Here is a 72,089-nt window from a genome sequence, read left to right on the forward strand (position 1 = left end):
GCGTGCCTCGTCATCCGAGTTGTAGTCCATGTGCTCGCAATCGGGCGTGCCTCGTCATCCGAGTTGTAGTCCATGTGCTCGCAGTCGGGTGTGCCTCGTCATCCGAGTTGTAGTCCATGTGCTCGCAGGTGGGCGTGCCTCGTCATCCGATTTGTAGTCCATGTGCTCGCAGGTGGGCGTGCCTCGTCATCTGAGTTGTAGTCCATGTGCTCGCAGGTGGGCTGCCTCGTCATCCGAGATGTAGTCCATGTGCTCGCAGGTGGGCGTGCCTCGTCATCCGAGATGTAGTCCATGTGCTCGCAGTCGGGCGTGCCTCGTCATCCGAGATGTAGTCCATGTGCTCGCAGTCGGGCGTGCCTCGTCATCCGAGATGTAGTCCATGTGCTCGCAGGTGGGCGTGCCTCGTCATCCGAGATGTAGTCCATGTGCTCGCAGTCGGGCGTGCCTCGTCATCCGAGTTGTAGTCCATGTGCTCGCAGTCGGGCGTGCCTCGTCATCTGAGTTGTAGTCCATGTGCTCGCAGTCGGGCGTGCCTCGTCATCCGAGATGTAGTCCATGTGCTCGCAGTCGGGCGTGCCTCGTCATCCGAGATGTAGTCCATATGCTCACAGTCGGGTGTGCCTCGTCATCCGAGATGTAGTTCATATGCTCACAGTCGGGTGTGCCTCGTCATCTGAGTTGTAGTCCATGTGCTCGCAGTCGGGCGTGCTCGTCATCCGAGTTGTAGTCCATGTGCTCGCAGTCGGGTGTGCCTCATCATCCAAGTTGTAGTCCGTGTGCTCGCAGGTGGGCGTGCCTCATCATCCAAGTTGTAGTCCATGTGCTCGCAGTTGGGCGTGTCTCGTCATCTGAGTTGTAGTCCATGTGCTCGCAGTCGGGCGTCCCTCGTCATCTGAGTTGTAGTCCATGTGCTCGCAGTCGGGCGTCCCTCGTCATCTGAGTTGTAGTCCATGCGCTCGCAGTCGGGCGTGCCTCGTCATCTGAGTTGTAGTCCATGTGCTCGCAGTCGGGCTGCCTCGTCATCTGAGTTGTAGTCCATATGCTCACAGTCGGGTGTGCCTCGTCATCTGAGTTGTAGTCCATGCGCTCGCAGTCGGGTGTGCCTCGCCATCCGAGTTCATTGGGTTGATGCAGGATATACATTTCTGTATGTAGGTGTAGTATGAAATGGACGAATAAGTGATGGTGGTGTGTTGAGAGATAGTGCATTACGTCATACAATAATGGACAAAAATTTTGCCAGCGTCCCTTCGTCAAAACAATTACTAGGGAGCACTGTCATAGTTCCCTGTGTGGCAGTTGCAGATGATGTTTTCCCTTTACAAGAACACATCATGAAACCTTATAAAGCAAATTTCACTCAGTAACAGAAATTATTTATTTATCACTTGAGCGGGGCTAGGCGTACATCAGAAAATGCATTTGGCGTATTGTGGAAGAGATTTAGAATTTTACTGAAAAAATGGAGCTTCCTGTGTAGACAGTTGAAATAATAACGTATCTGCCTGTGCACTGCACAATTTTTTATTAGCTGCAGGTTATGAATGATATGTAGGGCAACTAGAAGAGAGGGAAGACGAAGAACAGTGTCCAGTTGTTGCTGCGGATGGAGGAATGACAATCTTGTAGGATTACAGAGGGTAGGGAGGCAACAGTCTGCACAGGACGCCAGGAAAGTAAGAGCTACTGACCAGGAATATTTTAATATAACTGCCTTTTTGTCATAGCAGTGGTAGTCGATAAAGAATTGTAAATATTAACATAATTCAGAAGTATATATTGAAATATGAATAAAAGAAATTAAGTTTAAGCTATGTGGAATGTGATGTTCCTAGAAATTTGTCTACATACTCACAATGCTCAATTTTTTGCATTAACAAGCCTGGAAGTGTAAAGTGTATATTAATTCATGGATGAATGCAAGTTATTATATTTCTGACATTCCATAAGTATGTGCTGGTATTTTATTTGTTAAATTAGCTTTTACTGGGTTATGCTGTAACTGAAATACCAGTGTCAATTACAATAAATATATATATATATATATACAGTAAGAATTTTATCTGTACATTCCTCAGAATTTTAAGAGAATGGTATTTTCCTATCGGACGTGCCCACAGTCACAACGAAATGCACTTTTTAAATGTCCGTCATTTCTGTCTGTCTGTCTGTATGTACACGCATTACGAGGAAATGGCTGAATAGAATTTAATGAGAATCAGTATGTAAAGTCGAAAAATGTGTCGCTAAACTCTAAGCTATAAATCATACTATTCACGTGAAGTGAAATGGTAGTTTAGGGTAAGGCCTAAAATGTAATCCTCAAATATTTATTAGTGGTGTCCTATCGATAAATACTACAAAACTAAAGTTATACAGAAATGAATGTTTCGATCATTTATGTCTCATACATTTTTACCGTACCGGCTATGATAACAGAGATATCCCTAAGTCCATATTATCGCCGAGCCACGAAAAAATGGGTACACAGAATTTAAAGAAAGTCGGTGTGTAGAGTGGGGGAATAAGAAACTACAGTATAGGCCACAAATAAATTTATTCATCTATATTAAATGGTAGTTTAGGGGAAGCCGTTTAAAATTAATTTCTTAACCCTGCGTCGGTCAGGCTTTAATTTCGACACTATAAGTCGCGCGGCATTTAGGGGGCGACGTGGTTTATTACTGAAATGAACGGACCCCTCTGGCTGTTTCCCTGGGTAAATTTCCAAATTATGCCAATAGAAAGGTTTTGCATCAACTAGGGCATATATTTTTATCCCGTATTTGGCTGGTTTTGATGGGCAACCATTCTCCATATAACACTAATCAGAGGAAAAAGAAATGGAAGGGGTCCGACACTTCAAAAGATGAAGATATCGGCCATAGGAAGACCAGGGCCACGGAGGCTTTCGAAGGGCGTGAAAAGGAAAGACTCCCTAGCCCTCCCTAGCGTCAGGGTCGGAAGAGAACAAGAGTTGACCAAGGGAGGTCAGATAGGATAGATGAAAGTGAGGAGCCTGGCACAAGTAAGTGGAAGCAATGCCAGGACTCAGCTAAGGGCCCCATGATCACCAACCCACCCTCCAAAGTGCAGAGCCCCTGGGACCGCTTTTAGTCGTCTCTTACGACAGGCAGGGGATACCGTGGGTGTTATTCTATCGTCCCCACCCACAGGAGGAGGCTGGTTTTGATGCGATATACTGTTTAAACCGGCATCTTCCACGAAAGGCTTGAAGCTTTTCATCTATTGTTACGAACGCCCCAAGGGAATAGTTCTTAGGCCTACAGTTGTCACCAATTGATTGAAATACTTCCCGGATAGCTGCTCAGTTGTCCACATTCTTACGCTTCTCCCTTGTAACCCTGTTGTCAAAACGAAGGCAACGAAGCAAAAATTTAAAACGCCTCAAATTCATAAAAAGACGGAATTTTTCCACTCAATTGCCGTCCGTGCCCCACATGTTCTCCAGCATTACTTTGTTCGCATGTAAAGTACAAGCAAATGTAGAAGTCCTAAGAATGCCTATATTACAGTATCAGTCACTTTCGCATCTCCTTCCCTTTGAAAATGTCCTTTTACGTGTTCTATATATATTGATGTGTAACATTTCGTCAGTTGCAAACAATTTCCCCACTCACGTGACGTGGGGGTGTTTTCTTCCTACGATATGATTCAGGGTGCTTACCCCATTTTGTGTTTTCATCCTTCCCTGCATAAAACAGGATGTCCCCGCTCCACTTTCGTTCGTATCGGAGTTGTCTTCTCTGCGCTCAGCCGAAATATCTTCAGCGTCAGTATCACTGTCCTATTCATTATGTTGCTCTTCGTCAAGATTATCATCAGTAACTAAATTGTGCATTAATTTCAAATCACTAGGATTTATTACATTGAAGAACTGACGGTTACCGGCCATACTAAAAACACGGAAGGCTTAGGTCGCGTGTGCCAACGTTCAGTGTCTCAACACTGATGTTATCAACAATAACAATTTCTCAACTGTATTGTAAGACACTGGAAGCTATGAAGATACCGAGACTGCAGATTCACCAGACGCGTGTTATGCCAGGCTCCTCACTTTCATCTATCCTATCCGACCTCCCTTGGTCAACTCTTGTTCTTTTCCGACCCCGACGCTATTATTTTTGCGAGGGCTAGGGAGTCTTTCATTTTCACGCCGTTGTCTTTCTTTGACCGACATCTTCATTTTTCGAAGTGTCGGATCCCTTCTATTTTTCCCTCTGATTAGTGTTACATAGAGGATGGTTACCAAAAACAATAATCACCACCACTGGGAAGTAGGGCACAGAAACCTAGCGCTGGCGCCTTCTGAATACGGCGCGACCGACGGAGGGTTAAATGCCTATGTTATTGGCCCTATCGAGCAGTACTACATAACAAAGTTTTTAAAGAATACAATTTGTGATAATTTATGTTTCATTCAGTTTAACCGTACCCACTATGATAAGAGTGGTATTTTACAGTCGGAGGAAAACTAATTGTGAAAGCCTACGATACTGAAAGCTCATAAAACAGATCAACAATAACATTACTTTGACCACTGTTTGTTGTAATGTACTTTGTCTCTTCTCCTGCCGATAAATGGTATTACTGCTGTGTACAGAGTACCAGAGTATAACAGCCTGCCTGAATACTGGCGGAAAGTAGCTGGGGGGTTCCATTAATTTCTTCTTTAGCATGCCATTCCTCTGGTTCGTATATTTTCTGATACTGCTGGTAAGTAACACACTGGCCCAGCTATTCGATCCCTATTCTGAGGCGCTCATTAGAATGTGCAGTGTGCTGTCTGTGACCCGGTCATTCCAGCTCTTCGTTAAAAGTGAGAAAATGTGCTTTATTTTATTTCATCGAGTATTTCGTATGATAGCATTGATTTTAATAGCGACATTCCTATGAGCTGTGTTGACATCAGTTGGAAAAACCTCTGAGGATGTAGAAAAAGCAGGTGGAGCGTGATAGTGATTGAGAACTCCTATCATTACAATGAAAATTTCCTAACCCAGTCTTCAGAAGAGAAAAGATATATGGTGACTTCCCCGTCGCTTTTCTGGGGTAACGTTAAGAGCTATGAAATTTAATATAATCTTACTCTCAGCGTGTAGACTATCTAACCTAGAATTCCGTAGCAAAACACGCGTACATCAGCTAGTTAACATAATAAATAGGAAAGAGAATAAGGCTGAAAAATGTACTATAATTCAGTTAATGTTTCTGTCGTGCCACATGTATGTGTTAATATCTTAATTTTAGCGTGTTGTATCGGAGAAATGAATACAATTTGAAATTACAAGAAAGTGACATAATAAAGAAAAAACGTGTAGTATTAAAAATCAATTAAACACTCATAAAACCGTCTTCCTTTAATACTCACTCAGACTGACGTCTTCTCCTCAGTATAATATCGAATATTTATCTTCCCTATAATGACAAGGGCTTTGCTCTTTAATTGTTTTAATGCACTGGAAACAAACAAACCAACTGCATCGAGATCAGACTGCTACTGGTAAGAAGAGTCATTTATTTCCCAACAACACTGTGTCATCATTTCCGAAGGATATGTTTTAACAATGAATTATAAGATAAAATTCGACAGTGTCAGCCAAATTCGAAACATAAAGATTTTCGGAATAATATTAATGTGCGTTTTACATTCTTATTTGCCTTAAAATAAAATAATAAAAACTCCCAGAAATTTCTTGAGTAGAAAACCTAGCTGTATAAAACAACAAACAATTGAAGAAGTCTATAGGCGCTGCATTGTAGCACCACTGATATGTGCAAACACTCATCACTGCATCTTCCTGGATCCGACATAGAATAGATGTGGAGGAATCTGAAAAACAGAACAACTTCGTAACGACGTATGTGCAATGTTTGAGGAACGGAAGTACCGCCGCCCACTTCAAAAGATTTTACCACAGTGCGAATACACTTTAGGACAAATTGTTTTCGCAATTTGGGCGTAAGGTTGCCGTGACCCGGCAGTGATGTTCTCTGCCACACTGAATTTGTTCCACACGTGGATCGACAAACTCTCGTTCAGTTTGGACATCGTCCTGTCTGCGTCCTTCTCATCGCAGTACAGTCTCCACTTCTGCGAAGGGATCGGGTAGAACGCCGATGGTGGGTGAACGGTAAATCCCCGGCATCGCTCGGGGGTCATAGACGAAACTGGCGCACACCGCATACCTGTCGGAGTACCCGCATGATGACGCCTGGAGCATTATGACTCCAGCTGTCACCTCGAAATTGAGTTCGGAGATCCTCTAGACATGCTGTCACCGTCTCATGACCTACTCCATCATGAGCGAAGTTCAACACCCCTGCAGCAACACCCTCCAGCGATTCAGCGCCCGCGAAGTTGCTCATGCCACTCGGCGACCTGGTGACTAGGTACCGCTCAACTTCCAGAGGGTGAGATCTTCAAGCGGAGACCCTGCGATGTAGCGATCCGGGCCCACATGTCTGAGACGCACCAATCCACTGAGATACGCTCGAGTTCTTGATAGGGGATGCAAACAGTAAGTACACGTGCAAATCGGGATTCATCTTCGAGGCAGAATCCACCGCGCTTGCCTGGCGCGGCGTCAATATCAGTTTCCCTTTAATACTGGAAGCGCAAGAGGTTTCATGAAAAAATATGCTCTTCTCCTTATCCCCCTGTGGGTGGTGGCAGTAGAATACATCCACGGTATCCCCTGCCTGTCGTTCGAGGCGACAAAAATATGCCCCAGGGGCTCTGATCTTTGGAACGTGGGTTGGCGACCACGGGGCCCTCAGCTGAGTCCTAACATTGCTTCCAATTACGTGTGCCAGGCTCCCCACTTTCATCTATCCTATCCGACCTCTCTTGGTCAATTCTTATTCTTTTCCGACCCCGACGCTATTAGGTTCGCTCGGGCTAGGGTGACTTTCATTTTCACGACCTTCGTGGCCCTAGCCTTCATCGTGCCGATAACTTCATTTTTCGAAGTGTCGGATCCCTTCCATTTTTTCTCTCTGATTGGTGTTATATAGAGGATGGTTGCCTAGTTAAAACAATAATCACCACCACCACAGTTTTCCCCTTAGCTGGCATATCACTAGACGAACTAACATCCTCCAAATTATTAATCTCGTCCCGGTAACATGATATGCCACTATTACTGTCACTGACAGTATCATTGACACCCACTAATAGCAAGATGTTACCAGCCTCGCGATAAAATGCATTATTGTCAATACTTGCCACCCCAAAAGTTATTTAAAGAGCCGTACCACTCACGCACAATGTACTTGCCACTGTCGTTCTACGCATTTTTCTAGTTGGACAGCGCACTCTCGGTATCCAGACGAGTCACAGAGTCCACAATTAGTTTCCTTTTCTGACCTCTTGATGTGCTCCTTTCGCGTAGTGATGTTTGATTTGGTGAAGGTGAAGCAATTAACAGTGGTGGTAGATCACTGTCGCCTCTTACCAGGAGGCCCCGGGTTCGATTACTGGCCAGGTCAGAGACTTTTACCTGGAAATGAGGGTTGATTCAAGCTCCAGTCAGCCTACGTGATTAGAATTGAGGAGCTATCTGGCTGTGAGGTAGAGGCCCCGGTCTAGAAAGACAAGAATAACAGCCGAGAGGATTCCATTCGACGTGCTAACCACACAGCACCTCGTAATCTGGAAGGCTGTCGCTTTGTAGGCCGAAACCAACCATCAGCTATTCTTGCACATAGTTGACATGAACATTAATTGAAGCGTATATTTTTCCAATACCTTCTTACTGTGATGTAAGGCACTAAACCCCATGACGCAACCGCCCCGAAGGGCCAGCGCGTACCAAATGACCGCTGCCCCTGCCCGAAGGCCAGCAGTTTACGAGGTGTCGGAATTTCGTCCCGCAGGATATATTTTACGGTAAAATTATGCCCACAGTATTCGCTGCCTGTCATAAGAGGCGACTAAAGAAAGGACCCCAGGGCCTCTTAATTTGAGAGGGGGGTTGACGACTATGAGGCCGTTAGTTGAGCCCTGGGATTGTTTCCATTTACTTGGGCCAAGCTCCTTACTTTCTTCTACGATATACGACCTCCCTTGGGCAACTCTTTTTTTTCCAACGCCCATGGCATTTAGTTTATGAAGGGAGTTTTACAGTTACACTCACCGGGCGAGTTGGCAGTGCGGTTAGGGACGCGCAGCTTTGAGCTTGCATCCGGGAGATAGTAAGTTACGAACCCCACTGTCGGCAGCCCTGAAGATGGTTTTCTGTAGTTTCCCATTTTCACACCAGGCAAATGCTGGGGCTGTACTGTACCGTACCCAGGGGTAAATACCCTCTAGGACGATGCCTCCATTCCTGTATGAACATCCGACTAACTCAGGGTTGGGCAGAGTGTGGGTTGGTTGTCGATTGGGTCAGGATAAAAGTCGAAGTTCTACACTAAAATATCAATCAATGACAGGAAATGGAGGTATAACACGAATGAGAAACAATCATAGGGGGTAAGATGGATTTATTAACAAATATCCCCGATCAAATCACACGAAAATAATTGAATAAAAAAATAATAACTTGTAAAAAATGAACTCAAAGTAATAAAATAAATCGAAATCAGAAACGTTAAATGAGTGATAATACAAATTTGACATTAAAAGAAAAACAAGTTCAATAAAGAACATATATAAAAATCAAGACTAAGTATCTTCTCATAGTCCAATGTTTATGTTGTATGGCAACAAGTGTATGCAAACACTGCCATTGGTATTTCGGTATGGAGTTTCACATTATCGCATCCCAACGATACGGTTTCAAAATTAAGTTACTCCCGAGAGTCAACTATTTCCGTAAAATCAAAGTTACATTGTATGAAAAATTACGACGGAAAGAAAAATAATTAAGACGCACCGGACGCTATGTAAGGTATGCAAAATACTAGGGGCAAATCCTACACTATATTTACAATAATTCAAATAATCAAACTAAACATATATATACATCGGATATCGAGTAAAGTCTTAAATGCTACACTGCTTCTAATGTGAATCCCGGTTCACTACAAAAGATCTAGACAGAACTAGATAAACCAACAATACATCAGCACCCGGGCTGTTGCCTTTAAAAACAACGAGACAAGGTATACAATCACAAAATAATAAGGTAAAACCATCCTGTAAGAGAAAAACATATAAATAATCCTTGATGTCAGGAAGAAAGCAATGGGCAACATTGCCTCCTTCTGCTGCGTTTGAGCGCTCAACAGCGCGGTCATCCGTCATGTACTTCCGGGTAGATTACGAGCTGTAAAGAAATATAGAACTCCACTACGCTAAAGATTGGATTTTGTCTCCCGTGGCCGCCGCAAGGAAATACTGTCTCTTTCACACATGCCGATAACACAGGCCAGGACTCAACTTGCCATGAGATAACGCCCATCATCAACTACACGGAAACTCCCGTATATTAATTGCTTCTTAGCATGCTTGGGCCATTTAACAACATCAGACTCAATAGTCTGGAATTAACACTGTCCATTCTGATCACAATATACTCAGAAGACGCTAGGCAGGCACACACACATCTGCACAATCTCTCTCTATCTTGTCAGGCATACAATCGGCCTGTACCAATACATTATAATTAAGCATGCAATTATTATCTCATCATTCCTCATGAATCCTACTGGCCTTTCCACATAACGAGACGCTGTTCAAGTCCTTGGCAGACCATCAGGCAAACAGAATCCAACTTAACTTCAAAGATCTTAATTTAACAACGACGTTCTGCAGCTCCTTCTGGCAGCTTCTGTAAAACCATGCATCATGCAAAATAGCTATACCTGTCTCTCTGAATGACCGAAATAAAATGAATTGATACGTGTTTGACGTAATACAAAAATGAACCTGTCGATCTAGCCCTTCTAGCATATATTTCAGGAAAACTCGGAATATCCTACGCTAAGTACTATATTTACAACAATAACTGATCCTATCAATCCCTCATTTTCCCAAACATCTAATCATAAATCAAAATGAAAATAAAATAAACATGCATTAATCTCGTATCCGAATCTACCATAGTGACAAAATTAAACAAATACATGCCGTCAGGCTTACTTTAAATGAAACTGAAAATTCTATCTACACTGCCCTAGTACCTTAACATAACTTACATATCGTGCCATATATAATACGTGCATCTTACTTTATGATGACTCTCGGGGAACCAGGATAGCAGCTTACATCCCCACTAATTTTGGGATCTACACCATGTTAATCACATCCTTAACATGTGGGAATGCACTTCCTTCCTCTGCAGGTGTATCCATCATCTTGCTGGAAAACAATTCACTGGAACACAGAAGACTATAGTTGATAACCTCTTCGCTGCTTAATGCTGCGAGCCGAAATACCCTTTCTTTTACCAGATCAGCTAACACACTGATTCACATATATATAACACACTTCACTAAAAGGGTAAAATTACAGTTTTAAAAGCAGCCCACGGTTCGGTACGGAAGTTCCACGCGAATACGCGCCCGTCGCGAAATAGTGAAACACTAGCACGTTTCCACAACACTTGTTACTCAGCGGTCACTACACCGTCTTTATCGATTAAAAGTAAACTCTGTCAAAGCACAGTAAATATTACGACTGCACAATTTGAAGTATCAACGAGAACCAGTTACTATTTCTGGAATAACGCCACGTTAATTACAACCACCAGTCACAGAGTTGGTACATCCGCACTGTTCAAACTTTTCCTACAGAGTGCCGAGTTAATACATCCGTACTGCTCAAATTTTTGCTACAGAATGACGCTCTCCAGAGCTTGGATTACTGAGGAGGCTTCGGTGACGCTAATATTGTTGGGGTTCCCGGGTATCTGAACCAACCACCAATCAGAGAGTTCGTCATGTATGATGATACAATACTTATTGTGATATATTTATAAAACACAGCTCAAACATTAGCAAATCTCTTCCACCAATTTCTATAATACATTACCAAATATATCTAACTTCAGAAACTGTGGAAAACCGATTGTCTACAGAAACTGACTTTATCCACAGAGCATGTTGGTCATCCTGGAATTAATATATGACGCGGTGTAGCCTCCATGTTTGCCAAATCCATAAATTCCCATTGGCTGAAATATCTTGCTTGGTCAGCATGTAATACACGTGTCGGTCCTTGCCAGCGCTTGGGTACGCTTACTTTCTCACGGTCATGCGGAAATATGAAGCAACATCCAGCGACTTACAGTCTTGCTCAACATCCGGTATTAACTATCTTGGGATACGATGCTTTAACATATTAGACTGTATCTTTTATTAATAAATTCACATATATGGTCAAATAATATTCCAATTATTATTATGGGCCGGTCGGATACGGCTCATCCTCCTCTTACCCAGGGAAAAAAAATTAATATGGAATATTTATTTTTTTTCTTAATGTATTATTGGACTATTTATTATCATCTGGATATATGTAATCTCTTTCCTTTAGTACTATTTGCCGTCTCGCAAATTTGTATTCTCTTCCCACAGTCTATCATTATCTTGGCGGATGTTGTAGTAGATGTCAAGTAACGCATGAAAACGTCTCTGCACACCACCACACTCTACACAATCTTCTTCTTCTGAATAATTGTCTCTTTCCATCTGCGCGAAGTTGACATTCTCCGTGTCCTCTTCCGGGTCATCTGCATCCACCATCACAGGTTCATCATTCGGGTTTTCTTCTTCTTCTCCATCATCTTCACTCTCATCTTCTGCCATCTCTCCTTCTTCTTCTTCTCCTTCTGGGATGTCGTCTATTCTAATTTGACCTCTGGGATAATAAAGCTTGAGGTTTGAGGCATTGAAAACCTTCTCCGTAGATCCGTCTAAGCTACAAACCTTGTAGGAATTATTTCCATATACCTGAGTTACTTTATATGGACCTATATACAATTCAGCAAACTTCTGACAGAAGCGCGCTGACACATCTGAGCTCTGAGGACGTTTTACCAGTACAAGCTCATCAACCCGCAGTTGTCTATGAAATCGTTTGTTCCTGCTTCTGCGTAGCCTCTTGTCTGCCTGAGCCTTTAATTTTTCTGCAGTCTCTCGTATGCATAATTCTGCAGACGGCCTTGGGTCATTTGGACATTGAATTTTCTCGTGCCATGGACGCTGTGGGTATTCGTTGAGATGAATAATACTGGGAATCTGTCCGGTACTTTCATGCTTGGTAGAATTAATGCTTTCCATGATAATTGGAACTACATCTGGCCATTTCCAGTGCTCTCTTGGTATGAAGATCCGACAGTACTTTGCTATCTCTCTCATAACACGTTCGCTCGGGTTAGATTCCGGATGTCTCACTGAACTCAACACATGTCTTATCTCCATCCTATCGAGCTCCCTCTTGAAAGCAGGCGAGGTGAACTGTGGACCGTGATCACTTAGTATGCTTTCTGGCTTACCCATTCTAGGAATGATCTTATTTTTAATCTGATGTAGTGCGGATTTCGTGTTGGCCTTTTGTACGGGACACAAAGTTACATACTTAGAAAATACATCCATGCATACTAGAATATATTTCACACCACGACGTCCTGCAGGTAACGCTCCAAAATAGTCAATTGCGAACAGTTTCCTGGGCATTGTGGGCAATACAGCTCTTGGTTGCTGTTTTAATAGGAAAGTGTTAGGTTTGATACGCTGACATGTGTCACAGGTTCGCAAGACTTGTTGAATCATGCGCCTCATCCTTGGCCAAATAAATGTTTCCTGTAACGTAGCTGTAACTTTCTCAATACCCGCGTGTCCAGTGGTATGATGCCCTAACCATATCAAGTCCATCTGGAACACTGGTGGAACAACAATACGAAATTTAGTGTGTTCTTCGTCAATAAATTTATGCAAAAGGTTATTGAAGTAGTGATATTGGGATGCCTTCTTTTGTGCCTCGATGAAACCTGGGGTGCCGGGTTCAAGTTCCTTATTAAAATAATCAATCAGTAATTTGGTTGGTCCATAATTTTTCTGCTCTTGGCCTAAACTTGGTAACTTGTCCAAAATGTTTTGGTCCTCTTCGCCCAACATTGCCAAATTTACAGTAGCCTCAACTTCATCCGGGTTTCGACTGAGTGCGTCTGCCACGGTATTCAACTTGCCTGGGCAGTGTTCTAGTGTCAGATCGAACTGTTGTACAAATAACGACCATCTGTACACCCTGTCGCTACCTACATTGGATTTTAGGATGAAAGTTAATGCCTTATGGTCCGTTCTAATGATGATCGGAAATCCATAAATATACTTCTTCCACTGACCTAGGGCAACTACTATAGACAGCATTTCTAGTTCCGTTGTAGTCCACTTTAACTCATGGTTACGTAACTTCCTGCTCGTGAATGCCAAATAAGTGATCCTGGGTTCGTTCTCTGGATTTTCCTGATACAGAACCGCTCCTATGCCCACATTTGAAGCGTCTGTTTGAATTATGAAAGGACGGTTATATGCAGGATAGCCTAGCTTCACTGCCTTCGCCAGCATTTCTTTGGTCTTTCTAAAAGCCACATCTTGATCCTCTCCCCATTTCCATCTGTTGTTCACCTTCAAAAGCTCCTGTAATGGTGCTACAGTGTCTGTATATGATTTACAGTGGTCCGAAAAGAATTGACAAAGTCCTAAAAACTGTCTAATATGCTTAATTTTGGTAGGTTTCGGAAAATTTTGTATTGCTGATATCTTCGCCGGATTAGGCTTGATTCCTTTTCCATCGATGACATGGCCCAAAAATAAGGTACTCCTGCTACAAAAATGAGATTTCTCCAGATTTACCTTGAAATTGCAGCGATTAAGATCTGCCAAAAGTCGGTCAATTTTGTCCAAATGTTCCTCGATTGTTTTCGAACAGAAAATTATGTCATCGATGTAGATGATAGTAAATGATTTTATGTCTGGACTTAAATTGCCTTCCAATGCACGGATAAGAACGGAACTTGAGTTCTTTAACCCAAAGGGCAAACGTAAGAAGTGATAAGTCTGGTTGTTAAACATGAAACCAGTTAGCATACTAGATTCTGGATGTAATTCAATGTGATGAAATGATGAAGTTAAATCAACGGTGCCGAAGTACTCCATGCCTCCGAACCTCTTTAAAATATCCTTAATTGCTGGTGCCTGCTTATACTCGGGGACTAGGCGCTTGTTAACCTCTCGTGCGTCCAAACATACCCTCACAGAACCATTTGCTTTTGGAACAGCCAAGATCGGACTCAAAAATGGTGTGGGCGATTTGGTAATGACTCCATTCTTCTCCATATCATCTACCAATTCCTTCACCTGAGGGAATATCTTCTCGGGAATGGGATATGGTCTCTGTTTAAATGGCTCCCAGTTGTTCACTATAATTTTGTACTTGTAGTTAGGTATTTTTCCTGGTTTTGATCCGAATACATTCTTATGTTGTTCTAAAATTTCTTTCATTTTTCCACGGGCTTCTTCGTTCACTGGTGCTTCCGCTAACTTCTCTGGTAACAATTTTGAAAATTTTTCATCCTCCTCGGCTTCTAAATTTAACGTCATGGCCTCAAAATATTCTGCGAGCTCATTACAATTTTCTACAAAATTTACTGGAAACTCAAAAGGTTCTTCTTTTCCCTCGGTTACAGTTGCTGTCCAAATTCTTTCATCTCCAACATTCTCTTCAACCTGGTCTAATCTCAACTCTTCACTAGAATTTTGTGTTCGGAAAATAATGTTATTGTTTCCCATGTCTATCAAGGCATTGTATTCTCCAAGAAAATCTGCACCAAGAATTAAATTAAATTCCATCTTTGGTAGAATTACGCAGGGATGTGACATAGTTAAATTTCCAATTTGAATATCCAAAAGAGCCTGCTCCTTACACACAGCTGTCTTGTCCGGTACAATTCCCCTGACTTTCAATTTTGATATAGGAATAGTGAGTACCTTCATGCGTGATTTCAATTCGTTAATTAATGCCTGAGATACCACACTAATCGACGCTCCAGTGTCCACCAAAGTTTTTACTCGTAAATGACCAGCTCTAGTATATATTACGGGTAAGCGCTTTACAGAATTATAATTTTGTGATACTTCCTCTTCCAATAAATCCTCGGGTCTTACAATCCAACTGTCTACAGAGACTACGGTCCAACCATTATTGTTCCCATTGGTCAAATCCAGGCTATCTTCTTCATCATCTATTGTGCTTTTTTTTTGTTGTCCGTCCCTCGGCCCTCATAATTAGGAGCATTAGGATTCAACCTATTTTCCTGTTGCCTTACACGGTATTCCCTGTACGCAACACTTTCAGCTCCATGACATTCTTCGTTACCATTAGCTTGTATGGCTCCTCTCCACCGGTCTTCCTCCTGCCTTTTTCCTCTCAATTCTTCAACGTATTGTCTTGATTCTTCTCTTCTTTGGTCACGATTCTCCTGGTAATTGCCTCTTCCTCCTCTGGGGTTTCGCTCCTTCTCGTCCCAACGATAATATGGTCTTCTGGGTCCACCATAGTTTCTATACTTGTATCTATAGGTCCTCCCATTATTTCCATTTGGATAGCTATATCCTCGCTGATTTAGGCTGTTACCTTGATAATTATTTTTTCGAAACTGGTCTCTTCTGTCTCTCCGCTGCCAGTTACCATCCTGATGTACAGCACTCCTGTTGGCTTGCTCATGTGTCGCTGTTTGAGTCCCTAAGCTTTGATAATCATTTCTCTTCCTTACTTTCGGTGGATTACTTCCTTCTTCCACCCCTACCGTATGAATAGCCTCAACATGCCTCAACCTTGGTTGGTTTTGACTAGATGTTAAGTCTAACTGTCTTAAAGTCAATTCTGCCTCTGCTGCAGTTTTAGCATTAGCTGCAATTAATGTTCTCTGCACTTCAAGAGGTAGTTGCCGAGAGATTGCCGCTATAATTTCGCTCTCGCTTGGGGGCATGTCTAAATCACGAAATTTTAGCATCTGAGAAATGAAAAAAGGAGAATACTTCGTTGGCGTAGTAGCCGGATATCTACGTGAATACAATTCCATCCTCAGTGATTGCTGCGTAGATACGTCCCAAAACTTTTTAAGAAATGCCTCCTTAAACTCCTCATATGTAGTAAATGTATAACGGAAAGCATTCGCCCATTCAGCCACGGTATCGCCTAGAAATCTTTCTACTGTCCTCAATTTACGCTCTGGTGGTACCTTGTAATCTGCCAAGAAGTCATCCATTTCACGCAAGAAAGCTTTAGGTGTTCTCTCATCATTCCCTGTAAACTTCCGTGGTTTTTCTTCATTGCTCCTCATAATATTGTAAATAGGAACATTATGTGTTTCATTCGGAGTTGAACAGTGGACCTCCTGACGCGGTAACTGTAAAAGATCGCTCAACGCTACGTTATCGCTAACTTGACTGGGTGCCTTCTCTATAATGGTTTGTTGCACTGTACATTTTAATTTACTAAGTTCTTTGTCCGTTCGTAAATCCAACAGTTCTAACTTATCCTTCATGTAGGCGATTTCCTTCTCAACAACCCCTATCTTCACTTGATTTTTCTGTGAAACCTCTGTCCACGTCTCCAGACTCGAACCAAGTACCTGTAGATCTTCCTTGTTCCTTTCCCGATCAGCCATTATCATGTCTTTGACTTCCTTGCCTGTCTCCGCAATGTCCTCCTTCATTTCCAATCGAATCTGAGTTTCTATTTCCTTCATTCTTTCCTCAGTCTCCTTTTGCTTCATCTTAAGTTTCAAATTAATTTTGTCTTCAGTATTCTGCTGAGCTTCAGTAATTTGTTTACTGATGTCCACGGTGAACTCTTCCAACCTCGTCTCCGTGTCAATCCGTAACTTATCAATCGCGCCTCGCTGGAGTGTAATCTCTGCTGTAGCTTCTTCTACTGTATGCGATAAGTCTCCCAGCCGCTTATCTGTGCTAGTCATGTGTTCTGTAACCCGATCGGCGATTTCCTCAACAGAATCTCTAATCTTTTCAATTTGCGTCTGTGTTTTAAATTCTACTGTATCTAGCTGTTTCTCTAATTTTCCCATGCCTTCTAAACAGCATGTACGAACGAAGTCAATTTTCCCCTGTAACTCATTAGTCGCCACCTTAAGTTGCTCCTCAGTTTTCTCCGCCGCCTGTGTCAATTGTTCCTCAGTCCTATCTGCAGCTTGTTTAAATTGTTCGTCAGTCCTATCTGCAGCTTGTTTAAATTGTTCGTCAGTCCTATCTGCAGCTTGTTTAAATTGTTCCTCCAACTTACTCGAAAGTTCATTCATACGCTCCTGTTCCCTCATCTCGGCCTGCTCTGCCCTCTTGTCCATCTCCTCTAACAACTCCTTCATCGTCAACGCCATACCAAATACGTATTCGAGAAAACGCAGGGATGCTCGCCACGACCTAGTATCCTATACCGTATCTTGTGTACTCCATACGAAAACCATTTACTTTACTGAGAAGCTTCTATGATTTACGTTAATCATATATCAAGAAAACATGGCCTCAAAATTTCGCCATATAGAAGCTTCCTTTGATTTGGGATATTTATCTTCTGCCGCGCATAACAAACAAACGCGTTATCATAACTTTAAAAAGAAATTACAAGTATCGTAGCCCCAAATTCTTTAAATCCAAACATTAATTTCCCTGTCTTTTGGGCTCTAATCTAAGTACTAGACAACAGTACTGGACCATATTTACAATAAATACCTCCAACTCCAGACTAATATTCCAGCATAGGTTTACCAGTCTTGAATCATCAGCATTCATTGCAAATATCATCACCATTTTCTTAAGACTGAGGCGATCTTAAGTTCCTAGTCTTACTCTAAATCAAATCAAATTATCGTTACTGGCAATTGAAATTTGATATGCACACAAATTCCAGGCTATGTCAAGATCAACACATGTCTGAAGGACACGTCATCGACCACTTTACCTCATTAGAGAAATCTTTTTATAGTTCTCTAACTCAAATAGAGTTCCTTTATTACTACGACACGCCTTACTTATCGGCTATGTTCCTCATTCTTCCTAACATAATTTAAATCAAACTTTTTGCCGATGTCCCTAACGTAATGCATTTAGATTTTACTCTGTTTTCTAAACACACGATTTCCTATGAAATCTTGCCCTTTCATGTCCGCCTACTATCATTCGTAGTACTGAACATGGGACTCTAGACTCAAGTTGTCTGAACGTTAGGTTGCCAGATTCCTAAGTTACGCCTATGGTTCGAAATTACCTATCTACCTTTCTTAAATTTAATCATTATCTGGATACCAATTATTGGTCTCTTCCAGCTTTCGAACCATGATCCTAATCCTATCTAGCCTTCGGAATAGCTTTTCAAATCACATTCACTCTCGTAAATCTCAATTTGACCTGCCCAAGTTTGTAAGAACAACCTAGACATCTTTGGGTAACACAAAAATACTCCCAGCGGGATACGAACATACGCCAAAGTGTCTATTTGCCCTTAGTTGCGGCGCCAAATATATATGTACCGTACCCAGGGGTAAATACCCTCTAGGACGATGCCTCCATTCCTGTATGAACATCCGACTAACTCAGGGTTGGGCAGAGTGTGGGTTGGTTGTCGATTGGGTCAGGATAAAAGTCGAAGTTCTACACTAAAATATCAATCAATGACAGGAAATGGAGGTATAACACAAATGAGAAACAATCATAGGGGGTAAGATGGATTTATTAACAAATATCCCCGATCAAATCACACGAAAATAATTGAATAAAAAAATAATAACTTGTAAAAAATGAACTCAAAGTAATAAAATAAATCGAAATCAGAAACGTTAAATGAGTGATAATACAAATTTGACATTAAAAGAAAAACAAGTTCAATAAAGAACATATATAAAAATCAAGACTAAGTATCTTCTCATAGTCCAATGTTTATGTTGTATGGCAACAAGTGTATGCAAACACTGCCATTGGTATTTCGGTATGGAGTTTCACATTATCGCATCCCAACGATACGGTTTCAAAATTAAGTTACTCCCGAGAGTCAACTATTTCCGTAAAATCAAAGTTACATTGTATGAAAAATTACGACGGAAAGAAAAATAATTAAGACGCACCGGACGCTATGTAAGGTATGCAAAATACTAGGGGCAAATCCTACACTATATTTACAATAATTCAAATAATCAAACTAAACATATATATACATCGGATATCGAGTAAAGTCTTAAATGCTACACTGCTTCTAATGTGAATCCCGGTTCACTACAAAAGATCTAGACAGAACTAGATAAACCAACAATACATCAGCACCCGGGCTGTTCCCTTTAAAAACAACGAGACAAGGTATACAATCACAAAATAATAAGGTAAAACCATCCTGTAAGAGAAAAACATATAAATAATCCTTGATGTCAGGAAGAAAGCAATGGGCAACATTGCCTCCTTCTGCTGCGTTTGAGCGCTCAACAGCGCGGTCATCCGTCATGTACTTCCGGGTAGATTACGAGCTGTAAAGAAATATAGAACTCCACTACGCTAAAGATTGGATTTTGTCTCCCGTGGCCGCCGCAAGGAAATACTGTCTCTTTCACACATGCCGATAACACAGGCCAGGACTCAACTTGCCATGAGATAACGCCCATCATCAACTACACGGAAACTCCCGTATATTAATTGCTTCTTAGCATGCTTGGGCCATTTAACAACATCAGACTCAATAGTCTGGAATTAACACTGTCCATTCTGATCACAATATACTCAGAAGACGCTAGGCAGGCACACACACATCTGCACAATCTCTCTCTATCTTGTCAGGCATACAATCGGCCTGTACCAATACATTATAATTAAGCATGCAATTATTATCTCATCATTCCTCATGAATCCTACTGGCCTTTCCACATAACGAGACGCTGTTCAAGTCCTTGGCAGACCATCAGGCAAACAGAATCCAACTTAACTTCAAAGATCTTAATTTAACAACGACGTTCTGCAGCTCCTTCTGGCAGCTTCTGTAAAACCATGCATCATGCAAAATAGCTATACCTGTCTCTCTGAATGACCGAAATAAAATGAATTGATACGTGTTTGACGTAATACAAAAATGAACCTGTCGATCTAGCCCTTCTAGCATATATTTCAGGAAAACTCGGAATATCCTACGCTAAGTACTATATTTACAACAATAACTGATCCTATCAATCCCTCATTTTCCCAAACATCTAATCATAAATCAAAATGAAAATAAAATAAACATGCATTAATCTCGTATCCGAATCTACCATAGTGACAAAATTAAACAAATACATGCCGTCAGGCTTACTTTAAATGAAACTGAAAATTCTATCTACACTGCCCTAGTACCTTAACATAACTTACATATCGTGCCATATATAATACGTGCATCTTACTTTATGATGACTCTCGGGGAACCAGGATAGCAGCTTACATCCCCACTAATTTTGGGATCTACACCATGTTAATCACATCCTTAACATGTGGGAATGCACTTCCTTCCTCTGCAGGTGTATCCGTCATCTTGCTGGAAAACAATTCACTGGAACACAGAAGACTATAGTTGATAACCTCTTCGCTGCTTAATGCTGCGAGCCGAAATACCCTTTCTTTTACCAGATCAGCTAACACACTGATTCACATATATATAACACACTTCACTAAAAGGGTAAAATTACAGTTTTAAAAGCAGCCCACGGTTCGGTACGGAAGTTCCACGCGAATACGCGCCCGTCGCGAAATAGTGAAACACTAGCACGTTTCCACAACACTTGTTACTCAGCGGTCACTACACCGTCTTTATCGATTAAAAGTAAACTCTGTCAAAGCACAGTAAATATTACGACTGCACAATTTGAAGTATCAACGAGAACCAGTTACTATTTCTGGAATAACGCCACGTTAATTACAACCACCAGTCACAGAGTTGGTACATCCGCACTGTTCAAACTTTTCCTACAGAGTGCCGAGTTAATACATCCGTACTGCTCAAATTTTTGCTACAGAATGACGCTCTCCAGAGCTTGGATTACTGAGGAGGCTTCGGTGACGCTAATATTGTTGGGGTTCCCGGGTATCTGAACCAACCACCAATCAGAGAGTTCGTCATGTATGATGATACAATACTTATTGTGATATATTTATAAAACACAGCTCAAACATTAGCAAATCTCTTCCACCAATTTCTATAATACATTACCAAATATATCTAACTTCAGAAACTGTGGAAAACCGATTGTCTACAGAAACTGACTTTATCCACAGAGCATGTTGGTCATCCTGGAATTAATATATGACGCGGTGTAGCCTCCATGTTTGCCAAATCCATAAATTCCCATTGGCTGAAATATCTTGCTTGGTCAGCATGTAATACACGTGTCGGTCCTTGCCAGCGCTTGGGTACGCTTACTTTCTCACGGTCATGCGGAAATATGAAGCAACATCCAGCGACTTACAGTCTTGCTCAACATCCGGTATTAACTATCTTGGGATACGATGCTTTAACATATTAGACTGTATCTTTTATTAATAAATTCACATATATGGTCAAATAATATTCCAATTATTATTATGGGCCGGTCGGATACGGCTCAGTACTTTAATTAAGGCCACGGCCGATTTCTTCCCACTCCTACCCCTTACCTATCCTATCTGTGTCGGTGCGAAGTAAAATAAATTCTTCATTTTCCCGCCCTTCGGGGCCCTTTTCGGTCTGTGGCCTTTGATTTATCCCTCTGATTAATGTTAGTAGAGGAGGTTTTCCCCGTTGTACTTCCTCTAAAAACACAACCACCGCCTTTCTTTTACGTCGTAAGAGGCGACTAAAAGGGGACCCAGGGGATCAGAACATTGGAGCGCTGGTTGGCGACCACGGGGCCCTCAGCTGATTTCTGACATTGCTTCCACTTACTTGTACCAGGTTCCTCACTTTCACCTATCCTATTCGACCTCTCTTGGCCAACTCTTGTTCTTCTCCGACCCCGACGCAATTAGGTTTGCGAGGGCTAGGGAGTCTTTCATTTTCATTCCCTTCGCGGCCCTTGTCTTCCTTTGGCCGATACCTTCATTTTTCGAAGTGTCGGACCCCTTCCATTTCTTCTCTCTAATTAGTCTTATATAGAGGATGGTTGCCTAGTTGTACTTCCTCTTAAAACAATAATCACCACCACCTCACCACAAGCATGACCGACGGAGCTGCCCTCTCTGGTACAATCATGGAAACACTTAAGTTAATTGAGGTGAGGCCAATACAAGCTCATTGCAATATGGGAAACATCATTTCTATGAACATGCATGGCCCATCATCACACTGCCCCCATTTTTAATGTGTCTGTCCTTTTTGATCAGACAAGGAGGCACATTTTTAAGCAAGGTTCTAATCCTTGAACCTAAAGTGCGCGCACTGCTAAAAGCTAAAGGACTTAAAATCTAACTAAAACTTGGGAAACACATATTACACCCATAAATACAAAAGTCTGTTATAACAATGCACTATAAAATGCAGTCCACCTCTACCTGAGGCCCTGTACGTTCATAAACAGTATCACGCTGAATCAATCAGTCCATTTCAAGCAATTTATTTAATACTTCCATGAGTTGCGTCAGGTAACCGAGGGAAGGTTGTAATTAATCGTAACATCCTCACCTCTCCAAGGGATTCGCAACTTGTTTCGTCTCATCTTCAACCAATGACATCTATATTCCTTTCCATTCCCCTTGTTTTCCTCTATATTATTTTCCCTGAAGAAAAAGGATTTTAGGACACTGGTAATTATACAACAAGCGAAATAAGCACATGGTACTACTAAAATATAATGGAAAATAGATAAAGTTTTACTGGCTCCGTTGATGATATGGTTTCTGTTACGGAGATAGCCGTGGTAGTTAGAGGTGAATGGAGGTGCGGGCTGGAATGGGTCTAACTACAAGTTCGAACGATGAATTAAAATTTCAACAAAGGTTATATTTTCTATTCAAAATCAACCAATAACAAGGTATAACAGGTACCAAGTAGCAGATCAACAAATTAAGAAATAACAAATTACAGTTCGTTACAAGATTTGGGCTTCGAGCCCCACAATCACAATCCTTGAGCTATTAGCCCAACTTTACCAAGGTACAAAATCGAACAAAGGGGCAGAAAACTCCATCATACCAAGGAGCACTTGCTCCGAATTACAATGTTAAGCCTCCTAGAGGCACACAGAAATCAAATTTAGGGAAGAGCAGACCCGCTTTCAAAGTTCAAGCCTATCAAAAGGCCACAACGAATTTTACTTCTATCTGCCCTCAAGGCACACAAAGAAATATCAATGAAGCGGGGGTGAATTTATGAGATTCGTGAACCGCCGAGTTCAAAGCGAAGGCTAACCAATGCAGGGATGTATCCCACCTGGAATGATCGTCGTGAAGATAGGCAATCAGCGCCGACCTCAGATTACGATTGACCCGTTCAGCCAGAGATGGTTGAGGATAGTAAGCAGAAGTTGTTACATGTGAGATAGATAGATCAAAACAGAATTTACGAAAGAGATTAGAGGTAAAGGCTATAGCATTATCAGATACAATATATTAGCACGGACCAAAAGAAGCAAAGATAGAATTTAAACAAGAAATGGTGGACTGAGCGGTAGCCAGCTTAGTCGGAAATAACCATGAAAATCTTGTGAAACCATCTACACACACCAAAATGAATTTGTTGGCGTTCCCCTTTGCCTGGGGGAAGGGTCCGACGTAGTCGATATAGAGTAGTTCCATGGGGCGCGACGCTTGGTGGGAAGACAAGAGCCCTTGCTTAGTGGACACGGTGGGTTTACTAAGCCATCAAGATTTACAAGCTTTTACTAATTCACGGATTTCTCCGTCCATACCCTTCCAAATGAACATTTCACGGATCTTTTCACGGGTTTTGAAGATGCCTAAATGCCTCCCTAGTGGGGTCTCATAGTAATACTTGAAGATCATAGGCACGAGAACAGCTGGAACCACAATTTTCATCTTCTTATCATGCCCCGACGGGCAACATAAAACACCATTCCTCGATGCATAAGGGACTACATGTTCCACTGAAGAAAGGGTTTCCATGGTAGGGGCCAGCGTCGGATCTTCACGTTGATATTTTTCAATAACCCTAAAGAGCATAGGAGCATCAGTTAGAATGGCATTAACCTCAGGAGGTATGGACTCGGGAGGTGAAAAACTATCAACCTGTTCAGGTGTCTCTATATCATTGGCAAACATACGGCTTAGACCATCCGTTCCTCTTATATGCCTGACATCAAATTGGAAGGCAGAAATTCCGATGGCCCAGCGGGCTATGCGACCAGTACGACGCGGCCTAGCTAAGACTCAGCTTAAGGCTTGGTTATCAGTCTCCAAGTCGAACTTGACATGTTCCAGATAGAGGCGGAACTTTTCTAGAGCAAACAAGACAGCCAAACCCTCAAGTTCATGGATGGAATACTTGAATTCTTGGGCCGATAATGTCCTAGATGAAGAGGCGATTGGTCGCCTCCCTAGTTCAGTCTCTTGAACCAGGACTGCTGCCACCGCCGACGACGACGCGTCGGTTTGGACGATAAATTTCTTCGAGAAATCAGGCATGGCCAGAACAGGGGCATTACACAGAGCTAATTTGAGATCTTCAAAAGCGGCTTGTTGAGAAGGTCCCCACTCAAATTTGACGCCTTTCCTACGAAGTAAGTTCAAGTGTTCCGCTCTATTGGCGAAATTTGGAATAAATTTCCTGAAGAAATTCACCATACCAATGAACCTAGCAATACCTTTGATGTCCTTGGGAGGTTTGAAATCACGGATGGCCTGTGTTCTAGAATGATCTACAGAGACACCATCGGGCGACACAATGTGCCCTAGAAATGACATAGAAGGCTTAAAAGCGATCTTGGACAGCTTAACTGTTAACCCTGCCATACGAAGACGATTAAGGACCTCTTTCAGATGATCAAGGTGTTCTTCAAAGGTCTCGGAGAAAACGACGACATCATCAAGATAATGGTATAGGTACTCGAATTTGATGTCGGAGAAGACCCTATCCAGCAATCTCGTAAGCACAGCTGCTCCCGTGGGGAGCCCGAAAGGCACGCGGTTGTACTCATACAAGTTCCAATCCGTGGTAAACGCTGTAAGATGTTTAGATTCTTCAGGCAGACGTATCTGATTATAAGCCTGATTAAGATCTAAGATGGTAAAGTACTTAGCCTTTCGAAACCATGAGAAACAAGAGTGAAGGTCTGGAAGGGGCACAGATTGTAACACCCCCTTCCGATTGAGAGCCCTATAATCAATCACAGGCCTGAAGCCACCTTGGGGTTTCGGAACAAGGAAAATAGGCGATGAATACGCCGACTTAGCGGGCCAAATAATAAATACCATCCTTCAACATCTGATCTATGATGTCCTTCAAAGCCTTCATTTTGGGTGGAGACAGCCTATAAGGTGGAAATCGTACCGGAATCGAATCACTCACCTCAATCTTGTATTCGATAAGGTCAGTAACACCAAGAGCCTCGGAGAAAACATCCGGAAACACATGACACAACTTATGAATACTGTCAGCCTGCTCCTCAGGTAGATGTCTAAGGTCTAACAACATGTCATCCTGGGTAGGCGAAACCGATGAACATGACACAGAGCTACATTTCAATAAGGGAATTTTACAATTACCAGCAAATTTGAACGTGCACGACTTGCTCTGAATGTCGAGCACTAGACCAGTAAAAGACATGCAATCCGCTCCCAAAATAATGGGTTAAGACAAGTGTTTAGCCACCAACAGTTTAACCTTCCAAGTAAATTTAGCAATTCTAATTTTGACATACAGAAAACCTAAAATTTATAATGGGGATGAGTTCGCCGAAAGATATATTGAACCGAAGTCGAACAAAAATCAGGAAGTTTACAAACAGTTTTCAATTTGGAGTACCACTCGACCGAAATAATGGAACACACGCTGCCCGAATCTAAAAGAGCAGTTACAGGTTCATTATTCAATTCAATCTTGAGAAATGGAACAGGTGCGGGGGTATCCGCCGCAATCCTAAGACATTCTTTGGGACATACAAATGGGAATGTAGAACAGTTCAGATTTTTCCCTGATTTTTCGTCGGATTTAACCTGGGCTGAGCCTTGAAAAGATGAATCTGCCGGCTCAGCCGGAGCCACTAGTTACTTATGATTGTTGGTGGAAATTGCCTCCGAAGTTGAGCAGGAGGGGTGCTTTTCGAATTCGGGCAATTTTTTGCAATATGGGAGAACGCGCCGCATCTAAAACAGCCTTGGGATGACCCTGCTCCCTTGTTCGTCCCATTGGATTTAATCAAGGGACACTTGTTCCGAAGATGAACTGCTGAGCCACAAGCATAACATTTGCGAGTGGTGACGGTTCGGCGAGGCGGAGGCCGAAAGTTACCTGAAGACGGAGGGGGCTCCCTCGCAACACGTAATGTGTCTGCATACCTAACCCCTTCGGTTGACACAGCCATCGCTTCGAGCTCTGCAAAAGTTTGCGGACGCGACGCAAAACACTAGTTAGACCTGTAAGACGGTGAAATTCCTTCCACAATGGCCTGTACAATCTGATCTTCAGGGAAGTGAAGAGCAAACACCCCGGTGTAGAATTTAATATCTTGGATGAAGTCGGCAAGGGTTTCATCCAGACGTTGTACACGGTAATAGTACTGAATTAGTGATGACCTGGCCGTAGCCGGAATAAAATTAGCTAACAGATGTGCATGGAAGTCTTCTATGGATGACTGTTCAGCAATTGCCCTAGATATCTTGTCTGATAGAACCCCAATTCAATAGGGATAACTGATCTGCAAAATTTGACACGGAGTAAGAGAAAGAACAAGGGCATGATCTTGGAATTCAACTAAAAACCTTAAGAATGAAATAACGTCACTGGTAGAGTTAACAGAAAACTTAGAAATACCCCTGAGCAACATTGCTAATGGATGAGGCAAACTGCTGAACCCTGGTGACGTAGTAGGTAGAGGCAAATGTGGCGAAGAAGCTAATTCAGAACGTGCATTATTCAAAGAGGTACGGCGTTCAGACTCGTTGCTAATGGGGAAGAGGTTTGTTGCACTCCTACTGATTTCCAATTTTCTTCTCCTTTAGGAGAGTCTTCCTCGCTAAATACGTTTACCGTAGCGGTTTGGTCGATTTTGGGAGGGACTGTCCCAGTTAACAAGAGGCTAACCTTACCGAACAAATCAGAAAGGTTTTCGAGAACAATACTAGCTTCCTTCCTTTGAATGTCATTCAACCTTAGAGACAACAGATCGTTAACTCTATTAGAAAAATGAAACAATTTAGCTTGCACACGTTTAAGTTGATTCGGTGATGGATCATTTTCTACAAAAAAGCTAACTACAGATGCTAGCTCAGTAGTATTATCAGTGATCGTCGGGAGAGCGTTGTCAATCTCTTTCTCTCCCAAGGTGGGAATAAAAATGGGCAAATCAAGGGACTCTTTAAGCTTGTTGGTATCTACTGCAACCGTGCCTCCAGATTGCAAATTTCTAATTGTTAATTCATAAATTAATTCCTCGTTGCGTATATAGCCGGGATGGAGGACATCGCAGGGCCGAGCATGATGGCAGAGCTTTACAAATTTAGAAAAATCGAAGAACTCCAGCGACGGAGAAAATTGTTAGAGTTCGAACCAAAAGCAACGTTTAGCCGTCAAAAGGGGCTAAATTGTGACCCGTTCAACCACGCTCTGCTACCACTTGTTACGGAGATATCCGTGGTAGTTAGAGGTGAAAAAAGGTGCGGGCTGGAATGGCTCTAACTACAAGTTCGAACGATGAATTAAAATTTCAACATAGGTTATATTTTCTTTTCAAAATCAACCAATAACAAGGTATAACAGGTACCAAGTAGCAGATCAACAAATTAAGAAATAACAAATTACAGCTCGTTACAAGATTTGGGCTTCGAGCCCCACAATCACAATCCTTGAGCTATTAGCCCGACTTTACCAAGGTACCAAATCGAACAAAGGGGCAGAAAACCCCATCATACCAAGGAGCACTTGCTCCAAATTACAATGTTAAGCCTCCTAGAGGCACACAGAAATCAAATTTAGGGAAGAGCAGACCCGCTCTCAAAGTTCAAGCCTATCAAAAGGCCACAAAGAATTTTACTTTTATCTGCCCTCAAGGCACACAAAGAAACAGGGGTATTTAATACCCAAACTACAGGGCCTTCGCAATGAAAATAAAACAAGAGGTTAAGTTACTGGCCCAAAGTGCAGAGAGGACTGGAGGCGTGAACTTGCACTCCAAATACACTTTTAAAACCTAAGTGGCTCTAGGCCGATACACAGGGGCTAGTCCCAAGCTAGGGAGGTGACCCGTATGAGAAAACTTTAATACATTAAGGAAGAGAAGAAACGGTTATAAAAACGTGGTCACCTCAATTTCAAAATAGGGTGCGAGAGGGAGAAGCACTCTCTATCCCCGCTTTACAGTGAAAGAGATTTGTAGTTTTTACATAGACAGAAGAGGAATTTACATTAAAAAATGGTAGGTTACATATTAAAAGGTTTCGAACCCTCCCCTAGGGTTAAACTGCTGAGGTAGCGAGAAATAAAGATGTTAAAAGGCCATTACCTTGTTGAAGAGCTGCTGCTTAAAGAAAGAGGCGCTTCCCGCCCCCTGTTACATATCCACACACTAAGTTAGATGTTACTGAAGTGGCCCCGAGACAAGAAAATCAGCAGTTTTTATACCCTCGTGGAAAATTTGAGACCTTTTAAGAATGAATAGACACACCCCCCAACTTTATTGGATAGCTTAGAGCTACATATCCATATCGAAGAAGACATACACTATTGGTCAAAAATTAATTAAAGAAATTCGGGACTGGCTGAGTTCAAAACTGGCGGACAGAAGATTAATATTGCCAACCCAAAAAATAAAAGAACAAAATGTAGTAAAGACAAAACTTAAGAATGCAAAATTTCTTCAAGAAAGTTCATTCCTTCGCACCAGAGTGCGTAATCATAGTTTTTAGTAGAGACAAGTGGTAGAGAACGTCCACACTTCTTGATCAATTAGAAACAAAAACACACCAAAATTCACACAGAGCCATCTTCGGAGAAATTGTTGAGTTGATACAGTTTTTTTAAAGTTCAGACTTCCTCCTGTATAGGAGTTTCAACTGGCGCAATATTTGAACTAGCGGCGTGGAGGTGTACCGCCCGGTACAGTTTCAATAAAGACACATAAGCCTACGATAACCTCTTACTCGACAGATCCTCCGATCCTACAGTTACAGGTCCTAGGAACCTTACTATTCTCTTGTGGTTGGACCATTTATGGCAGAGTTTGGCGGTGATTTGTTTGGCTGTCGAGCTTATAGGGGACATTTTTACCACAACCAGGTCTCCAACTTCCAGGGTGACCTTTTTTTTCCCTGGTTGAATGATTTTTGCCACCCGGTCTCGGGCTCTGACCAATTGTGCAACGGCTTCCTTCCATTTTGTCTCAATATTCATGTTTGTCGATGGCTCGGACAGGTTACCCAATGCCCCATTTCAACTGGAGCGGGTCAGCAAGGCTTCTCGCTGGGGTGAGATTCGTGTACAGCACTGTTGAAGGCTAAAACAAACAATTCCAAATTATCATTCCGGATGCGCTGATCAGCGCTATGGAAAGCACTCAGACAGGATTTCAGATCACGGTGAAATCTATCAACGTGAGAAGGTTTGGTGTAGTGGGGGCTCAGTAAAACGTGCTTCACTCGCTACCCAAAACTCAGGTGACGAAATTTACGGCAGCTGATTGTAAACGCATTGTCCGTCCCATAAACTATACAAATATGCAGAGATAAAACATGGACGCGCTGTTCGAGTTTATAGTGCGGACTGGGAACAACAATACAAATTTAGAAAAGGCGTCGACGGCGGACAGGATTCCAACGTTGCCATTCTTGGATTTCGTGAGAGGACCAAAATAATCGGCAAATAACTTTTCCCCGGGGTACGACGCGACGTCAGCGGAGTGGAGTCCAATTTGAGAGGATTGGGCAGGTTTACACCGTTAATACACGTCGCAACTTTACACATACCCTAACATTTCCTTTTTGAGTTTAGACCAGAAAGCATCACGAGAGATACGATGCAAGATTATGTATTGACCTAGATGAGCACCCAGGTAAGAATCATGATAATAGTCTAACAGCATGGATCTTAATTTGAGAGGAACGTAAATTTTGTCTTTACCATTTTTACGGTTACGACGAACCAACCACCGCCGTTTGATTCTAAGCGACTTGTCTAGAAGAGACCCATTAGCGATGGCTTTCAGCAGTTCTTGACAATCGGTGTCATCTTTTTGGTGCTCAGAAATGTCCGTGAAGGACCAAGGGTAATTTTGCCAAATATTGATACTTTCAACACTATCAGACTGACGAGAGCTCTCCTCGAACTCGACCTCACACTCATTTACTCCATCGAACATATGCGACAGACAGTCGGCCACATCATTCTTCTTTCCACGAGCATGCACAACTGTGAATTTATAGGCCGATAGCCGGAGGATCTACCTAGCTGTCCTGCCAAGTCACTTGACGTTGGCGCTTATCAACGGTAGGCCTTGATCCACCAAGACTCCGTAACAAGTGGTAGCAAAGCGTGGTTGAATGGGTCTCATTTAGCTCCTTTCGACGGTTAAATAGTCTTTCGAACTCTAAGTATTTTCTCAGTCGCTTGGATTTTTCGATTTTTCTAAATTTGTAAGGTTCTGTCATGTCTGGCCGTCGCCATGTCCTCCATCCCGGCTACTTGCGCAAGGAGGAATTTTTCTATAAACTCCCCATTACGAAGGTCGAATCTAGTGGCATGCTTGTTCAAGGGATTGTGAACTTAAGGTTCCGTCTGTTGCCCCTTTCAAGTGGTTTCTTTTGAGTGATGATCATTGTTTTGGTTGTCTGACATCAACCTTGCCATTTGTTTCGATTGCTTTTTAACTGCACCTTTCCTATCGGTTGCCCCTTTTAGATGTAGTTTTTGGGCAAGGTCGTTGGGTATGTTCATGGGCTAAATTCTTTGCGATAGACCTACTCTCATTGTCTAGGCACTATGTCTTCAGGCCAACCTCTCCTTATCTCTCCTGTTAAGCCTTGCTAGATGTCACTTCTGATGGTCGTCTGCTATGATAGAATGTGTATATTTTATTTTTCTTCCTGGGTCGGGCATTTCTCTGCCCAATTCTTCCCGTGTATCTGATGAGCTTTGTGGCGTTCAGGTGTCGCTTACGTCCTAGTTCTCTGTAATGGAATCCGACTATGTTGTGTGGAATCTAAGTTCCTTGGGACCTGTACCCTTCTCTAGGTAGGATCTGTCTATCGTCTATTCCCTAAGCTTGATCGTTGGGTAGTCTAATTTTGTGGCGCGTATTGGTTGGCAAGGTCGCGTGATTGCGAGGTATGCAAACGAAGTATGTTTTCCTTTCGCCCAACATTCCGTTGTGTCTTCACCTTATATATCCCTCCCGTCGGTGATGGGTCAGATGGGGTAAAGCTTCCAACATACTTAAAGTGGTCTCCGTCATGTTTATTGATCTTCCCTGTTTTCGTCCTTACGACTACACATTTCTCGGTCTCACTTCTCTATTTTTTACAGTGCCTACTCAGTTTAGGAATTTTGCTTTCATTTGAGATGTGCTTCTACTCTTTCGACCCCCTATCCGGTCCTCCTGCTCAAGTTCACCCATGATGTCTTTTGTATTTTGATGCTTTGTAGGGTCATATTTTTGTGTAATAGGGGATCTTGTATGCGAGTTATAGGCTCCTTTTGATATACCTTTTCCCTTTTGTGAATTAGGGTATTTATGATGTAAGAGAATGGGAGGATGTATTGGGAGTATGTTGCTCCTTTTGGGTACTGATGCACCTTCTCGTGGTATTTCTTGTCTGTATTGTGAGGTCATGGTGTTACCTCTTTTCATGTGTAATTTGTATAGGGTAATTTGTCTTTTTACATGGGTGTAACGAAGTCTCTCCCGAGTGATTATACCCGGTAGGACGTTTATATCGGTATGTATGTATGTATGTATGTATGTATGTATGTTTAGTCCTCAGCCCGAAGGCTGGTTGGATCCTCAACAGCTCCGCCATCAGCTGTCATAGAAAGCCTAGGCATCACTGAAGAGGCGTACTAGGGAAATGAGGAGTGAGATAGTTTCCCGTTGCTTTCCTCACCGAGCCAGCAGTTGCTATTACACATCAGGCTAACAAGCCCACTGAAATGCATGCACCAACTGACCCTATGAGCAATATTTTCACACCATTCATAGCAGGGACTGGCCACAGAAGGAATGGCATTACTAGCATCACTCATACCTCAGCCACTTTCATTTTGTCAAAGCCAAGGATAAAGCTGAGACAGATCAATGAAAGTAACAAAATTGTTCTAGCCCATACCAGACGACATAGTGCACTGTAAACACTAGGTCCCGCCAGCAAAGGCACTTTATATCGGTATGAGGCGTGTTTCGGCCTTTGGATTTATCGATGAGGTTCTACACATTAATTACTCCTGGGAGTTGTGACTTTTCTTTGGGGCAGGCTCTTATACGGTAGTGAACCATCTGCATCGTTAATTTGAGGTTCATCCCTGTGAAGTCCTCGATACTTTTTTAATGTTTTTTGTTTTGTTTTTTGTTTTACCATCTCAAGAATTCCTCCTGGGAAGTAGGTGCCATTCATTTTTTTCAGTTAAATTATTTCGGGAGTGTATCATAACAGTCTTCCCTCATAGAATGTTACCGAAATTCCATGTCCCCCTATTTTTGGATTCGGTGTTTTTATATCGTAAAGTGAGTTGCTCTTTCTTCCTTTTGTACCCTGGTAATGAACTAGATATGAGCATGGACGCATGTCCACCCATTTAAAGGTCGGAAATCAATTCATGTTTAAAAGGGTGTGTTCCCGCGGGCAAGCTTGCCCCCAGATTTCATGGGCCGTGTGTCATTTTAGTTTTTTGACACTTGTTACATTCTTAGTGAGTAACCCAGCCACCGAGAGGATCTTTAGGGTTCACCTGTCTCAGGTGAAACCTGTGTAAATTACTTGCTCAAGTGATCTATAACTCGTTGTAAGAACTGTAAAGGTTATATTTTTGGGTTTTATTCTTAAGGCCTTCTGCCCTGTGTTTTCCCATCTACCTTCTACAAATATGTAAAACCTTCCCCATGGTTACTCTGCTGTCCTTGCCCAACGGCCATTACCAAGCTCCCGCCTCCTGCTAAGCCGCACCTATGGCAAATAAAATTTCCACGCCGTTGGCTCCTCAGCCTCTCCAATATGATAGTACCCTAAAGCAAATTTCCAACAAAAGTCTGTCGCGGAGATCTTACTGTTTCAGTGCCCCCTCAGCCATCAACCGCCGCGCAGCAACTTGAACGGAATCTGGGCCCCCTTCGTTCCCGTGAAGACTCTCTAAGAACGGCGAGCCCGAGTTCAGCTCTCGGCAAAGACTGATGTGCCGCGCACCAACCGCAAGCTACTCGAGGACTGCAAAAAAATTCGCATCAGCGGCGTGCTTCACCACGACTACTCCTCTCATAGTGCGGGAGAGCGATATCTCAGGGTACGGGAGGAGTCCCGGAGACTCGTATGAACATCGGCTGAGGCGGCAGGTCTGGCCGTCAAGCATTAGTAGCGTGTAGTGGTTTCACCTATCTCTAAATTTGAATTTAAATTAATAACCACAAAAAGACTTTGAAATTTTTTCTATCTTCAAGATTCGTCGGCTATTCAGCAAAAAGTACTTTTCCATCTATTAATGTTCCGTCAATATTTTCTCACCCATCTAATTGCAAGGAAGCTGGAATTCAATTAATTTTTAAATTCTTAAATATGGATTTTTTTTTTCCCTTGTTAAAGAATTTCTCTTCTGTGTCACCCCTTGGAGGACTTTTGGCGGGGGGGGGGGGGGTGAGGTCTGTACCGGGCGGTACACCTCCACGCCGCTTGTTCAAACATTGCGCCAATTGAAACTCCTCTACAGGAGAAAGCCTGAACCTTGAAAAACTGTATTAACTCAACAGTTTCTCCGAAGATGGCTCTGTGTGAATTTTGATGTGTTTTTGTTTATCATTGATCAAGAAGTGTGGACATTCTCTTACAGATGTATGTACCAAAAACTATGGTAATATACTCTGGTGCAGTGGAATTAACCTTCGAGGAATAATTTTGTATTCAAAAGTTGTCTTAACTAAATTTTGTTCTTTTATTTTTTGGGATGGCAATATTAATCCTTCCTTCCGCCAGGTTTGAACTTAGCCAATCCCAAATTTCTTCAATTAATTCTCAGCCAATCATGTATGTCTTCTTCGATATGGATATGTAGCTCTAAGCTATCCAATAAATTTGAGGGGGTGTGTCTACTCATTCTTGAAAGGTCTCGAATTTTCCACGAGGGTATAAAAACTGCTGATTTTCTTGTCTCCGCGCCACTTCAGTAACATCTAGAGTAGTGTGTGAATATGTAGCATTTGGCGGGAAGCGACTCTTTCTTCGGGCAGCAGCTCTTCAACAAGGTAATGGCCTGTTAACATCTTTATTTCTTGCTAGCTCAGCAGTTTAACTCTCTGGGAGGGTTAGAAACCTTTAATATGTAACCTACCACTTTAAAATGTAAATTCCTCTTCTGTCTATGTAAAAACTACAAATACCTTTTACGGTAAAGCGGGGATAGAGAGTGCTGTACCCTCTCGAGCTCCCCTTCATTTCGAAATTGAGGTGACTACGTATTATAACCGTTTCTTCTCTTCCTTAATGTATTAACGTTTTCTCATACGAGTCACGTCCCTAGCTTGGGATTGGCCCCTGTATTATCGGCCTAGCGCCACATAGGTTTAAAAAAAACTTTAGTGCAGGAGTGCAAGTAATCGCCTCCATTCAATTTTGTATTTTGGGCCATTGATTTAACTCGTTTTGTTTTCCTTCCTGAGAGGACCCAGTAGATTGGGTACGAGGTACCCCTGTACCATTATATGTGTGCCTTGAGTGCAGTTAGTGTGAAGTCTGCTTATGGCCTCCTGATAGGCTTGAACTTTGAGAGCGGGTCTGCTCTTTCCTCAATTTGATCTCTGTGTGCCTCTAGAAGGCTTAACATTGTAATTTGGAGCAAGTGCTCCTTGGCATGATGGGGTTTTCTGCCCCTTTGTTCGATTTTGTACCTTGGTAAAGTTGGGCTAATAGCACAAGGATTGTGATTGTGGGGCTCGAAGCCCAAATTTTATAACGAACTGTAATTTGTAATTTCTTAATTTGTTGATCTGCTACTTGGTACCTGTTATACCTTGTTATTGGTTGATTTTGGAAAGAAAATATAACCTTTGTTAAAGTTTTAAATTAACTTTAATTTTGTAGTTGAGACCTATTCCAGCCCGCACCTTCTTTTACCTCTGCTGATCCACCAAGACTCCGTAACAATTATTATTAGTAACTTGGGAGTTATGACGTATCGTATTCCTGCCATGTTGCGTGGGCGTACGATTGCCATTGTTCCCTTATTTACTGAATTTCGCGCAGCATTCAGGATGTATTTACGGGCGTTTCACATCTTATTAGTAAAATGCCCCACGCCCGGGAAATATCATCCCGGCTGTTGATGACGAAAATTTTTAAATTTTTTTGACATGCCAAGTAAACATTTTTTAATCTAAAGATGAGTTCAACAATGGTGAATGTGTCTCAGATAACCTAACCCAAGTAAGATGAAAAAGGAGGGGTCATGGCCGGAATTTAATTCTCTAGGCACTGTAAAAATCAATAGGATAATTGTAGCATTTTGTCACTGCAACATCAATGACATCAGGGCGCGAGGCATTACTAGGATAGATAGTAGGTTCAGTTGGGGCAAAGACGCCGACATCATTCTCTCTCATGTACTGATGTAGCGTTCTTTCCTTAGGATTTGTCACTCGTGAATTCAAACTGGATGCTCGGCATTTAAGTTACCAATGATGAAAGAGGAGATTTTGGACGAGTTATTTAATAATAAATCTAATTCTGCTGTATGCAGCGAAGCCTTGGGAGGTAAATAGGTCCCCAAAATACGATAATGATAATTGTTGTGTCTAACCTCAATGCCGAGGGACTCAATAACACCGTGAGGAAGGGGGTCAATAACGTTGTGCGTAAGTTTAGAATCAGCACGCCTACACCCCCCCCCCCCCGTGCTCATCGTGGAGTCTGTCCTTACAATAGACAGTAAAATTGTTAATTTTGAGGGGCATATTTGGTTTTTATCCATGTCTTTCCTAACAGCATCAAATCAACATTGTGGTCAGAAGTATAAGCTTCAAGCTCATAATTCTCACGAACAACACTCTGACAGTTCCTAGCACAGATTGTTAAGTCCATGTCAGAACAGAATGAACCTTAAAATTGGGGCTCAGAGAAATACTGCATAGCAGCATTAATCAAAACCATAATCTTTTCCATTGTTGTCGGACATGATCTTAATTTTGTCGCTGTGTCGTTTACAATTGGTATTGATTTAGGGAAATTAATTTGCCTTCAGAGGTCTACGATATATTTTAGTCCAGAAAGATCGGACATAAAAGATGGTGCCGATCGAGGGGCAGGGTCTACTGATGTGGCGGTGGTGGGGTCCTCGTAACGCTTGAGCGTAAGGGAAGTTGGGGTCTACTTCTCTCGTAGGCGGGACAGTTGTTTTCCTTGGCTTTTAAGACTTCTCTAGCCGTTTTCTGTTCCATAATGGAGAGGTGCATGGAACAGCCTCCACCTCCACCTAAAGCCCAATGTAAATTAAATTTAGAAAAGGTTAAGCAGATTAAGACGTGTCCTTGAGTAAGCCATCCTCGATTCACAACTAAATTTTTAAACAAACAGTTTACACAAGTATTATAATCGTACTATATTATTTTTATTGTGGTCGAGACGCGATGTATCAGAGGTTCAATTTAGAGTTCCGCAGAACGATCAATCCCTTTTCCTTCTTGAAAAGCACTTACATGAATGATATCACAAGGAAATAGGTAAACTTACAGTTTTCAGGGTGTGTGCCATACACGAGACCTAAGGACGCTACTTTCCTCTTGACGAAAACAGAAGAAATTTTCAGATAACCTGGCACTGATGAAACAAATTAAAGAAAGGACAACTCCGCAAACTCAATGGGCCACAATACCCGACAAAGACCGGCTTCAACTTGGGTCTACATTAGAAACCCATGCCAACGTGCAGCAAAGCTCCATAACACACTTACACTTCATGGCAGCTCGGCGAGGACTGCTCGAAAGAAGTGCCTCAAATCAAGCGTTTTCCAGCTTGTGGGTTAACATAAAACACTGACGCCGCATTTAGAAGTTTTAACCTTTACCATAGAATTTCAGCGCACCAGAATTGCAATATTATGTCATTACAGGGCCATTGGTCTTAAGAGAGTTCCTATAAGTGGCGAATTATAAACGTTCCAGTCGGTCCATAATCAATTCTAGCCTGCAACTCTTCACAGACTGGCATAACAAATAATCATACCTGCATGCTGTTCAATTTACCATTTTGGTGAAATATAAAGGTGATCAACGCTAAAACAGAAAACTCCAGATAGGCTACGATTGGACGAACAAATTATTAAAGACTCGATTTACAAGTTCACCCCAAGCCGCTACGAAGGATCTGTGATTCGTCAGACATGTACTGTGCATGACCCCGTACAGTGTGGATGCATTGATCCCTACTTTCTAATTGGCTGTTATATAAACTTTGCTTACTGTTTTTCCTTGCAAGATTTAACAAACATCTGAGTATCGGTATCGAGGTAAAAATGAAATGAAATGGCTTATGGCTTTTAGTGCAGGGAGTATCTGAGGACATATTCGGTTCGTCAGGTGCAGGTTTTTTGAATTAACTCCCGTAGGCGACCTGCGTGTCGTGATGAGGATGAAACGTTGATGAAGACAGCACATACACCCAGACCCCATGCCAGCGAAATTAACCAATTATATTTGAAATTCTCGACCCTGCTGGGAATCGAACCCGGGAAACCTGTGACCAAAGGCCAGCACGCTAACCATTTAGCCATGGAGCCGAACAGTGAAAGAGATTACTTTTTGTATGCCGCATACTATATGTTTACTCCCATTGGTGCTGCAGCACATATCACCCAACCAACCAACCAACCAACCAACCAACCAACCAACCAACCAACCAACCAACCAACCAACCAACCAACCAACCAACCAACCAACGAACCAACCAACCAACCAACCAACCAACCAACCAACCAACCAACCAACCAACCAACCAACCAACCAACCAACCAACCAACCAACCAACCAACCAACCAACCAACCAACCAACCAATTAATTAAATAGCTCAATAAATAAACGAATCGATGATTATTTATTTATTTTGCTATGTTTCATTCGTCTTTTCCAGCGGAATAAGAAGTGATATTACTAAGTGGTAGTAGTAGTAGTAGTAGTAGCAACAGGAGAGTTAGTGCAAAATTGGTACGGTAATATCCTTTCTGATATTTAACCACAGAATATGTAATGCCCAAATGCAAACCTCACGTAATGGGTTGGCGGAGTGGTAACTGGCAGCGTTCTGCTTCTCAGATTTATTACCTAATTCCTTAGTCGACACTTTGACACACATGCTTACCGAGAACACAACTTGCACTCGTGGCACAGGCACTCATTCACACAGTTCACGCTCCCTCTCGCCTATTTCTCACAGTCTATTCACACTAATTCACTCAGACATCGTTCGCTAGCACTACAATCACTCACTTCGTTGCCCTTTCAAAGTCCATTGATCACAGTTCAGGATGGTACTCGCTGTCCATACACTCCGGTCGGACTCTGCTCACAGCCAATACACGTTGTTATCTTCCACGCGGCACCAGAACCCGCAACAGCAGGCCCAAGGGAGACTCATACACACACACGACGACAGGTGTACAGAAGGTGTCCTCAGCTCCAACAGGTGGACTCTCTCAACAGACTGGTACACTCAGCTCAGGTTGTAACTTACACTTGACCACTGACTGACGGAGCTCACTCGTGCTGAACGCGTGTCTGTAGAACTACGCTCACTGGATGAGCTTCAACTGAACTGAACCCTTCGCACTTCTTGGCCACCTTTATATAATGGCACCGTCCCTTCGAGATTCATCGGCAACTGGAAGCTCGTGTACACCTCCCGATATGGAAAGTTCTCAGTCCTTGGGTGTCGCAGTATGTGATCCCCTCGAGGCCTCCAACAATTTAGCGGCCAATGACGGTACTCGCAGCGGTGTCTGGCCAATGCGCGCGCCGGCCCTCTCATATCAAGTTTTGTGCTATTGGTAGCAATGCACTGGCACGGTGACACAACACAGCTTACTCTCGCTGGCTCCGCCCAGCTTCGGATGTCGAAACGGCGCGCTTAGGGGCAGCGCGCGCTGCACTATTAACCAAAAGCGAACGAAGTCAAAAATGTAGATTATCATACTGTATTACAATACTTATTGAATCAGTGACATTTATACGCTTAAAAAATTGCAAAAGAGTTATTTATTTCTAAAGCACGCACATATCACATTCCAGTAACAGATGGAATGTGCCAATTGGCTGGGGTTTTTTCCTCACCTTTATTTGTCGTGATTTGGTGAACTTGTGGCTCCGAACTACGAATATGACGATCTGGTTCCTTCGAAGTCATATCCAGCTGTCTTAATAGAGCTTCGGCCTGGATAGTACTTTGTGTGTTAGAGTCAATCATGATTCGTTGTACATCAGCAGGTAGTTTACTAACTCCTGCTCAGCTGGTGATGAGTCTAACTCTCTAAGCTTCCTTAGTTGCCTCGCGAAGAATTCTGAATATTTATTAGGCATAGATGATGCGTATCTTCGGACGTATAGTTGTGTTTTCAAATTGTGCTGAACGTCACTATTCCAGTACTTTTCTGGGGACGCTTTCTTGAATCATTCAAAATCGTCGAAAGAGAACCTGAATGCCACAAACCACGTGTGCACTGGTTTTTTCTAGTATCGTTCAGTGACTCTGAGCTGCCTTTCAGGAGGGATTATTGCGTCGCGAAAATAGTACTGTAATTCGTTCATAAAACTCTCGGGCGTGATTCCGTGAACATTATTATTCTTCTTCGGGTGGTCCACCTGAAGTCTAATGATACTGACCATTTGAGTTTGCCCAGTCGTGTTTAATTGAGATGTGTTGGAGACTATTCCTGGGGTTACATTGACCGGATTAGAAGAGTTTGTTTCTAACGTAAGGCAAGGAGTTGATGCCTGAGTAGTCCCGGTTATGCGCTTTTCTAATGAAGCCTGTTCTCAAGTAGTGAGTTCGTTAACATACTCGTACTCTCGCTCTGAATCTTCAGTAAACGCATTTCGTGGACTAACTCCTTAATCCCATCAGTGTATTCCTTCCTAATTCCTTCAGTGTCTGTCTTGGCATCGAGCTTAACCCTTTGGATCTCCTTGACAGGACTTTAGCTCCTGTTGGGTTCTCTCAAGTGCCTCATAAAAATAGTGAAGCCTTTGTGAATTATTATCTTGGGATGTTTTTATTTTCTAAAGAATACCCTTTTGAACTTTTTTAAGGTTTTCATTGATTCCGGTAAACCTATTCGTCCATATCAACTTCGTTGCTGGCAAGTTCGAGTTATTATCCTGTTGCTTATCTTCCATGTTCTGAAACGATTGCTTGTCTTCAGTCTTGTATTTATCTAATCCGCACAGAACAATGGCGGCAGTGAAGAAGTGCATGGGAGAGAGCTCCGTAAACCACCTAGCAAATCAGCAAGTTTAACTGCAATTCGTGTGTACTAGATCAAGTTTCATAACTAAATAACACTCAGTGGCTACATACATTCATTCACAATGTCTCTAAAGTCATTGAACAAGCGGATTTCTTCATTCGAAGAAAAGCTAAACGACATCCAAGCTCGCTTCGAGAAAGCAACGCGCGCCGCCAACAGCAGTGCTACCAACCCCGGCGATGTTTCCCTAGACGCACTCGCCCTTGAGTTCCAGTCTTTCAGAGCTGCTGTCACCGAGGAGCTCAAGGAGGTGAAGTCCGAACTTACACAAATGCACAACCAGATCTCCAAACAGGACGAGCTAATCGACGAAGCAGAGCAGTAAAGCAGGAGAAACTGCCTATTACTCCACGGGGTGGCAGAAGCTCCGAACGAGGACGTCTATGACAAGGTGTTCGGCGTTGTGAAATCCCACCTAGGAATAGACTTGACATTGGACAATTTAGATCGCTGTCACAGGATTGGGAAACCAAGGAGATCAACAGCTGAGGTAAAGACGGGAGGGAAGAGGCCCATCATAATACAGTTCACACGATATCACGAACGTGACCGTATCTGGCGTGCAAAGAAATCGCTGAAGGGATCGGGTATGCTGATAACAGAATCGCTAACAGCAACGAGAAAGGACATACTAAACGCCGCGCGTGACCACTTCAGTCAGAAACCTGTATGGACTAAGGATGGACGTATCATTATTCTAAGCTCTGACGGGAAGAAAATTCAAGTGACCACACGAGCTGACCTTAACAATGTTAATCAAGCAGCTAGGGGGTGAAACAGTGTGAAGTAACGACAATGTGGATTAGTTTAAGTTTGTATTATAGTGTTTTATTATTGAGTGTGAATGAAAAGCCGGCGCGATATCAGAGGAAATACGCAGGTAAGAAGCATGTATTCTTCTTGGTATTCTGCTTTGTGTGATGAGTACTGTTATAACCACTACCAGCTGTGGACCTGACTGTCCCGCTACCGATAACCTCTCCTATCCGAGAACGGAGACACCTCGCTGCCAAGGCTCATTAGTGAAAGTATTTCAGCCCAACGCACGTTCATTGAACTGCATTCATTTAAATTCTCAATCCCTAACTGCTCACCATGATGAGCTAACAGCTCTCCTTGAAAACAGTAATGTACACGTAGCTTGTATCAGTGAGAGCTGGTTACGCGCAACTATCCCTAGTAGTATGGTACACATAACGGGCTATAATATTTACAGGCATGACCGAATAGATAAAAAAGGTGGAGGAGTAGGCTTGTACTGTAGAGATGTTATTAAATGTAAAATCGTATGCACATCTGCCCACTGTGCTGATCCGAGACCTGAGTTCATTTTTACCGAGATAACTGTGACAACAGTTAAAGCCCTAATAGGAGTTGTTTATCGGCCACCACGGGTAGGTCACCTCTCAGACATTGAAGACATCCTGCAGAGACTATCACCTGCTTATGAACATATTTTAATATTTGGAGACTTCAATACTAATTTACTGGAACAGGCTGGAGATACAAAGCAACTCTTAAGTATTTTCCAGACGTGTGACAGGACAAAACTTCCACTAAAATCGACAAACCATACCTCATCTTAACATACACTAATTGACTTAATGGTCACTAACAACCCGCAGAAAATAGTATCACATCGACAAATTCCTACCCCTAGCATATCGACACATGACTTAATATCTTACTCGTTCAAAGTACCGAAGTATAAGTCCAGATACATCACATTCAGGGACATTAAACATATTAACTTGGATCATCTGAGAGTTGACGCATTGAATATTTCTTGGGATGACGCAAAAAATATAAACGTTATCGATAAGAAAGTTGAAACTGTAAGTTCACTTATACTTGGTCTCCTTGATAAACATGCACCAAAGCGTACGGCCAAAGTCTCCCGACCTCCTTCTCCATGGCTGACCGATGACATTAAACAAATTATGTCTCACCGTGACGCGTTACATCGGCTCTAAAGACGCACACACTCCTCCAGAGCGCTTAAAAAGTATCGAACACTTCGGAATAGAATTAAAGTAATAATTCGAAATAAGAAATTTTCTTTTTACAATCACCTGGCTGGAAATTTAAATGTGTCAAACACTTGGAAACAAATTCGTTCCCTTGGAATTGGGAAAGCTTTGCCCCAGCCATGTAATCAAGACATCTCTCTGGAGAGATTGAATGCTCATTTTTCTGAAGTAGAAATTAAACCGGAAATACACAAAATATCACAGACTATAAAATCTCTTCTGAACCAGCCACCACCAAATAGGCCATTCTTTGAATTTCGCGAAGTCACAGAGATTGACGTGAAACGCGAGGTATTATCATTCACATCATCTGCTGTAGGACCTGATGAAATACCCATACTCATAATACAACAGATCATTGACATTATTCTTCCTGCCATTACTCACATATATAACACGTGCCTCACAAGTGGCCTCTTTCCAAAAATGTGGAAAAATGCCATTATAAATCCTGTTCCCAAAACTTCCTCACCTGTACTTATACCAGATTATCGACCTGTTTGCATACTTTCATCTCTCTCCAAGCCTCTTGAACGCATAGCACACGTGCAATTAACCGACTATTTAAATAAATACAAACTACTTGACCCTTTACAATCGGGTTTCAAAAAGGGACACAGTACGGCCACTGCCCTGCTGAAAGTTACAGACGACATGAGACGCGGTATGGACGAAAGGCAGGTGACGTTACTTACACTTCTTGATTTTAGCAGCGCTTTTGACACAGTAAATATAGACGTACTGGTTGCTAAATTGAAATCGCTTCACCTTGGTACACCCGCCCCTACCCTAATAAGGCACCGGCATTGGATCTACAGTTTCGCACATGGGTCAGAAGTATATTAAAATATGCGCTTATCTAACATTATCTTAAAGGCGTACAGGGTAGGATGACGGGCATACTTAACTACAATGAGAACACATTCGGATTAAATTTTAACTAACAAGACCGGTTTATTTAACCTTGATGGTGATGAGAATGACACATTAAGATACACTGATGAACTACATTAATATTTATAAGTGTTGTGAATTATTCTGTGGACGTTTGTCCATTATGCGTGATAGAAATGAGTGAGTATATCGCGACGCGATGTATCGTGACATGAAGCGAATGGAAAGTTTTACCGTAACACTGAGGCTATATTATATCACTAACACGTAAAACTAACATGCACGCGACAACATGTCTAAGCAATCACTACTCTAATGAAAACCTAGATTTCCCAATGAAATGACGCAAAGGAAAATACACAAATATGAAACTACACCTGGGTTCGAACCGACCCTCACTAGAATAGACATTGCCAGGCCGATGGACATAACCACCGCTGACCTTATTTACAATCAAACATGACACATAGAACACATAAAAATCATACATGATATGCAGCAAATACATGAGGCACTTCAATATTCTTATTGACACTGTAGGCTTCCAATGCCTACGTTGAGCATTGAACTGACAACCCCTTGCGATTAAGACATGGTCCTGCAATCCCTATCTATATTATATTCAAACAATTAACAATGATTCACTGACAAACATTAGCATTATCGGCCGGGTCTCTTGTTAATAAAAACACCACTTCTGACGTGTTGAATAATCACATATTTAGACGCTCAGACAGGCCAACTTCCCTTTTACTTATTGTCCCTCTTTCCTCGGTTACGGGAACCCGCACAAAAAACACAACTGGGAGCAAGGTCAGACGGCCACGTCCGCCACCCCAGGGGTCGATAGCCCTACATAACAGGCGTGACATTCCCTTTCAAAGGAACAAAAACACTTCACATTGACGTACATCCACAAAATAATCTAAGGGCTCATAACTCGCGCAAATCACCTTGAATTCAACACATGTTTTCTCAACAGTATCACGTCACTTTTACAACGCGACGCCGGTATTACAATGCTAATATTTGCGTGACCATTATTATTATTATTATTATTATTATTATTATTATTATTATTTCCATCTTTTGACTGTCATTCTACATGACTTACCTGGTGCTTTGAACATACCAGGTAATCTCGCGGGATCTACTTCGCAATTACAATATAATTATCACACGGCAATTAACACCTAATTAATAACTTCTAATTACTGATAGTTACACCCGGTCACTTTATCATCACACGGCAATGCATTAATTAATTAATTAATTAATTAATTAATTTGATATTCACACGGATTAATATTTCACACGCGCATTATAATCACATCCTGATAAATTTGATCAAATAATCCAACTTAAATACAAGACTCTCTATCTAAATATATCAGTGGGGGCCTTGGGTTATCAGTTCCGCCGGCGCTTGTTGTTGCTCCATGCCTTCACACAATATAATACTTACCCCTTTTTACCTGTCATGCACTTATCAAATTAGAACAATTACACTCTACCTGCAATTCCCTAACTCATTACTACCGGTCTTCTGACGCAAGTAATCAAACAAATATCTCCCAAGATAAAATAACAAGAAATCTCTACCACATGCAAAACTAAAGTATTATATTCCCTAAATTATTTACAATCAATCACTCAGACGTGTCGCCGACTCCCTAAACTAAGAATTTACAACTACGTGCCCATTTCGGCTCTTATATTCAACTGCATCTTTAACCTTTTATAGCGTCAGATTCTGATAAACATTTCCCATCCCCACTAAACATGCCAGATATTCAAAATTAATACTCATCTCTATCACGATGACGACATCTTTGTCAGGTCAGGAGATCCATCCTTATTTACTGCTGCTCTATGGATACCACGGTAATCAATTGCAGCTCCATCACCACTTTAGGATTGAAGTTCATTGGTCCTTGCTGATGACACACTGGAAGTACTCCTGTGCACAGACACATCACTATTTAAATTTACACTTCAATTAATCAGCCTTCAACATGAACGTTCAGGCACTACTCTGAAAACTATCCCGTCACTCGCGGTTCAGTAGCGAATTCCGTCTATCACAGCTAATTTCGCCCTTGTTGCTCGTTGGCGCTGCCATGCTACAGTAATAATAATAATAATGTTATTACGTTCCACGCTGTAAGTTCGCGATACGGCACTGCTCATTAAATATACACGTAGGAGTCACGAAAAATAACTGTTCATTTTATTTAAGACGAATTATTTGACTTCACTTGAAAATTTAAGTTTAAGTCACTAGAACAAAGCACTAGTGCGAGCGTCGCGAATATAGCTCCGCCCTCACCAAGTTGAAAATCCCGAATGACCCTCTTCCCTTACTGCAGTGGTTTTTGCAAAGAAGCGATTTCCCCTTCTACAAATCTGCATACGACCTTTCCTCGGCCCATTAGAGGTACAATAGTGCAACTATCAAGTGACCAAAAATCATCTGATGTGACCGAGACATATCCGCCCAATTATCCTTCATTAGATTTCCTTTAATTAATTAAAGTCCGTCCAGCTTCCCCCTCTCTGCTCTGGTGAACTCCCCTCTGAAGGGTAAAAGGTGACGATGTCCAGATGGCCCTTGGTAACTTTCCACTCATAACTGAGGCCGTATTCTTTCTTGTATGAAAAGTTAGCATGTAATATGACATTAGAGACCCTAAATAAATGGCTCAATCATAGTTGTCTCTTTTAAAGTGAAGAACGACTCCAGAATTCAGATTTAAAATAAATTCTATCTCGTAGAAAATTAAGTTGGCTAGTCCGTAATAAAGATGGCTCTGGTATTCCGCTTCGAAAAAATTTGTTTCCCCTCATTCTCTCAGTCGTGAGGAAGGGATGTTTCTTCACGAGTGGCGCCATGGGAAACCACTGATTGTCGCCCCTCTTGACCTTGGCTAGGCTTGGCTCCTGCCGCGTTCCCCCGTTACACAAAGGAAGTATTGCCCACTGAGTTGCAAATAAAGAAATCCTGTAATATAAATTCTAAAGACTCAATTTATATATTGTAATGATGCGGATATTAATTAATTTCGATGTCCCTTTTCTCATATAGCATTGCGTCTGTGATTTGGAAGGTCAGTATTAGCCAAAGGTCCTTAGATCATGCCCGTGTGGGGTTCATTGGATGGACAGCTCTAAAATTCTTTCTCTCATATCTTACGGAACGAAAACAACGCGTAATTATTCAGAATAGATCATGCGAATGGGTAATGACATTTTCAGGAGTACCACAAGGCTTTGTACTTGGACCACTTCTCTTTGTTATCTATATTAACGATATATCGACACGGCTAAGGAACTGTAAATACCACTTGTATGCTGACGATCTATAGATCTATTATCATTCCAAAATTTCAGACATCAATCAAGCAATAGGTTATATGAACTCTGACTTAAATAATATCTGTGCATACGCTCATGAAAACTGTATTTTAATTAATCCATCAAAATCTAAAGCTATTATAGTTGGGACGAAGAAACAAATCAGTGCAGCAAAAAACCAAAACATTCCTCCATTGACTTTATCTGGTAAAATTAATCCGTACGAAAATTCGGTAAGAAATCTTGGTGTAATTATAAACGAGAATCTTAACTGGGGAGAGCACATTACAAATATCTATAGAAAAGTGTACGCGTCCCTTCACCCACTAAAATATCATCAAAATATGCTGCCACTAAACATGAGAATTAGGCTTATAAATACTCTTATCCTCCCTGTATTTTCCTACTGTGACGTAGTACTAATTGATGCCATGAGAGAACAACTAAACCGATTACAACGTGCTATGAATTCGTGTATTAGGTTTATCTTTTCCTTACGCTATGATGTTCATGTTATCCCTTATTATCGACAACTTCCCCTTCTAAAATTTGAACAATATAGAAACCTCCACGTGGCAGTATTAATCTTTCGAGTATTAAAAGAGAATATCCCATACTACTTATCTTCACTACTCAATTTCCTATCCTCTTTCCACCAGCATAACACACGCTCTGGCAGTACACTTGCTATCCCTCTCAGCAGGTCAGCAGCATTTAGCCGTTCCTTTGTTGCAAATGGAGCTAGAATATGGAATTATCTCCCCCACAACATTGGAGCCATAACATCCTTTAATTCCTTCAAGTTGTCTTGCCGTGAGCATCTCCTCGATGTGTGCTGCCAGGCTGAATGAATCTGGTAGAGTGAATGTGTGTATGAATGTACGTTTACTGTGCTTATGGTATTTAGTGTCAATCAACTTTTAATTTGTAACGATAGTTTTAAGACATGACTAAGAATATTTATAGAGTTTATGTTATTTTGTTTCATATTTTGTTTCTAGTTTGTAATGGTAGTTTTAAGGTAAGATTATGAATATTGCTTTCAGATGTACAATGTTAATGATGTGTGGTTAAGTGTAAGAGAGGACCATGAGTCCTAACTTCGCAACTACAAATAAAGGCATATATACATATAAATAATGTCTTGCTGGACATAAGGTAATCGTTAGCTGTTTTCGTTACACATTTCAGCCATCGATTTGGTAATATTTCCATTTACTTCACCTTTTAATATAAAAAATCGTTTCAAACACCACGAGGTCACTCTGGACTGAGGCTAACCTGCCATTAAAAATTTTAATATCAGAATATGTTTTCAATAGTCTGTTTTGGAATGTCATTTATCAATTTTTCTAGATTTGCTTGGTTATCAGTAAGCTTGCCCTCAAATGTTTTTCCAAGTTAGCTTGACTAGCACTAAGGTTATCATGAAGTGTTTTTCCAACTTAGCTTGACTAGCACTAAGACTGTCATTAATCCTTTTCTCTAGAGTTGCCTGATTTGCGATAAGCCTGCTCTACATATACGCTAATATTTGCTGAATTTGTTCCATTTTTACAATATTTATCACTAAATGGATGTACTAACATGAGAAGGATTCCGATCAGGACGCGGGAATATCAGGAAACGAACCCATCCGATAACTCCGTGAAAGTTTAAATATTTACCTTTTTGAACCTAAAACCAATCATAGCAATGAATTCAAAATTCCTAATTAACAGTGTTACCGTGTTTTAGCGGTAGTTAGGCGTAAAAGAAGGTGCGGGCGTGAATGGGTTTCAAGCTACGAAATTATAGTGCAATGTAAAATTCGTTTAAAATTTAACAAGGTTATATTTTCTTTTCAAAACAAAGCAATAACACATAAAACAGGTATTTGGTAGCCGAAACACAATTTGAAAAATACATTTACATAGGTACCCCATTTGGGGCTTCAAAAGTCAGAAACATAATTCTTGGGCAATCAGCTCAGTTTTACCCCAAACACAATTTTAACAGAGGGGCAGAAAACCCCATTCATACCTAGGAGCCCTTGCTCCAAATTACACTGAAAAGCCTCCTCGAGGCATACAATACTCCATTTCAAAAGAGCCACACGCTCTCAAATTTAGGCCTCTCCTAGGCCACACCAAACTCTACCATTCAAAAATGTCCTCTCAGGACTTAGACACAGGGGTAAAATACCCAACCTACTGAGGTCTATTAAATAAAAAGAAGATTGATTACATGACCTCTAAAATAACAATTTGAGAGGAGGCGAACTTGCACTCCTAATACACTTTGTCTTTAAGACCTATTTTGGCTCTTAGGCCACTGATGCAAGGGCTAATCCCATACTACAGAGGTGACTTAAAAAAAATATATTTACATTACATTACGGAAGAATTGATTGAGAAAATAAGTTCACCTCAAGACAATGTGAGTGGGAGCTCGAGAGGGTTAAGCACTCTCTTTCCCGATATGTCGTTTTAAAATAGAATAGATACCAGTTGTTTTTACATTTTAGGAAAAGGTTACATGGTTGAACGCTTAGAACCCGCCCCGAAAGTTAAACTGCTGAGCAAGAAAAGAAAGAATTTATTAATCGGCCATTACCTTATTGTTGACCGCCGCCGAGGAAAGAGGCGCTTCCCGCCTCCTGCTATGTACTTAATACACTGAAAGATGGAACAGAAGTGGCCCGGAGACCCTAAAATCAGCAGTTTAAATACTCTCGCGGAAGTTTCTAGGCGTTAGGGGAATGAAAACACCCGCCCACAATGTTTTTATTGGATAGGACCCCGCAACAGATACAAGTTGGGGGAAGATACACCAGATTGGTCAGAAATTACTAAAAGAAATTCGGGATTGGATAAATCTAAAACAAGGGGAAAAAGAGGGGTATACAGCCAACTTAAACAATAACAGAAGGAAATTTAACAAGAAACAAACTTTTGAAATAAAAATTTCTCCAACAAAATAGTTCTTTGACTCCGCACTAGGGTGCGCTATTGTTGATCTTCAGTAGTGTCCTCTAGAAGAGAAAGTTCACACTTCTTACTTCAAGCGAAATAAAAACACATCAAAAGTGACACAGTTCAAAAACTCAAAATTTTCCACGTGGTGACATCTTCTGAGAAAGTAGAGAATTAATAGAGTAGATAAAGTTCAACCTTCCTCCAGAAGAGGAGTTTCAACTGGCGCAACTTTTAAATAAACGGTGTAGAGGTGTACCGCCCGGTACAGACCTCCCCCCCCAAAAGTTCCTCCAGGGGTGACACATGAAATCAGTTTGAAACAAAGTCCAAGTAATGATGTTGGTACGAGGATAGATAGCAGAAGCATTTACAAGATTTCTTAATTCAGTTTCAAAATGTTGTTGTTGCAGGTGAATGAAAGTCTTTAAGTTTGTAGAATTTGAATTTCTGAAGATAAACTTTTAATACTTAGAAGTGAAGAAAAATTTTTTTGCACGGTCCACCAAATATTGCTGTTGAATTCCCAAATGTAGTTATCTCTTATAGTAACTGTCCATGTAGTTGATGTTGATGAAGTTGGATGGCCGGACTGGCCGTTGCAGCTTGCGTCCAAAAGGAGGCCGCTCGGACCCCTCAAGTACCCTGAGATACCGCTCGCCCGCACAATGAGGGGAGCAGAGGTGTTGAAGCACGCCGCGCCCGCGGTGAACATATACAGGCTGCGGGCAAGTAGCAGGTCGTGCGCCGCACGTCAGCCTTGGCCGGGAGGAGAGCTCCGGCTCGCCGTGCACATGTCGTCCTCGCTGGAGAGGAGGGGGCCCATCCCCCTCCCCAGTCGCTGCACGGCGCTGCGCGGCTGCGGGGGCGCTGAAACATTAAAGCTAGGCGGCAGAATTGTGTTGGACTATCATCTTCTTTGAGGGTACAGGCTTGTGGAGAGGTTGAGGGGCCAGCGGCGTGTAGATATCCATGGCATTTACAATTATGAAGCCACAGTGTAAGGTGGAGCAGGAGACGGGAGCGTGGTAATGGCCGTGGCAAGAACAGGATGGCAGTTTAACGGATCGGGGTGGGTTTTACAAAAGGCTTACATCTAAAACCAAAATATTATAGAAGGGGCAGAATGCCTTAAAAGTGAAACTCAAAAAAAATATAACCTTCATATCCTTTCAAAATAATATGAAGCAAGTTAACACAGAAATTACACCGGTTTCACCTGGGACAGGTGAACTCTAAATATCCTCTCGGTGGCTGGATTACATAGCAATAAGGTAACCGGCGTAAGAAAATCGAGAATGATACAAGGCCCATGAAATCTGGGGGCAAGCTTGCCCGCGGGAACAAAATTTTTGACCATAACCTGGTCACCTACCTTCAAAGCGGTGGGTCTCCGTCCACGATCATACCTTTCCCTAACCTTTTCATGAGATACTTTAAGATTAGCTTTAGCCTTCTTCCAAAGATCTTTAATGTTGTCCGGATCTATTGTCTCGGGCAGAATGTCATTCAGAGACCAGAGGTTAGAGAGCGGCGTGTTGGGAACGAACTTAAACATCAAAGAAGCTGGAGTAAATTTGTGTGATTCATGAACCGCCGAATTCAAAGCAAAAGCTAACCAATGCAGGGACGTGTCCCACCTAGAATGATCTTCATGATGATAGGCAATAAGTGCGGACCTGAGATTACGGTTAACCCGTTCAGCCAGAGATGGTTGAGGGTAATAAGCGGAAGTAGTTACATGAGAGATGGACAAGTCAAAACAGAATTTACGAAATAAATTAGATGTAAAAGCCTTAGCATTATCAGATACAATGTATTGGCACGGACCAAAAGAAGCAAAAATAGAATTTAGGCAAGTAATAGTTGACTGAGCGGTAGCCAGCTTAGTCGGAAATAACCAGGAAAATCTTGTAAAACCATCTACACACACAAAGATGAACTTGTTGGCATTACCCTTTGACTGGGGGAAGGGTCCCACATAATCAATATACAGGCGTTCCATGGGGCGCGACGCTTGATGAGAAGACAAAAGGCCTACTTTAGTGGACATGGTGGGTTTACTGATCAAACAAGATTTACAAGCTTTTACAAGTTCCCGAATTTCACCGTCCATACCTTTCCATATGAACATTTCACGAATCTTTTCACGAGTTTTAAAGTTTCCAAGATGCCCCCCCAATGGGGTCTCATGATAGTATTTGAAGATCATAGGTACAAGAACCGCTGGAACAACAACTTTTATCAACTTATCATGCCTCGAAGGGCAACATAGAACACCATTCCTCAGAACATAAGGGACAGCATGTTCCCCAGAAGAAAGGGTTTCCATTATCGGAGCCAGCGTCGGATCTTCACGTTGGTATTTCTCAATATCCCTAAAAAGCATGGGAGCATCTGTTAAGATGGCATTAACACCAGATAGTATGGACTCGGAAGGTGATGAACTGTCGACCGGTTCGTGGGTCTCTACGTCGTTATGCAACATACGGCTGAGTCCATCAGCAACAACATTTTCGGTACCTCTGATATGTCTAACATCAAACTGGAAGGCGGAAATACGAATAGCCCAGCGGGCTATACGACCAGTACGACGCGGCCTACCTAAGACCCAGCTTAAGGCTTGATTATCTGTCTCCAGGTCGAATTTAACGTGTTCCAGATAGAGACGGAACTTTTCTAAGGCAAATAAGACTGCCAAACCTTCGAGCTCATAGATGGAATACTTGGCTTCTTGAGCCGACAATGTCCTAGACGCATAGGCGATGGGTCGCCTCCCTAGTTCAGTCTCTTGAAGAAGGACTGCAGCTACTGCTGACGACGACGCGTCGGTTTGGACGATGAATTTCTTCGAGAAATCAGGCATAGCAAGTACAGGGGCATTACAAAGAGCTAATTTAAGGTCTTCAAAAGCGGCTTGTTGAGAAGGTCCCCACTCGAATTTGATGCCTTTCCTACGAAGAAGGTTTAAGGGCGCCGCTCTATTAGCAAAGTTAGGAATGAACTTTCTGAAGAAATTCACCATGTAAACTGTACAGTTATTGGCACTTTAAGGACACTAAGCAATTAAATGAATAATTTTGAACAGAAAATCTGCTGTTGTTTGTTTCATTTATTTTTCTCATATTCTGTACATAATGAATATTGATTATAAATATTAAGAAACTAAATATAGAACCTTAACATATTATAAATCGGTTATGAAATATAAGTGAGCAAACAGACAGTACTTGGCACCTAAATTTAGTTGTTGGCACCTTGGTCAGGTACAGTTCTTGGCACCTTTCTTTTCTTTGGTGTGCCTCCTGAGAAAAATAAATAGAAAGAAAGAAAGAACATGAAATAATATATTTCTACCCAATACAAATAATACCCTATATAAAGGGTCTATTCATCTTCAGTTAACCTTAATGAAGTCCGAAAAAATAAATGAATAATTGGATTATCAATCAAGAGACCAATATAGGCCAAAATTTAAATGAAAATCAATTAAGTTATAGCAGACACAGTTATTAGCCTAATTCGTTCATTCTAAAACAGTTGCCTCTTGGCTTGTTCATAGAGTTCATCATCAGAGCTAACACATAACTCGCTAGTCGAACATGATTTGCAAAGGTACACATTAGGATCATTTTGTTTGTCGGAATATTCATGCTGATCAGCAGTTACGCAAGTCCTGTGGAACATTTCTCCACATAAAAAACATTCCAAATAATTATTCGGTTGGGCAACAACTGATTTGCAAACATGACAAGAAACTTTTAGGCTTTTGGCACTGTTCATAGGAACAGCACATCCTGTTGAAGTGGTTGGAATGGATTGCAATGTAAGAGGTTCAGAAGTCTGGGACATTTTTTTATTTATTTCTTGTCTGTTCATGCTGACACTCCTCCTGTTCTCTGCTCCCTTCACTGCTTTCTTTTCAATTTTCTCCTTTTCTTTTAGTGTTTTCTTTTCAAGCCTTATCCTCTTTCGATTTTGCTTTTCATTCTCCTCTGCTTGTTTTTTGTTTTGACTCAAAAGTTTCCAATCTCTGCACGTGATGACAAATGGCATTCTCTCAGTCGATTTTACCCCTTTTCTTATCGGTGATTCAGGCCAGTGAAGCACATCTGCCAACGGAGAAATGTTATCATGGGCTATTGAAGGCGTAGGCTTGGCTGGAGTGGTTGTCAGAATAATTTCACCAGTACCGTCAGGGACATCATCCACAACAGGACACACCGCATCAATGAGCACATTCTCTTCAGTCATTTCCTCTCTATCAGTTACTTCTGAATTTCTGGTGGTACCGGTACAGAATGTTTTGTATATTTCAAATAGTTTTCTCATTGGCTCACTTTCCTTCGCAACTGCTCCCTCATCCATGTCATTGAAAACTTGAAGCATTTCAGGTCCAACAATGTCTTTAAGTTTTGACCACTCAAGAGAAGCTGGTTGACTGATTTCTTCATCCTCCTGACTCAACTGCCCAGATGAACTCGTGTCCTTTCCAAGGCATTTGATGTAGTCAACCGCATTTGGGTCCCAGGGATAAATGCCACATGCTTTGAAGCCACTGATCAGTGTTTCCTTCTTAACGTGTTTGTCTGTTACACTTTTCAACAAAGGAGCAAAGTTCTCTTTAGTTATGACATCTGTTGGATGATCTCTTCGCCACTGTTGAACTCCTTGCTTCCAACCATCTTTCAGTGGTTTGAAAGCGGCAACATCTGCGGGCTGCAAAATTCTGGTGGCATTTGGGTACAGGGACACAAGAACAATCTGCAGTTCAGTACATAGCTCACTTAACTGGCATGTTAGATGGCTCTTGTGGCCATCTACGAACAATATCAATGGTCTCTGAATGTTGTGTTTGGTCAAGTAAGGTGAAAATATGTTGGCGATGTACTCATAGAATAGTTCTGCTTTCATCCATCCATTATCACTACGACCTATCCCCCACTCGGGATCAGGAATTGAGTTCTGAATCTCTGCACGAATCCGTTGGTTCGGGTAAATGATCATGGGTGGCACTATGCACCCTGAGGCTGAAAATGTGAACATCACTGTGATGCTAGCTTTTGTCAGCCCTCTGTCTATTTCATACACGTTCTTTACCCCCTTTTCTGCAAGTACTTTTCCATTATTGGGGCATAACAGGAAGTTAGTTTCATCCCCATTAAAGACACGTGTGGGATCCTGTAAAATTTGAAAACTACCTTCCTCAGTAAGGCAAATTTCGATAGAAGAAAACCATTTCCTCACATCACTTTCACTCAGGCAACTGCTTGCTGCAGTGATTGCCTCCCATGTTCGCAGCCGTATTTGTGGGTGGCGCTTTAGAAATGCTTTATACCAGCCATCACCAGGCATATTATCTTTAAAAGGATTAGGTCTGTCACTGAGACGTATAAATTCATGGACACTCACTTTAATATCGTCTTTCCTTCTCGGGAATCCTTTCTTACTGCACTCCAGTAACCATTTCACAAGCAAAGACTCTTCATCACAAGTAAGAATAGGTGATGGTCCTCGTTCTGTCTTTTGAAAGCGGTCACTCAAACGAAACTGCAATGTCGCCCTAGGGACCCCGTGTTTCCTAGCAGCGGCCTTTTTCGAAACACCATTTTTTACGTCCAATACGGCGGTTTCTAATGCAGCCTGAGTATAGCGAGAGCTTTTCACCCCTTTCTACTTGTCTTCTTCCTCTTCTTTTCGCCTTTCCCCTTATTAGGAGAAGTGTTCACTGGAGCCATATCAACAAATCCTGGAAAGAACATATTCATTCGCTCAGAATAATAGAGCCAGAGTGCAATTATGCAAGAAGATAATTACTATTTGGTAGGCTAATTTAATAGAAAAATTCCTAGATTGACTAGGAAATAATTAGAAAGTCAAACATTAGTCCTGACAATGTTCATTCCTCAACCAGTAATGACTTTTAAGCCTGTGCCAACCACTGTATGAAGCTGCCCCGTTCTGATATTGGCACCCGTGCCAACTACTGTTAGAAACTGTTTTATAATTCAAACATGTAGAACAATATTCTTTCCCACTTGAAACGCATTGATCAAGACCTTAAACATGGAACAAGACTGTGAAACCCAAACTCGCAGTTATTGGCACAGGGTGCCAAGTACTGCATTTTATCATTATTTTTAATACAGTAATTGGCACCCCCATTACACGGAATAATTTTAGGTTAGAGTGCTTCATAAACACAGAACAAGTACATTAAGGCGTATTCAACATGTTTTCACACTTACCTTTAAAATATAGTTTGTATACTGAGCTCCGGGCATCGAAGTTTGGAACTAGTAACCTTAACAAAACTGTAAGATGTCAACAAAATAACAGCAGTGATAAACAACACCAACTTGTTCCAACATTCACTTCAAAACTGTTCACCTGGTGGCAGTAAGGTGAAGTATAGAGGCCAAGGAGTAATGGAATGGAAAGATAAAACACTCTGTGGCAATGTTATTGTTGTAAAAATACTATTATATTCAAATAAATATAAGGAGTGCCAATAACTGTCAGAGTGCCAATGACTGTACAGTTTACCCTACCAATGAACCTGGCGATACCTTTAATGTCCTTGGGAGGTTTAAAATCACGGATGGCCTGTGTTCTAGAATGATCAACTGCTACACCATCGGGTGACACAATATGCCCTAGGAAAGACATAGAGGGCTTAGCGAAGGCAACCTTGGACAACTTAACAGTTAACCCAGCCTTACGAAGGCGATCGAGAACTTCTCGCAGATGATCTAGGTGTTCTTCAAAAGTCTCTGAAAATACTACGACATCATCTAAGTAGTGATATAAGTACTGGAATTTGATGTCGGAGAAGACCCTATCTAGTAGCCTAGTGAGCACAGCTGCCCCCGTGGGGAGCCCGAAAGGCACGCGGTTGTATTCGTATAAATTCCAGTCCGTGGCAAACGCTGTAAGGTGTTTAGACTCTTCGGCAAGGGGAATTTGATTATAGGCCTGATTTAAGTCCAAGATGGTGAAGAACTTGGCCTTACGAAACCATGAAAAACAAGAATGAAGGTCGGGAAGGGGCACAGATTGTAACACCACCTTCCGATTGAGAGCCCTGTAATCAATGACAGGCCTGAAACCTCCTTGGGGTTTCGTTTCTAGAAAAATAGGCGAAGAATACGCTGACTTAGAGGGCCTAATAATACCGTCCTTCAACATCTGATCGATGATTTCCTTCAGAGCCTTCATTTTAGGTGGAGATAGCCTATACGGTGGAAAACGGACAGGAATCGAATCCGTAACCTCAATTTTGTATTCAATAAGGTCAGTAACACCAAGAGTATCAGAGAACACCTCGGGAAACGACTGACACAGTTTGCGAATACTATCAGCCTGCTTCTCAGGTAGGTGTCTCTAACGACATCTCATCCTGGATAGGCGACATAGAAGAACATGACACAGAATTACACTTTAATAGTGGGATTTTACAACTAGAAGCAAATTTGAATGTGCACGACCTAGACTGCAGATCGAGCACAAGACCAGAGTGAGAAATAAAGTCAGCTCCCAATATAATGGGGCAAGACAATTGCTTGGCCACAAACAATTTAACTTTCCATGTAAACTTAAAAACACGAATTTTGACCAGTAAGGAACCTAGAATTTCTAATGGTGATGAATTAGCCGAAACGTATTGAACAGGAGAAGAGACATAGTCAGGAAGTTTACAAACCGTTTTCAATTTAGAATACCATTCAGCCGCAATAACCGAACAAACACTACCTGAATCTAAGAGAGCTGTTATAGGCTCGTTATTTACCTCAATCTTAAGAAAAGGAACAGGTGCGGGGGTATCCGCCGCAATCCTAAGACATTCTTTAGGGCATTCAAAAGATGAACTTGAAGGCTGATCGTTCTCTGCATTTACAATCTGTTTACTAGGGGCTGAGTCTCGGGAAGATGGATTAGTCGACTCAGCCGAAGCCACTAGTCACTTTTTATTATTGGCATAGGTGGAATTTGCACCAGAAGTTGAGCAGGAGGGGGTGCTATTTGAGTTTGGGCAATTTTTGGCGATATGTGAGAAGGCCCCACACTTAAAACAGCCTTGTGATGAACCAGCTCCATTATTTGCCCTACTAGACTTGATCAGAGGACACTTATTGCGCAGATGGTCAGGCGACCAGCAAGCATAACATTTACGAGGGGTAACTGATCGGCGAGGTGGAGGCCGAGTATTACTAAAAGAAGGCGGGGGTTCTTTTGCTACACGCAAAGAATCGGCGTATCTAACTCCTTCCGCTGAGACGGCCAACGCTTCAAGTTCAGAGAAAGTTTGCGGGCACGCCGCAAAACACAAGTATGACCTATAAGATGGTGAAATGCCTTCCACAATAGCTTGTACAATTTGATCCTCAGGGAAGTGAAGAGCAAACACCCTAGTATAAAACTTAATATCTTGGATGAAGTCTGCCAGGTTTTCATCCAAGCGCTGTACCCGATAATAGTATTTCTGAATAAGAGATGACCTCGCGCGGGCAGGAATAAAATTTGCAAGCAGATGTGCATGGAAATCTTCGATAGATGACTGTTCAGCTATGGCTCTTACTATTTTATCTGAGAGAACACCAATAGCATAAGGATAGATTATTTGTAAAATTTGACAAGGGGAAAGCGAAAATACGAGGGCATGATCCTGAAATTCAACTAAAAACCTTAAGAAAGAAATAACTTCACTGGTGGTGTTGACCGAAAACTTAGAGATACCTCTTAGCAACATTGCCAATGGATGAGGCAAGCTGCTAAACCCGGGTGACATAGTAGGTAAAGGTTTCAATGGCAAGGAAGTCAATTCAGAACGGATGTTACTCAATGATGCACGACGTTCAGATTCGTTGTCCAATGGGGCAGGGATAGTTTGAGCAGCAACGGTTATCCTATTAACTTCTCCCTTGGGAGGCGCTTCCTCACTACCTGCATTCACTATGGTGGGTTGATCAGATTTGGGAGGAACTTCCCCAGTTAACAATTGAGTGACCTTATTAGATAATTCGAAAATATTTTCCAGGAGCGTACTAGCTTCCTTCCTCTGAACATCATTCAGTTTTGGATACAACAGATCGTTAACCCTATTCGAAAAATGATATAGCCTGCCTTGCACACGCTTAATTTGATTAGGAGACGGATCATTTTCATCAAAAAAACTAACTACGGAAGCTAGCCCAGTAATATTCTCCGTGATCGTGGAAAGAGAGTCGTCAATTTCTTTCTCTCCCAAATTGGGGATGGAAATGGGCAAATCAAGGGACTCTCTAAGCTTGTTAGTGTCTATTGCAACCGTGCCTCCAGATTGAACGTTTCTGATAGTTAACTCATATATCAACTCCTCTTTGCGCAAATAGTTAAGGAGGAGAACATCGCGAGGGCCGGGCATGATGACAGAACAATTTTGGAAAACTCAAAATGCCAGCAACTGAGAAAATGGTTAGAGTTCGGATCAAAACAATGTCTCGCCGTCAAAAGGGGCTAAATTGAGACCCATTCAACCACGCTCTGCTACCACTTGTTACCGTGTTTTAGCGGTAGTTAGGCGTAAAAGAAGGTGCGGGCGTGAATGGGTTTCAAGCTACGAAATTATAGTGCAATGTAAAATTCGTTTAAAATTTAACAAGGTTATATTTTCTTTTCAAAACAAAGCAATAACACATAAAACAGGTATTTGGTAGCCGAAACATAATTTGAAAAATACATTTACATAGGTACCCCATTTGGGGCTTCAAAAGTCAGAAACATAATTCTTGGGCAATCAGCTCAGTTTTACCCCAAACACAATTTTAACAGAGGGGCAGAAAACCCCATTCATACCTAGGAGCCCTTGCTCCAAATTACACTGAAAAGCCTCCTCGAGGCATACAATACTCCATTTCAAAAGAGCCACACGCTCTCAAATTTAGGCCTCTCCTAGGCCACACCAAACTCTACCATTCAAAAATGTCCTCTCAGGACTTAGACACAGGGGTAAAATACCCAACCTACTGAGGTCTATTAAATAAAAAGAAGATTGATTACATGACCTCTAAAATAACAATTTGAGAGGAGGCGAACTTGCACTCCTAATACACTTTGTCTTTAAGACCTATTTTGGCTCTTAGGCCACTGATGCAAGGGCTAATCCCATACTACAGAGGTGACTTAAAAAAAATATTTACATTACATTACGGAAGAATTGATTGAGAAAATAAGTTCACCTCAAGACAATGTGAGTGGGAGCTCGAGAGGGTTAAGCACTCTCTTTCCCGATATGTCGTTTTAAAATAGAATAGATACCAGTTGTTTTTACATTTTAGGAAAAGGTTACATGGTTGAACGCTTAGAACCCGCCCCGAAAGTTAAACTGCTGAGCAAGAAAAGAAAGAATTTATTAATCGGCCATTACCTTATTGTTGACCGCCGCCGAGGAAAGAGGCGCTTCCCGCCTCCTGCTATGTACTTAATACACTGAAAGATGGAACAGAAGTGGCCCGGAGACCCTAAAATCAGCAGTTTAAATACTCTCGCGGAAGTTTCTAGGCGTTAGGGGAATGAAAACACCCGCCCACAATGTTTTTATTGGATAGGACCCCGCAACAGATACAAGTTGGGGGAAGATACACCAGATTGGTCAGAAATTACTAAAAGAAATTCGGGATTGGATAAATCTAAAACAAGGGGAAAAAGAGGGGTATACAGCCAACTTAAACAATAACAGAAGGAAATTTAACAAGAAACAAACTTTTGAAATAAAAATTTCTCCAACAAAATAGTTCTTTGACTCCGCACTAGGGTGCGCTATTGTTGATCTTCAGTAGTGTCCTCTAGAAGAGAAAGTTCACACTTCTTACTTCAAGCGAAACAAAAACACATCAAAAGTGACACAGTTCAAAAACTCAAAATTTTCCACGTGGTGACATCTTCTGAGAAAGTAGAGAATTAATAGAGTGGATAAAGTTCAACCTTCCTCCAGAAGAGGAGTTTCAACTGGCGCAACTTTTAAATAAACGGTGTAGAGGTGTACCGCCCGGTACAAACAGCAAGAATTTTATCTTCACTATGAATCACACATTCTAAATGTATACATATGCTTATATCAGACACAAATATTTGGGCAAATAAATGTAACAGAATCAGCCTAACGTAAATGGTCATCCGATCTTGTCAATGTCAGAAACATTGGACAGAACAAGATCAAATCCTAAGTTCGGAAATCCATTCTAAAACCTAGAGAATTTAAAATGTGGCCCCACAGTTTGTAAAAGCCTTTTAAAACCCGAAGATTTTTAAATGTCGGGCCCCACATTGGGCGCCATTTAAATGCCTCCTTTTACCCTGGCTAAATCCAGTCGCTGAACGAAAGATCCCAAGGGGGATCTTAATTTAGAATCATTTAAAAAGGATAGGAGTGACGACCAAGCAAATGATTAAATTCAAAAATGTTTCTGACATTTATTATGCTGTTTAATATATATATAAGTAAAATAGTTTTTTAACGTGAATTCAGAGAAAAGACTCGGATTGCGCGCGACTATCTCCGGATGAATGTCTCCGTCCTATCGCATTTTTGAATCTATCAGTCGATCACCGCAGGTCCTATATTTAACCGCATGAAAAACAAATTAAAAAACTAATTCAACATACTTCTAACGTCTACAAATCACAAACTCACTCATTTCAAAATAAATCATGTAAAGAAATTTTTAAGCTAATTGAATATGGAAGAAAAGAAAACTAGAATATGACATAAATCTATTATTACATACATGTATCTCATCCAAGTCAGCGCTGGCTTTCAAAAGAAGTATGGTTTTCATTTCTGACATGAGCTAACATCCCATACATATCATCTAGTGTGAAAATCTCCAATTATTCAATTGCGTTATTGAATTAATTATTAAATTGAAAGAAAGTTTTTGATTCGTGTCTCTGACTATCCTAAAACTTAATTCGTTTCATTTTTTTAATCTTGCAATCTGAATCACTTTCGTATTGGTCGCTTGTATGTAGACCTTTTTGTTGAATGGCGTGCTAAGGTTACTACCCCTTTTGCCTTCCAAAATCTCGGTACTATCATCCTAGTCTGTCATATTTACGTATGAAAATAAATCATGAATCATCTTTCGAAATATAAAATAATCTACCTCACATTTGTAACTGAAGTATTTCTTAAACAACCCTATTCATTTCCTCACGACATGCATTTGATCTTTCACGAAGCTTATATTCTCATGACAAGTTTATTTAACTGATTCCTCTAACTTTCAATTATGATATCTCGATATTATACATGTTATTCAGTAAGGCTACACACTCATTTCACCTTCCGTTACGTGCATTACCACAATATGACATTTGCTGTATTTCCCTACGACAACAGCTGTATTTGACATTCCGGAAGCTATTTATTCTCATCTAAGCTTATGGGTTTGTCATGCATACCTTGTATTACGTTATTCCCTCGATGAATTTTTCCAAATTTCTTGCATCACATATTTGAATATTTAAACACTTAGCATCCATATTTATGTCTTGTTGCAAGATATCTTCCTATTACTTTACTCTAATTGCTTCATCTAAGTCCATTCTCGACTCTGTATCGCTCAATCAATTCAATTAAACCTACAACATAACCTCTCCATAAATAAACACATGTATTAAGACGTACAAAACTTCGTAGCAATTATATTTGGATCATCTTTCTTCTCATAGAACAATGCTTAACCTCTATCACTTCGTAATTCCATTTGATGACGTAATTTGACAAGGAATAACTCGTGCCATTTATAATTCCTCTCTACTTCATCTCACAATGACGCTAACTTAGCATGAATGGCTTCACAAAACGCATTAATGAATACTATGGACGCAAATACATATATCCAGCTGTGTGTAATCTGCACTCCTTGTCGCAAATGTTTTTCAGCTCTCCCTTCTTTCTATAGTAGAACGAAAACGTGCACAATTCAAGATAAAGACACCGTCGCGCATATCCTAGGTATGACAAATGAATGAACTCCTTCCACCTCTGTTATTATTATTAAAATAAAAACCGGGATAGGGTTTAAGGTTTTTTGTACACCCCATATATGGAAGTCCTGGGCTCGAGGCTCCAGGGTTCGAAGGAGACTGTTGCCCACATGTGGTAACAAATCATGGAAGTCCTGGGCTCGAGGCTCCAGGGATCGAAGGAGACTGTTGCCGACATGTGGTAACAAATCATGGAAGTCCTGGGCTCGAGGCTCCAGGGTTCGAAGGAGACTGTTGCCCACATGAGGTAACAAATCATGGAAGTCCTGGGCTCGAGGCTCCAGGGTTCGAAGGAGACTGTTACCCGCATGTGGTAACAAATCGGAGCTGTACCAAGATCCTGTGTTGTTGTTGTTGTTTTTTTCTTCTCTGGCATGGAGAAGCAAATGCAAGGTGTTATGTTATTTCTTCCAGTGTGTGTATTATATGTTAGGTGATGCAATTTATTGGTTATTGGTTGATATGCCTGTTGTTTTAGGAACACCATTGAAATGAAATGTCACTTGTTATATTAACGCCTAGGTAAATCCCCATGAAACAGGCGTTATGAGGGGTAAATACTCCGTGTGATAAATCAGACGAGGTCATTAGCATAGAGAATGTGACATAGCTATCATGTATTTCGAAGGGTACTCAATAAGCTAAACAAAAAACTCAATTAACATGATACGAATAAATTGGGCGATACAACTCGTGCCGTAAGGAGATATGCCCTTGTAAATAACCTATGTGTAAAATGATTAATATAATAAGATTTTCGTGTGTTAGATAATTCAAAGGGGACGCCCTTTTCAGTGTGTTTACTGATTTGAAGGTTATGAAATGACAAATGCCGGTCTGAGAAAAAGACAGAAAAGGACATTCAAGCTCAGACCTGATTAATAATTATTGTAGTGTGTTAATAAATATTTCGGCATATCTGTATGTAATGAAATTTCAAGTGTTTTCCTTAGTTAATTAAAAGTGTTTTTGCAAAATAGACGGTATTCCTTCTCATTAGTAATGTGTTCGTATTCACCTGATATCCGAGACTCTTTCCCCTTACTTAGAATTAAATAGTTTAAGCCCCCTTCCGGACATACCACGAACCCAAGCTCTTGAGCCAGCCGAAGGAAACTCAAGTAGGGGTGATGGCTTTCGATTCCAGGGAATGTCCAAGGGTCTCGTCGAATAAATCCTTACAGCCACTTTATAAGCCAATTAATATAAATTATTATGCACTGGAGCCCTGGACAGGTGCAATACAGTGTAGGTAACCAGTAGCAGTGCCAAAACAATATTCCTCAGTGGAGCCCTAGTTTGTACACCCACACATGTGCCAGTGAGCGCAACAAAGACGCTCAGCTAGTGTAGTGCGTGTCACATCGCCGTTGCCCGTCTCTTTCTCGATAGAAAGCCCTAGATTCATCGCTGCTTTCTCTCAAGGCAAGCTGAAGACCGATCTTTATTTAGGGATTGTAGTAATGTGGTGTAGTAGTTGATGTGATCAGCTGCCACCCTCAGACGCCAAGGTTCGATTGCCGGCTCAGCCACGAAATTTTAAAAGTGGAACGGGAGCTGCAACGGGGTCCACTCAGCCTCGGGAGGTCCATTCGACAAGGGAAGTGGGGCGTCGAATTGAACTCTCATCCAACCTGGAAGTTTTTTCCAGTGGTTTCGCACGCCTACTTCAGACTAATGCCAGGAAGTTGCGTGACTTAACGCCATGGCCTCTACTTTCCCTGTTCCTTATCTATCCCTACAATATCGTCATCCCTCCCCACAAGGCCTCTGTGGAGGGAGGCCACCCGGGTGAGTTACTGGCCCTCCTTCCCAATTTCATCCTCAACCAAATGTCTCACGCTCCAGTACACTGCCCTTAAGGCGGTAGAGGTGTGATCTCTCGCTGAGTCCGGCGGAAAATATCAATCCTGAAAGGTATACGGATTAAGAAAGAAAGTAAGTAAATATTTATAGCACAGGGCGTATAATCCGCTGGCAAGAACACAATTAGCATATGGTTCACGTGTACGGGACCCACCCCGGCCATAATAAACAGGTGCCTGTGTACCATGTAAGAACTATAAATTAGAACGTGCGGTTTTCATTCGTATATAAAATAATTGGAATGCATTATTTGTGTATATGGTAGAGCTTGATCACTGCAAAGTTCTAGAGACAAGAGCAAGTACAACTGAGAGTAAATTTGAAGGTATCGACCAAAGGAAGACAAGGTCCACGAAGGGCATGAATATGAAAGAATCCCTAGGCTTCGAGTCCTCTAATATCGTCGGGGTCGGAAAGGAACTAGTGTTGATCAACGGAGATCGGATAGAATAGATGAAAATGAAGGTCCTGACACAAGAAAGTGGAAGCAGCTAAGAGCCTAGTTGTCGCCAACAGAGCTCCGAAGTTAAAAGACAATGGGGCCAGTTTTAGTCGCCTCGTACGACAGGAAATGGACCCCGTGGCTGATATTCAACCACCTGCAGGGGGATTCGATTCCAGAACAGGAAAATAATAATAATAACTGTTACCGTGTTTTTGCGGTTGTTAGAGGTGAAAGAAGGTGCGGGTGTGAACGGGTCTCAAACTACGAAATTAAAGTTACTGTAAAATTTAACAAGGTTATATTCTCTTTCCAAAATTCAGAAATAACACGAAAGACAGGTACAGAGTAGCAAGGCAATAAAAATACAATTACAATATTTACAGGATTTGGGCTTCGAGCCCCAACCTCACAATTCTTGAGCAATTAGCCCAGTTTTACCCTAAACACAAGTTTCAACAGATGGGCAGAAAACCCCATTCATGCCTAGGAGCACTTGCTCCAAATTACACAGTAAGGCCTCCTTGAGGCGCGCAGAAAACAAAATTTTCGAGAAAAGAGCAACTTGCTCTCAAAATTCAGGCCTCTCAAAGGCCACACCTAATTCCACTTTCAAGCTGTCCTCTAAGGACATATACACAGGGGTAAAATACCCAACCTACTGAGGTCTATTAAATGAGAAGAAGGTTAATTACATGACCTCTAAAATAACAATTTGAGAGGAGGCGATCTGCACTCCTAATGCATTTGTTTTAAAACCTAATCTGGCTCTAGGCCACTAATGCAAGGGCTAATCCCATACTACAGAGGTGACTTTAGAAAAGAACAATTTACTTTACATTAATGAATAATCGGTTGTGAGAAATAAGTTCACCTCAAAACAAAATGAGTGGGAGCTCGAGAGGGTTAAGCACTCTCTATCCCAATATGTAGCCTTAAAAGATAATATATGCTAAGAGTAATTACATTTTAGGAAAAGGTTACATGGTAGAAACGCTTCGGACCCGCCCCGAGAGTTAAACTGCTGAGCTAGCAAGAAAAGAAGATATTAAAAGGCCATTACCTTGGTGTAGAACTGCTCCCCGAAGAAAGAGGCGCTTCCTGCCCCCTGCTATGTACTTTACACACTGAACGATGGTACTGAAGTGGCGCAGAGACCCTAAAATCAGCAGTTTATATACTCTCGCGGAAAGTTCGAGGCGTTTCAGGGAGGAAAACACCCGCCCACAATCATTTTATTGGTGGATAACGAAAACCCCTACACAATATGAAGAAGAAACACATTATTGGTGGAAAATTAATTAAAGAAATTCGGGATTGGCTAGATACAAAACAAGGGGAAAGAGAGGGGTATACAGCCAACTTAAACAATAACAGAAAGAAATTTAACAAGAAACAAACTTTTGAAATAAAAATTTCTCCAAAAAAAAAACAGTTCTTTCACGTCGCACGAGGGCGCACCATTGTAGTTTTTCAGTAGTGTCCTCTAGAAGAGAAAGTTCACACTAATTACTACCGGTAAAACAAAAATACATCAAAAGTGGCACAGTTCAAAAACTTCAAACTTTCCACGTAGTGACATCTTCTGAGAAACTTGAAAATTAATACCGTCAATAAAGTTCAGACTTCCTCCAGCAGAGGAGTTTCAATTGGCGCACATTTTAAATTAGCGGCGTGGAGGTGTACCGCCCGGTACAGACTTCCCCACCAAAAGTTCCTCCAGGGGTGACACATACAATTTGTTTGGAAACAAGGTCCAAGTTTTGATGTTGATATGGAGATTAATTGCAAAAGTATTTATAAGATTTTCTTAATTTGGTTTGATTCAGTTTCAAAATTTTTGTTGTAACTGGTGAAGTAAAGTCTTTATGTTTGTAGAAGTTGAATTCAGAAGATAAACTTTTAATACTTGAAAGTGAAGAAAATTTTTGCAAAGTCCACCAAATATTGCTGTTGAATTCCCAAGTGTAGTAATTGCTGATAGTACATGTCCATGTAGTTGATGTTGATTAAGTTGGATGGCCAGACCGGCCGTTGCAGCTTGCGTCCAAAGGCGGCCGCTCGGACCCCACAAGTACCCTGAGATACCGCTCGCCCGCACTATGAGGGGAGCAGTGGTGTTGAGGCACGCCGCGCCCGCGGTGAACATATACAGGCTGCGGGCAAGTAGCAGGTCGTGCGCCGCACATCAGCGTTGGCCGGGAGGAGGGCTCCGGCTCGCCGTACAATGGTCGACCTCGCTGGAAGAGAGGGGGCCCTTCCTCTATTCCAGTAGCGGTACAGCACCGCGCGGCTGCGGGGGCACTGAAACATTAAAGCTAGGCGGCAGAATTTTGTTGGACCATCATCTTTTTTGAGGGCACAGGCTTTGTGGAGAGGTTGAGGGGCCAGCGGCGTGCAGATATCCATGGCATTTTGTATAAGCAAGCCACTGTGTGTAGTGGAGCAGGGGACGGGAGCGTGGTAATGGCCGTGGCAAGGACAGGATGGCAGTTCAGCTGATCGGGGGAGGTTTACAAAAAAGCTGACATATAAAACAAAAGATTATAGAAGGGGCAGAAAGCCTTAAAAGTGAAACTTCTCAGAGAAAGAGAGAAAAAAAATATATATAACCTTCCGATTTCTTTCAAGATAATATGAGGCAAGTTAGCACAGAAATTATACAGGTTTCACCTGCGACAAGTGAACACTAAATATCCTCTCGGTGGCTGGATTGCTTAATAACAACGTAACCGGCGTAAGGAAATCGAGAATGACACACGGCCCATGGAATCTGTGGGCAAGCTTGCCCGCGGGAACAAAATTCTTGACCATAACTTGGTCACCTACCTTCAAAAGGGTGGGTCTCCGTCCACGATCATACCTTTCCCTAACCTTTTCATGAGACACTTTAAGATTGGCTTTAGCCTTTTTCCAAAGATCTTTAATGTTGTCCGGATCTATTGTCTCAGGTAGAATGTCACTCAGAGACCAGAGGTTAGAGAGCGGCGTGTTGGGAACAAACTTGAACATCAAAGAGGCTGGAGTAAATTTATGTGATTCATGAACCGCCGAATTCAAAGCAAAAGCTAACCAATGCAGGGACGTGTCCCACCTGGAATGATCTTCATGATGATAGGCAATAAGCGCGGACCTGAGATTACGGTTAACCCGTTCAGCCAGAGATGGTTGAGGGTAATAAGCAGAAGTAGTTACATGAGAGATGGACAAGTCAAAGCAGAATTTACGAAAAAGATTTGATGTGAACGCCTTAGCATTATCAGACACAATATATTGGCACGGACCAAAAGAGGCAAAAATGGAATTTAAGCAAGTAATGGTGGACTGAGCGGTAGCAGGCTTAGTCGGAAATAACCAGGAAAATCTTATAAAACCATCTACGCATACAAAGATGAACTTGTTGGCATTTCCCTTTGACTGGGGGAAGGGTCCTACATAATCAATATACAGGCGTTCCATGGGGCGCGACGCTTGATGCGAAGACAGAAGGCCTACCTTAGTGGACATGGTGGGTTTACTGAGCAAACAAGATTTACAAGCTTTTACTAGTTCACGGATTTCACCGTCCATACCCTTCCAGATGAACCTTTCACGAATCTTTTCACGAGTTTTAAAGATTCCAAGATGCAACCCTAATGGGGTCTCATGATAGTATTTGATGATCATAGGCACAAGGACAGCTGGAACGACAACCTTCATCATCTTATCATGCCTCGAAGGGCAACATAGAACACCATTCCTCAGAACATAAGGGACAACATGTTCCCCAGAAGAAAGGGTTTCCATTATCGGAGTCAGCGTCGGATCTTCACGTTGGTATTTCTCGATATCCCTAAAGAGCATGGGAGCATCTGTTAAGATGGCATTAACATCAGATAGCATGGACTCGGGAGGAGATGAACTATCGACCGGTTCATGGTTCTCAACGTCGTTGGAAAACATACGGCTCAGTCCATCAGCAACAACATTTTCGGTACCTCTGATATGCCGGACATCGAATTGGAAGGCAGAAATACGGATGGCCCAACGGGCTATACGACCAGTACGACGCGGCCTACCTAAGACCCAGCTCAAGGCTTGATTATCTGTCTCCAGGTCGAATTTGACATGTTCCAGATAGAGACGGAACTTTTCTAAGGCGAATAAGACTGCCAAACCTTCGAGCTCATAGATGGAATACTTGGCTTCTTGAGCCGACAAGGTCCTAGATGCATAGGCGATGGGTCGCCTCCCTAGTTCAGTCTCTTGAAGAAGGACTGCAGCTACTGCTGACGACGACGCGTCGGTTTGGACGATGAATTTCTTCGAGAAATCAGGCATAGCAAGTACAGGGGCATTACAGAGAGCTAATTTAAGATCTTCAAAAGCGGCTTGTTGAGAAGGTCCCCACTCGAATTTGATGCCTTTCCTACGAAGAAGGTTTAAGTGCGCCGCTCTATCAGCGAAGTTAGGAATAAACTTCCTGAAGAAATTCACCATACCAATGAACCTGGCGATACCTTTAACGTCCTTGGGAGGTTTAAAATCACGGATGGCCTGTGTTCTGGAATGATCGACGGCAACACCATCAGGTGACACAATATGCCCTAGGAATGACATAGAGGGCTTAGCAAAGGCAACCTTGGACAACTTGACAGTTAACCCAGCCTTACGAAGGCGATTGAGAACTTCTCGCAGATGATCTAGATGTTCTTCAAAGGTCTCCGAAATTCGACGACATCATCCAAGTAGTGATACAGGTACTCAAATTTGATGTCGGAGAAGACCCTATCTAGCAGCCTAGTGAGTACAGCTGCTCCCGTGGGGAGCCCGAAAGGCACGCGGTTGTATTCGTATAAGTTCCAGTGCGTGGCAAACGCTGTAAGATGTTTAGACTCTTCGGCAAGGGGAATTTGATTATAGGCCTGATTCACGTCCAAGATAGTAAAGAACTTGGCCTTACGAAACCATGAAAAACAAGAATGAAGGTCAGGAAGGGGCACAGATTGCAACACCACCTTCCGATTGAGAGCCCTATAATCAATGACAGGCCTGCAGCCTCCTTGGGGTTTCGGGACTAGAAAAATAGGCGAAGAATACGCCGACTTAGAGGGCCTAATAATACCATCCTTCAACATTTGATCGATGATTTCTTTCAATGCCTTCATTTTAGGTGGAGATAGCCTATATGGTGGAAAACGGACAGGAATTGAATCCGTGACCTCAATTTTGTATTCAATAAGGTCAGTAACACCAAGAGTATCAGAGAACACCTCTGGAAATGACTGACATAATTTACGAATACTATCAGCCTGCTCCTCAGGTAGATGTCTAAGGTCTAACAACATCTCATCCTGGGTAGGCGAAATAGATGAACATGATACAGAATTACACTTTAATAAGGGTATTTTACAATTGGACGCAAATTTGAATGTGCACGACCTACTCTGGAGATCGAGCACAAGACCAGTGTAAGAAATGAAGTCAGCTCCCAATATAATGGGGCAAGACAAATGCTTAGCCACAAACAATTAGATTTTCCATGTAAATTTAAAAATACGAATTTTGACATTTACAGAACCTAGGATTTCCAGTGGAGATGAATTAGCCGAAACATATTGAACAGGAGATGAAACATAGTCAGGTAGTTTACAAACAGATTTCAATTTTGAATACCATTGGTCCGAAATAATTGAACAAACACTGCCTGAATCTAATAGAGCTGTCATAGGCTCGTTATTTAACTCAATCTTAAGGCAAGGAACAGGTGCGGGGGTATCCGCCGCAATCCTAAGACATTCTTTGGGGCATTCGAAAGATGAATTTGAAGATAGAACATTTCCTGAATTTTCGACCTGTTTACCAGGGGCTGAGCCTCGGGAAGAGGGATTAGTCGACTCAGCCGAAGCCACTAGTCATTTTTTATTATTGGCATTGGTGGAGTTTGCACCAGAAGTTGAGCAGGAGGGGGTGCTATTTGAATTTGGGCAATTTTTGGCGATATGTTAGAAAGCCCCACATTTAAAACAGCCTTGTGATGAACCAGCCCCATTCCTTGTCCCACTCGACTTGATCAGTGGACACTTATTGCGCAGATGGTCGGGCGACCCGCAAGCATAACATTTACGGGGTGTGACTGGTCGGCGAGGAGGAGGCCGAGGGAGGGGGTTCTTTCGCGACACGCAAAGAGTCGGCGTATCTAACTCCTTCCGCTGAGACGGCCAATGCTTCAAGTTCAGAGAAGGTTTGCGGGCACGCCGCGAAACACAAATATGACCTATAGGATGGTGAAATTCCTTCTACAATAGCCTGTACGATCTGATCTTCAGGAAAATGAAGGGCAAACACCCTAGTATAGAATTTAATATCTTGGATGAAGTCTGCCAAGTTTTCATCCAAGCGCTGTACCCGATAATAGTACTTCTGAATAAGGGAGGACCTTGCCCTGGCCGGGATGAAGTTAGCTAGCAAGTGGGCGTGGAAGTCTTCAATCGATGATTGCTCGGCAATGGCTCTAACTATTTTGTCTGAGAGAATACCTATTGCATAGGGATAGATGATTTGCAAAATCTGACATGGGGAAAGAGAAAAAACAAGGGCATGATCCTGAAATTCAACTAAAAATCTTAAAAATGAAATTACGTCACTGGTGGTATTAACGGAAAACTTAGAGATACCTCTGAGCAACATTGCCAATGGA

At 41.9% G+C, this 72,089-nt stretch overlaps 1 pseudogene; it reads right to left on the bottom strand.

Annotated features, from left to right (window-relative positions):
- Window positions 1-5,923: 5,923 nt before the first annotated feature.
- LOC137500518 (lactosylceramide 4-alpha-galactosyltransferase-like) lies at window positions 5,924-30,494 on the bottom strand (annotated as a pseudogene).
- Window positions 30,495-72,089: the final 41,595 nt, after the last annotated feature.

Source organism: Anabrus simplex, chromosome 4, assembly GCF_040414725.1.
Source record: "Anabrus simplex isolate iqAnaSimp1 chromosome 4, ASM4041472v1, whole genome shotgun sequence".
Lineage (NCBI taxonomy): Eukaryota > Metazoa > Arthropoda > Insecta > Orthoptera > Tettigoniidae > Anabrus > Anabrus simplex.